This window comes from Lepisma saccharinum, chromosome 26 (assembly GCF_977018435.1).
Source record: "Lepisma saccharinum chromosome 26, izLepSacc3.1, whole genome shotgun sequence".
NCBI lineage: Eukaryota > Metazoa > Arthropoda > Insecta > Zygentoma > Lepismatidae > Lepisma > Lepisma saccharinum.
In genome coordinates, this window is record NC_139254.1 from 23,576,032 (window position 1) to 23,648,120 (window position 72,089).

The 72,089-nt window shown below is 37.0% G+C and overlaps 1 protein-coding gene across 1 annotated transcript; it reads right to left on the minus strand.

Annotated features, from left to right (window-relative positions):
* Nucleotides 1-25,451: 25,451 nt before the first annotated feature.
* Nucleotides 25,452-59,041, minus strand: LOC145979740 (putative phosphatidate phosphatase). Its single transcript, XM_083112725.1, has 7 exons — nt 58,842-59,041; nt 57,786-57,937; nt 50,473-50,777; nt 49,066-49,123; nt 45,095-45,271; nt 36,784-36,919; nt 25,452-32,583 (listed from the first exon to the last, which is right to left on the minus strand). The coding sequence occupies exons 1-6, from the start codon at nt 58,903-58,905 to the stop codon at nt 36,788-36,790; spliced, it is 888 nt and encodes a 295-aa protein (XP_082968851.1). The 5' UTR covers nt 58,906-59,041; the 3' UTR covers nt 25,452-32,583; nt 36,784-36,787.
* Between the last annotated feature and the right edge of the window lie 13,048 nt (nt 59,042-72,089).

The window sequence follows — 72,089 nt, forward strand, 5'->3', positions numbered from 1 at the left end:
CTTTACAACGTTCATTATACACGTATGGAAGAATATTTTAGCTTTTTCAATTGTAAACACCGTGCACTCAGTCACCATAGATGATACTCGACATGCCTTTCGTGCTGTATGCACTCTGAAACCACAGACAAAAAACGCTACTTTGCAAACTCACAGATTATCTTCACATGGCGAAACTTTGCTCTGATTGGCTGTTCCACAGAATCTAGTCGGAGAATTAGTAGCAATTAGAACATGTCCTATTCCTCCAAACCAGTCAAGCAGTCAGCCAGGCAGCCATGATTGCTACCTAAAAAGTTAGTTCAGCGCCAACCTACTAGAAATCCAGTTCCGTGTGATAGGGGCTTTACTTGCGAGATTTAAGACCAGTGGCGGTTCATGCTACTTATTGTTAAGAGGGCTGCATTCATTGAAGATGAACTCTATGCGGCGGTCTTTCATTGAACTATTCATTTTTACTTGTACGATCTACCATTCAGAACACCAGATTATATAACTTATTGCCAGAAAACAAATAACTCTTTAAATCGATTTAAAATGGAATCCGAACCACCGGGTATCGAACCCGAGATTCAGCAGTCAATTAACTTTCAGATGTTTAATTGAGTAATACACCTTACCTTATCATTACGCTATCGGGGAGGCCCCGAATAGATGGCTATTATTGTATTTCGTTTTCATAATTTCTACCACTGACACGTGACATGGTAACCTGAATTATTATGTATGAGAAGTAAAGTGAATAATCAAATAAAACAAAAACGTATTCTCACCAGGGTTCTTGGGTTTCGATCCTCCTTGGAGGCCGACCACTGTTATGCGCGGTGTCCACCGTCAGAACACAAGGTTGCTCAAGTGTTGTGCGATAAGTGAGACCCATTTAACATAGTCCAAATGTACGGTGGCGCTGCCAATTTGAAAGCTCCACACAGCGCAACGGGACGCAGGCAGTAAAATAGCGGAAGTATAAATATTAAATTTTTACACTAATGGCAACAAAATATAATTTGCAGCCCCCTTCATCGGCCGCCACTGTTTAAGACTAACATAAATATGTATTTTAGGAAGTTAGTCAAGTGTTTACTTTATAATAAGAACTCAGCCCAACCTTGGATGATCAAGAGATTCTTTTTAATCATTATTCTTAGAAAATAAGTCGTCTTGGCATAATGTTTTAAGCGATTTATTTGATTAAAACATGCTTTTTCGGTTCCTGATTAAAACACTGTTTAAAACATTTAAAACATGTTTAAAACAAAAAGATTGTTTTTTTCGTTTATAAAAAAACAAATTTTGCCAACCCTGGTAAAATACTAACAATCTTCTTAATTTACTTTCTTTTCACTAGATGGCAGTAAAAGTTGTTATATATAAACTACATAATTTTCGTAGAAAATTTACAATGAATTCTTAATAGTGGATTTTAATATGTAGTAAATAATACATCTTATTTCATAAGCATTCTTATGGAATGGTTTGAAGATTATGTTGTCTAAAAAAAGAATCATACCTGCTTTCCAATGTCGGTTATTGAGAAGATAGCTTCAAAGGGAGAGACTCTGGAAATTTATGCTGATCACATCTGAGCATGGAGAACGCGTCCTCCTAATAAACTCTTTTTGTAAGGGTGTGGTGAGTGCACTGACCACACCTGACTAGAGAGAATCAAAAGCACCATCTCGTTGGATATATGCAGTTTTAGACGGGTCTCCCTTATCGCACAACACTAGAACAACCTTGCGTTCTGACGTCAGACGAGGAATGCCTACGTTGTTGGATTAGGTTTGGTTCTATTAGCATAAATACACTGAATATTTATTTATTTGGTAGTGATTGCTGCTACAACCTTTTCAAGCATTCCCATTGGCTGGTAGCTTTTTGGGGGTAGTAAATAATCTGTGGTGGTTAGGTTAGGCAAGTTGGATTTGGTTCTCCTAGAAGATGAAGACGATGAAAATGGTTTGTAGCAGCAATACCGACCTTATTATTTATGCTAAGAACTAAACCTGGCTAACCTAACAACTTTAGGCATCTAGCCTAACAATAAAAGCATCCACCAGTGACGTCAGAACGCAACGTTGCTCTAATGTTGTCCAAAAAGGTAGACTTGTTTTATCAAAGATGAGAGAACCTCTGTGGCGCGGTCGTCGAATTTACAACCGTAAGCCGCGGCGAGCGTTGTGCCATCCTGAAGGGTAATACCGTAACCAGGGGCGGATCCACCGGGAGGGTGATAGGGGCGATCACCCCTCCCAACCGCCAGGTTTTTGTATACTATCATCATTCCTAATATTTTTGAAGACTCATGATAGGGTAATGGGAACAGGACCTACAGTTTAAATTTGCATCCGAGCCCCTGTGTAATAAGCCGCCAAGGAGGATCGAGCCCAAGAACCCTGGAGAGAATAGGTTTTTGTTTTCTTTGATTATTCACTTTACTTCTCATACATAATAATTCAGTTTACAGTGTCAGTGGTAGGAAATATAAAAACGAAATACAGTAACAGCCATCTATTCGGAACCTCCCCGATTTATGTACAGGGTGTATCAGAAGTCCCTTACCACCCCTTGTTAAATCCGCAGTGATGAATTTTCATGGAATTTGATATGGGCGATACAAAATAGGACTAGGGGGGACACCTTTTGGAGTATGTCACGGGGACGGCCGCCATCTTGGTTCCGCCATCTTGAATTCAACTTTTTTATTTAAAATGATAGGTGGGTAATGTGATACATGACCATAGGCTAGAATTTTGTCAGGATGTCAAATCTGAAATCATATTTCATATAACTTCAATTGGTGAAACGTTATTGGCAACTGAAAGTGATGTTTACCTGATTGTTGCAGGTGCTAAACCATGCCGTTAACAACTGAGGAACGCATCCAGATCGTCAAACTGTGGGGTGGGAGAAGTGCCCGTGCAGTGGCTGCCGATTTCAACCTGCGTCATCCAGAACGTCACCCTGTGTCACACGTTGCAGTGGCACAGTTATTAACCAAATTCGTGGAGACGGGCACGGTCTTGGACAGACCGCGTAGTGGACGACCGCGGACAGTCGCGGATGAAACACAAGTTACGGCAGTGTTTGTCTTCTTCTCGACGTCACCGAAGCGAAGCACACGTCGTATAGCAATGCAATGTGCTATGAGTCACAGTTCAGTGTACAGGGTGCTACATAGGCACAAGTGGCATCCGTATAAGTTGTAAATGCAGCAACACCTCTCAGAGGACGATCCAGATCGCCGCGTGCAGTTTTGCGAGTGGGCTATCGCGCAAGTACGGCTAAATCCAAACGTCGCTATGCAAATACTCCATTCCGATGAAGCGAACATCTACGTAAATGGGGATGTGAATAGGCAAAACATGCGCTATTGGTCACCCGACAACCCTGCATGGACAGATCCCTCCAAAATGACCGGTGCAGGGACGATTATTGTGTGGGCATACATATGGGGAAAACGGATAATCGGTCCTTTTCATTCAAGGAAATTAAAAATGCGGAACTATACCTGGGGATGCTACAGGAACAGATACTGCCAGCTCTGATGTCGGAAGATGGTACATTTCCCAGGTTTTTTCAACACGATGGTGCGCCTCCCCATTATGGCGTCCAGGTGCGTCAGTACCTGGATGAACAATTTCCTGGGGCATGGATTGGTCGACGTGGACCAGTTGAATGGCCTGCCCGATTACCAGACCTAACTCCAATGGACTTCTACCTTTGGGAACACGTTAAGGCTATGGTGTATGGTGTGAAAATTCGTGATCTTCGTCATCTGGAACAACGTATCATGCCTGCCTTTGAATAAATTTCACCAGATACCTTGCTCGGTGCCCACAGACATTGGGTGAAGGGTCTGAACACGTGAATTGCCCAGCACGGACAACATGTGGAGCACATTCTGTAACAGGTAAACATCACTTTCAGTTGGCAATAACTTTTCACCAAATGAAGTTACATGAAATCTGATTTCAGATTTGACATCCTGACGAAATTCTAGCCTATGGCCATGTATCACATGACCCATTGATCATTTTAAATAAAAAAAATTGAATTCAAGATGGCGGAACCAAGATGGCGGCCGTCCCCGTGACATACTCCAAAAGGTGTCCCCCTAGGCCTATTTTGTATCGCCCATATCAAATTCCATGAAAATACATCACTGCAGATTTTACAAGGGGTGGTAAGGGACTTCTGATACACCCTGTATAATGATATATTCAATCCGTGGACCCCCATTTTCCAATGAATACACTTACTTATCTCCAAAATATGGAAATCTGCTTGGATCCTGTCAACAACTCTATGTATTGTTTATATAAAATACCCTAGTGCATGTGTAGAATTTATTCTTGGTTAGATGAAAAAACAGACAAATAATCCCGTCCCAACTGTAAATTCTGGATCCGCCACTGACAGTAACTACGCAGCGAAAGTCGAAGCAAGCGAGGGAAGAAATGCATTTGGCAACACTGAGATACTGAGAGACACGCGAAGAGGAAATGAGACGAGAAAACAAATGACTATCCGCGAGTTACGCACGGTTCTTCTCATCTTGTTTGAGCTGTGTGCATGCGCTCAAGCATTAATTTGTTGATTATGTCACCGTGAGACTGAATCGAATAAAGATGGTTTCTATAAATTATCAAAAACCATTCGGGAGTAAATACTCGCAAAATTCAACCGCGCTATATTCTCTCGAGTCAGGTATTTGAGATAAACAAGCAAGGGGCCTCCACTGGGATCTAACCCGGGAACCCTTAACTACAAGGGGACAACCTTAACCACCAGGTCGAGGAGGCCCACATTTGATGACTTTGTGTTTCCTCTTGCTAAAAAGGAAATGTATTAAGCATTAGTTACGTATATCTATACACATGGACGTCCGCAGGATTTTTTCCATGAAGGAGCAAGCATGGTAATTCTTTCCCGGGGGGGCAAACGAGAAATATTTCCCCCATAATAGTGTCGCCCCCTCAAAAAATACTTATTTACATTGAAGTTATCATGTTCCTGCAACATCTTTGCAATTATTAACATACATTACTGTGAATGAAATGACATATATGTGTGTAATTGCAAGCTTATGGTAATATTCATTTTCCAGGTGGGGGCCGTGGCCCTCCCTTGCCCCCATCTTCCGAACGCCCATGTTTATACAGCAGTACGTGTAGTTACTTTTGGTTATAATCGCGAACGAGCAGTACCTACATCTCCGTATATAGGATGTTACTCACGCACTTGGTACATTGTGAAGGACCTTCCATGCGAGACTTTGGAAATGTGAAGAAGTCCTTTACCCTTGATGAGCAGCTGTGTGATGATTATAGCTCCTCAAGGATGTTGGGCCGGTGTCTCCATGTCGAATATGTGGATATCTGTAAATAATGCAATCTTTAGTGTTGTAGGTATTTGCTCCTGTTACGACGGCTGGTCCTCGTGCTGGCAAGGGAAGTGGGTAGCAGCGATTACGCCGCAGACCATCAGACAACAGCGGTGGCGCCAACAGTTACGACGCGGCGGTAGGAAGTACTGCGTTACCTCGTTCTACTGGCTGCTGCGTTTCTTATCGTGTTGAATTGGTCGCTTTCCCGCTCCCCACTTCCCTTGCCAGCTTGTAGAGCGCCCGCCGTAACAGTAGAAAATATGTTTAGTAGGGTTTTAGAGTAGACGTAATTCGCTACAAAACGAAACGTTCAGGATAAATCTAGATTGTGTTCACATTTTGCATTTAGAATTCCATTTTACATTGTTCCATTACTAGTCAAAATCTTCTAAGAAAAATCATGATTGTAGCTACTCAATGGTAGCGTCGTCGCCTTGTAATCAAGGGGTCCCGGGTTCGATACCCGATGGAGACACAAAGTGGTTCGGATCCCACTTTAAACTGAAGGACCAGTCCCAATTAGCCTTACTGTGCATAAAGTGGACTTAAAACAGCAACTCAATCAATCAATCAATGATTGTAGCTACTGAAAGACTGGTATTTTTTTCTCAAGAAAACGAAAAATTTCTGAAATTTTTTTAGAAATCTTTCAAATATTAGGAATTAATCCTGGCAAACCTGCAATCCTGTTAGGAATGTCGTTTTAGAGTTAGGGTATTATCACAGATAAGGTTAGGGGGAACTGGTCTAAAATGTCGTACTCAGGTAAAATGACATAGTGCGTGTTTCTCGGATGTGGAGGTTTACAGGTGAAGGCAATTCAGTCCTTCCGATGCACAGTGTAAAGAAATTGGAACCTGTGAAATGGCTAAGGTGTTCAACGAATGTGCTGTTGTTGGCAAGTGATTTTGTGAAAAAGTATGTGTTGAAGTTTTCTCTTGCAAGTAACGGGAAATGTATTTGCACATCTTAAACTGTACACTGTCGGATTGACAATAGGGATTTCTGTGAATAGTGTTCAATGGCTTAAACGAGAATGTACTGTCGCGTGGAATATTCTGAGGAAAACACTTCATAACTTTTTTCTCGTTGTCGGGTAAAACGACACATTACTGATCAGTCTAAAATTACAGTATGTCATTTTACCCTAATAGAGAAAATGAGGAAATATTTATCTTATGCTTAGCGTCGTCGCCTTGAAATCAAGGGGTCCCGGGTTCGATACCCGGTGGAGGCACATAGTGGTTCGGATTCCACTTTAAACTGTAGGTCCAGTCCCGATTAGCCTTTAAGTGGACTTAAAACAACAATTCAATCAAAAATACACATTACGTCATTTTACCATCACCTATGTCATTTTAGGCGTAGGCCTACTATTTCAGTACTTGAAAAATTGCATCTTGCACTTCAAAGGATTTGAGCATATATATCATTCCAATTAGTTATATATTGTAGCTAAATAATGTAAGAATGGGTTACAATAAAATCAGCTTTCTAACCCGTAGTCTTGTCCTATTTTTAGGCGTTCTAACAAAGGTATGTCATTTTAGGCCAGTTTTTCCTATAGTATTATATTTACCTTTCCTACAAAAGCGCAGTTACCTATTGGCACGTTGGAGTGGAGAAAGCTGATTATGCAAAGGAAGTCACAAGTTAAAGGTTTTCCACGTTGATAGACAACTTATTCCAGGATTAGCTTTTGATTTTCCGTGCGAAGCCATATGAGAACTCCATGACAACAGTTATATCGCATGGAAATAATGCTAGTATTGTCGATGCTAAAGCGAAGCATAGTTGTTACGTATTTCGTCTGAAAAGACGATTTTTCCACACGAGCATTCCCCCTCCCCATCCTCTCTTAAAATTGGATTAAGCAGTGTGCGAAATCCTGGGGGGGACGAGGGATTTCCCCTCCACCAACAATCTTGGAATCAACCCCCCCAAAACATTTCCGGGGTGGGGGAGTTTTTGTTATAACACACAAAAGATAACCAATTACTTTTTCATTTGAAATATACTTTACTAAGATTAATATCGAAAACATACACAAATTAGTGTAGTTGTGAGTGTTCAATATTTTCTCTCCCTTAAGAGACAAATTTGCATCAATACGCACAATAAAAGTAAAACAAGAATGCAAAATAGTAATAACTATGAAATCTAATTTCTTTACATTAACATAAAGCACAGACTAAACTAAAACTTACACATAATAAAACCACTTCAACTATTTCATAATTTATTAACATCTTTAACCGGTTAGTAAAGGAATGAGTTAACTGCTTTGAAAATGTATAAAAAGTAACAAATTAATTTCCTTTATGTAATTAATAATAGTAATAATATATTTTTTAATTGAGTAATTTATTTTTGCTTTCAATAACATTACAAATATGTATATAGTATAATTTACACATATGTTTGTGGGGGAGGGGGTTTGACGTTTAAGAACTTTCTCTCCCCCCACCAGTTTTCAATGATTTCGCACCCTGGCGATTAAGCATCCCTCCAGTTAGGAATTTCCACTTCGAAAACTGCACAAGATAAAATATTATATACAGGGTGATTCAAAACATGTTAACACTATATGGGAAATAGAAAATTTGCTTAACGGAGGAAACTATGCTGCAATGACACGAATTTATTCGTGTTTAGTGTGTTATATTGTTTTCTGAATTGGCAGCATATATAATTGTTCAATATTATTCATTAAAGAAATAAACGTAGATTGTGAGTAGTAATTTTTCACCCTCGTGGCGAAGTAGTTAGCACATCGTGCTACAACGCCAGGGGTTCCAGGTTCGAATCCTGGCCTGGACATGGATGTTTGTGAGTGTCTATTCATCAATTTCATCACATCTTAGCAAATTAGCCAAAGTGGCACAAGAATTGAAGTAAAACAAGCAAATCAATCAACCAATTTCCCATATGATGTTAACATTTTTTTAAAATCACTTTGTATAATTACGATTACAATTTTGCAAGAATTTCTGATTTGTCGTTGCATAAATGAATGGGTGACAGGTTCCAGAAGTCTGTTTCTCGAAGGCTAGTAGTTTGTCTTGATGTCCTCTGCACGCGATCAAATTTCCTCTCTTGTTCACAGGAAATCCATATGTGTGTAGAGGGCGGAGCAAGGCAGTGAGGGGTTAGTGTAGAATAGTACACATAATGAGTACACATATTTTCACTATTAAAAATATAAGGACCTCACGGGTATAGTTAGTACAGGGCCTCTCTCGCATTTCTTAACGGTGGCCCTGGCCCCAACCGTTTTGAGGACACTGAACCCAACAATCCCCGAAACAGAGACCTGTTACTTCTTCTCATTTCTCATCTCTTTTCGTCAGCTATCGCAAAGTATATAAATATATACAAGTGTAAATAATATCTTCTAAATATCTCTTATTTTTTCCTCCTCCACTTAGATGCACAAGACATTGTTCATGGCATTAGTATATTAGAATCTTCAATTTGCTATCGAATTTGCAGATGTGAACAATACCACATCATCATTAAAATCAAGATGAGGTGGAATGCACAACTGACTGTACTTTTGATAGTTATTAGCCATATTTCATGTTTACAAAGCTTCCTTTTCGTTAGATTCGAAGGAAAAGAATATAGTGTAGCGTGACGTTGGCGGGTATGGCACGGTATCGAGTCACGCCGGGATGTAGCTCTGTTAAATAAGTTAGGTTTTAGTTTTGGTCTTGCTGTACCACCTCTACCCTGAATGGTGCGGATGAAGGATGTTGGGAGCTAGTCGTTGAACGCTACTCACCCCCTTGCTTGATGTTCTGGTCCTCGGCTTCTGGCGTCGGTGACAGTTGGATGGAGATGGCAGAAGATCGCTGGCCTTGATGCTGACGGAGATAAGAGCTGGTAAATATTCGGCGGTTTAGTCGTCGGAGCACTGATTCTCCGGACTCGGGCTGGAGTAGTTGTATTTGTGCTATTATAAACTCAAGAAAGGAAGAGCTCTCCTCCAGCAGAATTGTCTACACTTAAAACTAGCTCAACATGTCCATATGAGCTTTTTGCTCTAGTGTGGAACCCCCTCTAATCCAAGAATTTTGTAAAAAAGCCCTCATGGATTCCATGAGAAAGGAAGAGCCCCTCAGATTGATGTGCCTATACTTACAAAAAGGCACTTCTGTGAGATTGTTGTCCATAAACTTGTCAAAAATATGCTCTTCTTGATATTTTTTTGGCCACACCTAAAACTAGGCCAAGACACACACACATACACACATACACACACATATTTACTTCCAATTTAAGTTTAATTGGACCCCAGCCTCAATCCAATATTAAAACAATGCAATATGCAGAGCTCCTCTAGAATTGCTCCGTGACTCTCTCATTTCTCACATCATAAACATATGATTTTTCCCCTATGAGAATAACACTACATATGGTGTCATCAGGTAAAGCCTCATGAAATTCACAGATAATTTTAATGTTTGTTCTGTCATTCACCACAACTTGTTTTCTTTTTGAAGTGTTAATTACAAACATGGGTCTCTGTGCCTTGAATTCATCTGGTGTGTAGTACATCTCAGTGTTGCCAGTAGTGACCCTTTTGAAAGCCGTAAAAGCCTCATATAATTTGAGGAAATCATCCTTGGACATGTCTAAATTGTAATTCTCTCTAGGAAAGACCTCATTTCTGCCATTTTTAAGATATATGTTCTTGATGTTGCAGTTATCAAATTTACTTGAATTTTTTTCCTGATTATTGTGTCTTCCAGTCTGAAACAGTATCACTACAAAATCAGGCATGTCATATTGAATACTGGAGAATGAATTTGTAGCATCAAACTCATAATATGTACCAATTGCGGGCTTCTGTACACATTGATATGTATAAAATTGCAGAAGAAACTGTGGATTTTTTATTATATTAGCTTTGTATTTAAGAGCATAACTGGCCTCATACTCAACAACAGGGATTCTTAACTCCATAGTCTGAATAATGCATTTGCCTGCATCAGGTAGGGTATTGGGCAGAGCTTCTCCTGTAGGGTTTATTGCACTGTACCTCATCAAAGCATTATTATCATTTGCAGCTCTTCTAAATGTAATTCTTAACCCACCCTTCCACATAATTTCTTTGTAATCTGAGAAGAATCCTGGCAACAGGCGCATCGGGAACAGCACAGTGTGGTTCTTAGATAATATCTTATCACCAGCTTCAAATCCACCGATTTTGTAGTAAGAAGCCTCGGTTTTGGATAATTTTAATGTGGCCAAAGCTGTGGAGGTAATGCCGGGATAATCCACTCTGTTTATAACAACGCCATGCTTTCTGATCTCAATTTCAGAGAATAGATGAGGCACAAAATTGTCTACCAATCTTATATTTGAATTTGCCGGATAAGCTGTTCCATCGAGCTTTACAACATCAAATTTGATGTACAGATCTGCTCTGTGAGGGTGTATAAATCCATCCCCTACATCAAGATCAACCTCAATCTCTGTGTTGGGTTGATTTAAATTTGCAAATGTCCTCCTGTTTGGGGGAAATGATTGTAGCTCATAACTCTCAATATTTTCCATTGTATGTATTTTTATTTAAATATTAATCTCTATGATTGCAGTTGTTGTGGCTCCAGCAAAATCAACTAATTCTTCTTTTTCATTAGTGACCATCAATTCAATATTATCTATTCTATTATGGCACACAGGAAAATATAATGTTGGGGATGGATTGTAGATGATGGGCTCCATGAATTCAGAATTAGGTTTGAATGTTGCAATAATGCCAGTTTGTTTGTGAGTGCCTATGCCATTTGATTTGGTGATCATACCCTCAGCCACATTACAGTGAATATTCAGAGTCTCTATGGCTAAGAATTTGGGTATATTCATAGCAGTGTGTTTGATGCCTGGTTCAAGTTTTGTGTTGTTCTCAAAGCCTAACAGCTCTCCTATAGTACCCAGATCCACTGTTTCTGTAGCAGATACAATCTCTACTCTGTGAGTGACAGAATTTTGACTTAACACTACACCTCTGGGTAATTGAGCATTTAGAGTGGATAGATTATATTGCCCTGGAGTGATGACAATTTTTTCATCCCCTACTGCAATTGTGTTGTTGTGGTGTGTAATATTTGGGATCAGGTACATGCCATAAAATGCTCTGAGAGCTATTGTTTTGGGATACACTATGTCATCATGTAATTTGAGTTTCAATATTGAATTTTGGCTGGTGAGATGGAATACCCCCATGATGTTTCAGATACCACAAGGCTTTTTGAAAATCTTCAATTGATGGTTTATTTATTTGAGACATGTATCTAAGAACAGATAAACACAAATGTCCGCAATTAACATCTTTGAAGTTTTGAACACGGGCATTATTGTAATAAAGATTAGCTGAATTTAGATATTTTATTAAATTTTCAGGTGGAACACCTCCAAATGAAACAAACACAAATGCCTCATCTTTTAAATATTTAAGATAACAAATCCAGTGAGTGCCTTGATTTTTGTACTCATCCAAATTAACAATGCCACACTCTTTGTTGAGTGGTTGTTCTGGTAAAGAATCAGACATGTACACACCTCTAAAATGTTTGATGCCCAGTGGCTTGATTAAAGCTTCAATATCTTGGTTTGTAAGCGGCTCTTGTTTTTTTTAAACTTATTCATGGCTCTCTTAACACCTTTGCCTTGTTTCTCCATTGCCAGGTTATGGCGCTTCTGCTCATCTAATTCTGCCTTATTTTTCTTGGCATCTATTACTGTTTTTGCTATGGCAGCTGATCCCCCGGCCAAGCTCCCAACAGCCCCGAGAGCAGCTAAGATGGCAGGGATGGTAAATATAAATCCCCCCACATGTGATTTTTTTCTTGATTGCTGTAATTTTTTTAATTGGGGGGTACTAAGCAACAATTTCATACCATGACCCTTGGCAATACAAGAATTTTTTTTCTTGCGCTGCTTTTTGGTTAAAAGACTGTCAATAGTTTTAAGAGATTTGAGACCTGCATAAGGTATTTGATACATAATACCCTTGGCCTTCATTGTAGGTTTATTATATATATATTCACAGCCCCCACCCCAGTTTTTGTTTGGTGCTCATAGCTATGGTGGTTCCCAATGCTGCTATTTTTTCACTCAAAGAAGCATCTTTGCTTACAAATCTGCCAAATGCAGCCTCTTCTAATTTCTTGTCTGCAACATGTCTCTTGTCAAGATCAGAATGTGTGTTGTATGCAATATCATGGTCTCTACAAGCAGCATCTAAGGGATTAACACCAGGATCCCCTCTGTTTAATCTATGATCTAATTTTGTACCGGGACCACAATACTGATAGCCTGGAATATGTAGTTCAAATGGCAGCTTGTTTATAATGTTATTAACAAGGCCCCGACCCTCAGAAATATTCCAAAATTTAGGTGGTAGAGTATTAATAATTTTTATAAGATACCCAATCCCCTTAGTGTCATTCACTATAAAATTAGACAATTTTGTGCTTATCATGTCCATAATTCCAAACTTTTCATTGTAAAAATTGTGGTTCCCAGCATTTTCCTCCCCAGCTATCACCAATAACCTATCTACAAGTTTCCTGACATCATCAACCCACACAAATTCTTTAGGCAGGGTGTTGTATTGTTTGATTCCACTGCCAGTCTTGATCTGTGACCATATGGGCTTGATTAAATTATTGTATTTTGCCCCACTGCTCGACTTAACCCTTTTTTGTGTGGGATCATTGTTCTGGTATAGAGCATCTGATTTTATTAATATTTCTTTGTAATCCTCATAATCCTGATCTGTATAGCTGCCAGGTCTCTTCCTAGTCATGAGTTCCCACAATCCAGGTGTGCCGAGATACTTAACAAAAGCACCTTTTTCTCCGAGTCGAGATTCTGAATATACAATTATATCATCTCCCATAAATGTTACTCTGAAATTGCCAATTCTATGTATGATGCTACCATCAAGCTCTGTGTCAGCATATAAGCCAAACACCTCATCTTTATTGTCTTTAGGTGTTGTTAAATATTTTTGAGCAAGAAGACCCAATTCAATAGGATCCTGACTAGCTTCAATTCTTCTAGGAGGACTAGGTGTATGAATACTGGAAAGTGGGGTGAATGGATAATCTAATATGTTCCTAGCAGCTACAGGTACAAGCTCTGTGAGCAAATTTTGATTCTGCTCTGTAACAGTTTTGATATTCTTACCTAAATTATTAATAGCATCAATTACAGGCTGTTCTGTTTGTTTGTGTTTTTCATAAATTCCACGGTTCTCTGATTTCCATCCCTTAAATCTTTTTACAAGATAATCTCTTAATTTAAGATCATCAATAATTGGCCTTTTCATGTTTATTATATGTTTCAATGTCTAGAAAATTGTTGATTTTATTTCTGTATTTGCCAGTATTAGGTGTTCTTGTCATATCAATTGTGACAAACCCATAACTGTCCTGGTTCCAGCACTTGCTGCAAATCTTGGAAAAATCATTGTAGCTCAAGTCCCCACCTACATATTCATCATGTATGTGTTTGAGGTTGGTATGGTCTTGATGAAACACACATATAAAATTGCTGTTGTCTCGGATCAGTTGCTTGGGTATTTTTGAAAAAGTCTGAGCCAGGTAGAAGCAATCAATGTTTTTGTGCCGGCCCTGTGTGAAGAAATTTCTAACCTTGTTTTGATTATCCAGTATAATGTCATCAAATACAACAACAGAATTATCGAGACAGTCATGAAGTGGCTTAACATCTGGTTCAAAAGTGGCAATATCCAATCCATCATATAGCTTCATCAGCTGCTGATATTTTAATTGTTCCAAGCTCTTAGAGAAGATATACAAGTGCCTGTTTTTCCAGTCTAACCAGTTGGGTGCTAATAAAAAATTATCAACCATTAGTGTAGTTTTACCGCAAGCAGATGGCCCAACAATAAGACACCTAATATTATCAGGTAGCAATTTGCCATTTCTCTTATTCTGCTGTTCAGGTTCTGGCAGCCTTTTTATAACATCCCAGGTGTTCATATTATTATTTTGTTTGCCTCGATCCAGCTGTTTTCCGGATGACCCAGCCATTTGACAAGTAACTTGTTGCCTTTTCTGCGGATGATTTTTTCTATGAGATATGTGTCAGGCTGTTTAGTTTTGCTGAGCTCTTGTTCATAGAACCTGCCTTTGAGAATTTCTCCTCGGTGATCCTTTATTATATGTGTTAAGAGTCCCAGGTTTAACTTGAACCACTGTAAATAATTCAGTGCTCCAGTTTCTTGTAAAGCCTCTCTTGAATAAGTGCTTATATTTACTGATTCTTACTTGATCACCAATCTTGTATTTGGCCTTTCTTGTTGTTGGCTGGTATCTAGGATAATAAACAGTCCTGATCAATTTTTGCTCATCAGATGAGCTTATTACTTCAGAGGGTTTCATGTTGATTGTGGAATGGACAGAGTTGTTATATTTATGTAGAAGTTCTGGAAGAATATTAACCCATTTATAATTACCCTGCAGTGTAAATTGTTTATACATAAGATTTTTTAAGGTTCTGTTGAATCTCTCTACAATTGAGGCTTTGAGATCACTGTAACTCGAATAATGTTTTATTGCCTGGCTTTTAATAAATTGTTGGAACACTGAATTATAAAATTCTTTGCCATTATCTGTTTGCAAATAGCGCGGGGATCTTCCACTCTGATTGATGATTGTTCTAAAAGCTTCTGTAACACATTTTCCAGTCTTGGATTTGAGTGGCACAGCCCAGGCAAATTTTGAAAATGTGTCTATTACAGTGAGTAGATACTTGTAGCCCTTGTTGATTTTGTCTAAGTTTTTCAACTGTCCACTTGACATTTCAATCAAGTCGCTTTGCCATAAATCATCTATGCCCTTTGTGACTACTGGGAGTCTCTTAAAATTATGTCTGGCCTGTCTGTGTAATTCATCAACAATAATTTTTCTAGACATAATATGTAAACAAGAATATTGCAACTATAGGGTGTTCAGCAGCTGAGACTGCAGGATTTTCTAAATATAATTTGTCCCCTATCTGTATTTTAAATTCCAAAGAGCCATCATCTTCTACATAAGATGTTTCTAATGTATTGGGATCTGTAAAATCCTCCAATTCTACACTGGTGATTTTCACTTTGTTATCAGCATTTGTTATTGATAAGGTGGGGTAGTGGTGTGCCTGTGGCTGAAGCCAATATTTGATCTTGATTGGTCTCAATGTGCCCCCAACAAAGAACTGGTAATAAAATTGTGCAGGGGACAGCATATATATTTTGCCACCTGGTGTAAATGGAGAATCATATTCTTTGTTGGGGATGCTGTACAATTCAAGAATTACTGTATGTTTTGGATTCTCGATTATGCCTGTTATTTCTTTTTCTGCTGTGAGCAATCTGCTTGTTACAGATTCAAGGTGCTCATTGATGGTCCTAACAATCTCATCGTGCCCAGGCTTGATTCTTATGTCAACAGCAAGTTTTTTGTATTGTTGCACAATTTCTTGTAGCTGGGTGGCAAAAACAGACAGAGCATTTGCTTGATTGGATTCCATGGTCCCTAGCTGTTGCTTGATATTAGCTACAATTTGTTGCAAATTTTCAACAACTGCCAATTTCGAATTTTGAGCAGTAAGATCATGGACTTGTCTTCTGATATCCTCAAACAGGGCATGCAGTTCATTAATATGTTGATTTGTTGGTAGAGTGGCCACTGTCTGAGTGAGTTGTTTGATCTCTGCTTGGATATTCTTGATATCTTCTGATTTCAATATCCTATTCACTGCCCTCTTAATATTTTTAAGTTCCTGTGATGTAGGCAAATTTGACACTGTATTTTGTAAAAATTCAAGTGCCAATTTCACATTGTGTAATTCAGAAGCATCAGCCACATTTTGCATAGCATTTTGGAGCAGGGCTATATCTGCCTGAGAAGGTGTGGATTGTTGTAAAATTTCAAGCTTTGTTTGGATATCATCTATCAAGTGATGAAAATGAGATAGTTCAGATTCAGTGTTGAGGTTTTCAAGCTTTGTGATTTGTTGCTGGACACTGACAAGAGTATCTACAATCCCAGGCAATCGGGATTCAAGTACATTTGCCAAATCACTTTGCACTGCTGCTATTGTACCTTCAAGATGGGTTATGGAACTTTGAATTTTTCCAAAATCTTCATATGTTTCAAGTTGCAGCTTGATGTTTGCTACACTCCGAGTTATTGCATTCAAAGCTTCAGAAGAGGGCAAGTTGTTCATAAAATTTTCAAGTGTCTCAATTTTTTCTTTAACCTCGGCTATGGCATTGTTCAGAGGGTCCAGATTAGGTATTTGGAGTGACTGAATCTGTTCTTTTAGAGTGGAAATCACTAGATCAAAATCTTCTTGTGATTTTATGCTTTTGACAATTGTTTGGAGCTGGGTCTGGACATTATTTATCTGCTCTTCCAATTGTTGTTTCAATTGCTCAGAGTTGTTAGCTTGGGTCTTAAATTTGGCTTGAAGAGCGACAACTGCTTCTTCTAAACTTTGAAAATTATCTAATGTAGCCAGGTCAGTATATTTCTGAAGCAGCAACTTGAGTTCAGAATCAATTTTAAGAAGAGGGTCCATGCATTGTGATTGCAAATTTGTAATTTCTAATTAAAGACTGGCATTGAGTGTGGTTTGTAAAGCTTGTAAATCACTTCTTAATTTCTTGACTCTGACATCAAGCATCAGAATCTCATCACTGTGATCTTCATGTCTTGTATGGCCAAATATATCATTAGGCATTTTGTTTAGTAGTTATTTATTATTGAATATCTGATTCTTAATTCTATAAAAAAAGGTATAAGCTTATCATAAGATCCCGGGACTTCAATATATAAGCAGTCACCAGCAGAAACAGTATATACAGTGCCAGAAATCATGTTTGAGTGCTTAATTCTGTAAATATTTCTCCCTACTGAAATTTTAACATCACCCTCAGGGGTTGTAATAAATTGCAATTGCCCACCTACAGGTAATTGGTAATGATTTAAATTATTGTTAAATATGTACAATATTTTGCCTGTTTCATCATCAACATCTGTAAATATGCTGTTCAGATGAATAATTAACAAGCCACTCAGTTTAGATATTATATCAGGAGAGGCTTGTGGTGTTGGCAGGTCCATAACAGTCCGTTTTTGAAACCCAAATAAGTTCATAGGCATGTTTATTTATTTCAAATCATGCTCTGTGTTTGGGCATTGATTGCCATTTTTCAAATCACAATGCCCCCATGGTAGAGTATGTATGCCACATGATAAAATGCATCTCTTATCATCACGTGGGTCCAGAGCCACTTTTCTTACAACATTTGAAGTCAATAAGTGATCCACACTCTGAATTCTGGATTCTGATGTTTTGATTAAGCTCTGGGATTTGAAGCAATTTTTATAATCTTCAAATTTAAGCTCTTTTTCCACAGCTACTTTGCCAATACCCTTGGCCTTTTTGACAACACCACTACATGTTTTAAAACTGTACATCTTGGCACTTAACCCAGCAAATTCCACAATAACATCACCAAGTGTCTCATCTTTTAACTTGCCGGGCACTTTTTTGTTGTGGGGTTGAATATTCAAATGGTCTGGCAATTCACTGGTATCAAAGTATTTGAACAATTCAGGCTGTGACATATCTTGATAAACATCTTCTGTTTGAATATCAAGAATAAAACTATCCGTGTCCATGTACATCAGTTTTACATTATCACCATAAAAAGGTTTCAGCACATCATAATACAATGTTAACATATGTAATTTGGACAATTCCAATATTGCAGCCCCTACATAAATAGGTTTATCAAACTTAATTCTTGTTTTTTTCATGTTGAAAAGTGCCATATCTTCATTATAAATTCTTCTGTAATTGAAATTAGGCTTTGCAACCAATTTTTTGCTCAGGCTGGGGTCAGTAATTATTTTAACATCGGTATGTTTTCTGACATTTTCAATTGTTTTGCCATATACAGAATTGACCATCAATTTAAACAAGATCTTATCAAATTCGCTCTTTGCAGATGTTCGAAGCTCCGTGTTTGTATCAATATATGGCTTCAACCATTCTGAGTGCCTGAACCTTAAGACTTTGCCAAGTTTGGTTACTTGAACACCATGATGCATCAGGAACTGGAGGTTCTTGTAATATATGACACAACCCTGTTTTGGCTCCAGAGTCATCATGAGCTTCTTCTGTTTAGAGCCAGGTGAGCACTGAACCTCGGGAATTGGGGGCAGATCAGAAAATTTGTTATGTAAATAATCTGGAAATATCAGATCAACCTCTAAGAAGAGGCCACAGTCTCTGTCATCAAAACCCTGAAGATCCTCAATATTGAAATCTTCAACCCATTCAAGCCCTGCATATGGCAGTTTCTGCATCATGGCATGACCATAGAGGCTGTTTGCATCCACATACAATATATAATTTGATGGCTGTGCTGGATCATAATCAGGCATATGCTTGTTATTTGCTCTGGCATATCTCTGAGAACATTGCACCATCCCTCCTCTTATATTTTCCTCCATAAACAGATACATATCTTGATCTTGGATCAGATCCAAATGCTTTTTAGTATTTAAAAACATTGCAGACCATGCTAGGCCCGGGGCACTGTAAAAATACACTGGGTCCAGTCCATAATTTTGCATACAAGATTTTCTGAATGTCTGCATTATATCTGCTGAGATGGTCACATCAAGTTTCAAATATGCCATGTGATAATCACCAAATGTCCGGCATTTTAAATTGTCCCACACCAATTGGGCATGGTGATAATCCTCATCAGTGATTCCAGATCCTCTGATTTTGCTGTAAAACTCATGTTGTGGAGGCAGGGAACACTCATTAAATTTAGAAAAATCTGTAACATAATCATATGGATATACACCCTTTCGCCTAATTAATTTCGGGTCCTGATTTGGAAACACTGCACGTGTGATTTTGAATTGATCATCAGGTAATTGAGTGGCCAGTGTATCCAGGCTAGCAGGTAAAAATCTGTAAGAATCAAGAAATCTTATTTGAATAGAAAATCCATTAACTTTAATTATTTTGCTAATAGATATATATTTCTCATCATTTTCAGCTAAAATATTTAAATTCTGCTTCTCAAACCCCTCATATCTGATCAGATGATGGAAATCATAATTGGATGCTCCATGGCAAAATATGGGGACAAATCTTGGTCTCTTGATCTTAATATTACAGCTATTACACAGGGCCTGTTTATATCGACCATCTGTATGAGAATGGTGTTTCACCTTGATATTTATATCTGAAAATTCAGAATCACATAGTGGGCATTTTTCTGCATTGTTGAAATCCTCAATCTGTTTCTCTGTTAAAGGCAACATGGGTTTTGATTTTAATAAGATGTTAGATGCTATGTCACGGCACTCATTTTCTATTCTATGTGCAAATATTTTGATGGCATCTGGCCCCATGTATGAATATTCTTTGGTAACAACACCATCCTGTACAATCACATAACAAAAGCTGGAAGGTTCATGTAGCTGATATGGTGTAATTGAAGATTCTTCAGGATCTGGATTGCAGAATGCAAGAGATTTGAGATTCGATTCAAAATCACAGACAATATATGTTGGGTGTTCCAACAAGGCTTCAAACTTTTTGAATTTGCAAGTTTCACTTGGCATTGGCATCACCATATGAACAGGTTTATGATTGCCACAATATTTCAGATGCTCAATTAACTTGTTTTTGGCAATTTCTGCACTCACTTTACAAACCCCATTCACTGTTTTTCTACCATCAAATGCACTTGAACATCTTCTGCACAACTTGAATATTCTATTAGATTTGTCTAGTTGTGTTCTGACTAAAGCTTCAAGATTATGTATCAGAGTATAATGATATTTGCCATCCCCTTCAATTAAGAGCAGATTAATCGGAACAGCAGAATTATCATCATTGATTCTGAGAGGATCTATCAAGCAATTATCACGACCAGTGGAACAAATATATACATTAATAGATAATTGTTTGCCATTGATATCCCGGGCCTTTTTTTCAAATTTATCAATATTCTGAACAGTCATTGGATATTCCAAACCCTCCATTGCATCGTCAAAATCATGTTCATGTTGTTTGTAATAACTTATTCTCTGAGGATTCCTTGAAACTGGAAACAAAGCAGCTAATATACACCACAAAAAGCATTTCTGGTCGGTATTTTCAATATTAACCACGGCTCTTTTGTTTTTAATATTGATAGGTAATGGCAAATATGTAGAACCTTGTAATGGGCTGAATTCAGAAATATTAACATAGAGCCTGTGTGAAGAGCCGCATAGGCTCCATCCAGACTCTTTTGCCTCAAATTCAGAGTGTTTAATATTCAATTGATCTATTAAACTGCTTATTATTGTGTCTGAATTTGCATTTGAATATACCGGTACAGTTTCTGTTATGTGGGGCTGTGTAAATTTTGTGCCATTTGGTTTCTTATATTGAGTATACAATTTGAGGGACAGCTTATAAGAGCCATTTTGTGCATTTAGAATTGCCTGCAGATCAGGTTTTACACTGTTCAAAAAATTCTCAATACCACATCTTGGCTCTGATACAAACCGATAATCCCTAAGTTGAGTATTAAAACTGCTATGGATAGGTGCAAAGCATGGCTGCTTTGCTGCTCTGGCATTAAGAGGTGCTTCATGCTTTCTTTTCAGACCAGATGTAGATGGTTGTGGGGGCAATGTTGATGACTGTGCAGAACAAGTATTTTTATGTGTATATGTGAAGTATTGCATGTTATATTTTCTATGGCATTTGGGGCAAATTTTTGTGGGAGCTCTGCATTTGTCTGGGTTACAAATCTTTTGGTGTCTAGCCCAATTAGAGCTAAATATATTTTTATTGCATTGGTCACAATATTTTTGATTTGGCATTTTTGCCGTTGTTTATTATATACAATTTCCTGGGTTTCAATTCAAAACTTTATACTGAATAAAAATATCAGTTGGGTTCAGCACTGTGCTGTGTGTGTGTGTGTATGTGTGTATGTGTGTGTTAATATTTCTCGCTTTGGTATTTATATAAAATTTCCTGGGTTTTAAATCTAATCTCTATGCTTAATCAGTTGGGTTCAGTGCAGACAAAAAAACTGCATAGCTCTATGTCAATTAGTTCTTGAGATATTGTATTTAGGAACCACTTTGGCCCCCCTGCCAAAAATTGGCTTTTATTGTATCGGTGTATATTGTCTCTATGATCAAAATTCTATGCTTAATCAGTTGGGTTCAGTACAGAGAAAAAAACTGCATAGCTCTATGTCAATTAGTTCTTGAGATATTAATTATTTTGTATTTAGGATCCACTTTAGGCTTTCCCCACCCTCTTCCCCCCCCCCTGCCAAAAATTTGTATTAGTGTATATTGTCTCTATGACCTTACTTGGGTTATTCCGCCAAATTATATGCTTCAAGTCTCCTATACTTTGGTGGAGCCTGTTCAGGTTCTATCCCCCACTTGTGGGTTCCATTGCCGATCCAGCAATGGTGAAGAATCTGCTCTGTGCCCTGCCTTATATAGTTTTACAGAGCCAATCAGAAAACACCACATCAGCACATTATGTCGTAAGCATTTAATCAATTAATATTGCAGAACATGATGCAATAGAACTGGACTGGGAAGTAAATATGTATGGATGTAGGTGGGTGTAGGTGGGGGTAGGTGTGGGTGTGTGGGGGTGTGTGGGGGTAGGTGGGGGTGTATGGGGGTAGGTGGGGGTGGGTGGGGGTGGGGGTGCATCTTGACTTAGTTTTAAGTGCTGTGTTCAAAATAAAAATATAATGGCTGGTAGCTGTATCCAAGCCCTATTATAATTTTTGCTTCTCTATTCTGTCACTAATTTTGATCCTAGGATAATTATATTTATGGGGGTGATTCTGCATAGCTGGAGTATTTTCTCCTGTGCGTACCTCCCGTTTCTCTGCTAGGTGTACATGCAATCAACACTGCACGCCATGCCCCCGGAACTCTCCGGAACTAATCCATCAAACTGCAGGGGCTTCTAATAGAATCGCTCGAAATCAATAGAACAGCCCAAAGTATTAACCGGCCTCACTGCGCAGGAACTGCTCCAGCCCGCACGTGCTTGCAGCAATCCAATACTCACAGCACCACGGGAATTAGAGGAACTAATGTATTGCCTGCAGTCTTGAGAATCAATATATTGATTCTCCCCGGTACTAGGGCATTGAGACTCTTCAGACTTGTGGCTCATATACAAACATCTGCTTGCCCCCCCCCCCCCCCGAACAACATACTGAAATTTTGGAAAAAATCGATAATTTTGTTTCTCTTATATCTTCGGAACCATGAACCCTAGAGACATGGGGTTTGTTGCTTTGGCCTCAGCATGGCAAGATGCAACTTTTTGATATCTATGAATTTTTCAAAATATCTTGTTGTTCTCTAGATCTTAAATAACTTGCCTAATTTTCAAGATAGGAGCATGGGGGTTGCATATTTGAAATCTAGAGGCTGTTTAGAAGTTTTGTTAAAAAATCGATAATTTTTTTAAATTTGAGATTTTTCAGAAACTATCAATACTGGAGACTTGAAATTTTGTAGACATATTCTATTCGAGATTCTCTACATTTTATGTCTCTATAATTTTCCTGTTATATGCAATATTTAAGCTACAAATCTCTGATTTATATCTGTTCTATAAATAGAATTTTCTGAAAAATGCAATATTAACAAAGTTGTTAATATCTTCGGAACCATGAATGCTAGAGACATGGGGCTTGGTGATTTCTCATGGGCATTTCAAGATGCAACTTTTTGATCTCTATAATTTTTCAAAAATCTCTTGCCATTCTCTAGATCTTGAATAACTTGCCTATTTTTCTTGAATAACTCGCCTATATCATACAATATCAAGAAGAGCATATTTTTGACAAATTTATGGACAACAATCTCACAGAAGTGCCTTTTTGTAAGTATAGGCACATCAATCTGAGGGGCTCTTCCTTTCTCATGGAATCCATGAGGGCTTTTTTACAAAATTCTTGGATTAGAGGGGGTTCCACACTAGAGCAAAAAGCTCATATGGACATGTTGAGCTAGTTTTAAGTGTAGACAATTCTGCTGGAGGAGAGCTCTTCCTTTCTTGAGTTTATAATAGCACAAATACAACTACTGGCTGGTCTTTCGCTTCTCGCTTTTCGTAGTCCGGACTGCTACTCGTATTGCACACTCGTTGCCGCCTCGTAATGTCGCAATCTCTCAAGAGTCGTCTCGTCGATCGAGTTGCTGATGATGTGGAGTGATAGAGAGAGATTGATTTACCATCTCCAGGGGTTTTTATACATCGGAATTTAGTCGTGACTTTGTGGACATTGCACCTCCAACTGTTCACCTGGGGTATCCCTTGGTGCAGGTGGAAATTTACAGTGGAGGTGCACTCACCGCTGGCGAGGGCCGTTGCCTTGCCGACTGTGCAGCCGAGTGGAAAATTCTTGTTGCTCAGCTCTGCATCTGGTGGAAGTTCCAGGTTTTAATCATGTACATGCAAAAGAGTCGTAAACAAGGTTTCGCATACAGGCTACCGCTGCAGCCTACTAGACTGTGAAAAGAAGTAACGCCATTTACTTTAACATACAGGCACACTCCAAGCAGTATGAGGCATAGTTGATTGGAAGGTAGAGAGAGCTCCTCCCCTCTGCCTTGGGCATCGGTGTTCAACAGATCCATCAATCCCCTCTCCCCCACCCCTTTAGGAATTGGTATAGTTTATTCCAACTTAGAAAACATTATAAAGCATGTTATTTTTATTCTTAATAACAGAAATAAAATTAATTTAGTATTCTACGAAAATAATAAAGGAAAAAATGTGACAAAAAAAACCGAACAAAAAAGAAAGAAAAGTGTGTAAAATAAAGGAACCACTTTATATTTTCATATTCTACAATTTAACCAAAGAATAAACGGTTTCAGTCCTCATAATTCCAGTCTTATGTAGAGATCAGACAACATAAATACAGTGACTAGAATTTCACCTTAACTTTAAAGTTTCTTCTTGAATGAGACGTGTAAAAGTTAATCATATAAATAGATTAACTATGCATTTTAGTACACTAACTGTATGAACTGAAAAAAAACAGCTCTGCTGGATATTCTCTCATGTGGTGATTAGGGTAGAACATTCTCCCAAAGATACAATAATAATAATTTGTAATAAATTTGTTTTTATTTTATAATAAGAATAAGCATAATAATATGTACCATTATTGTTATTATCTCTGCTCAATGAACTGACCCCCCTGCCCCCTACAAAAAATTGTGGTTATGCCAGTGTCCTCTGCCAATAGGATGATTGTCAACAAAGCAATAGAAGTTAACGGTTGAGTTAGCATGGAAGCCTGTCATGGTGGCAAGGTTAAAAAGCCTTCAGACTTCAAATAATTCAGGTTCTAAGTGCAGTGTGTGTGGCATAATTTTTTTGGAGGTGGGGAGAGCTCCTGTAATGGTAGTCATTTGCATCACCAATGTACACCATTTACAGACATGGATAGCTACACCGGAGCTCAACGTGCTGTAGCTGTGAGGGCATTTTATAAAAATGGTGACACTGTTGCCACTGCAAAACGAGAATATTGGTGTTATTTTTTTAATCTCGGGTGACATGACCCTATTCCATTGGCTAATGCAATCATAAAGCATTTAAGCATAAAGTTGGGCTTAAATTTTTTTTAGGAAGATTTCTATTACTTTTGAAGAGAACCAACCACCCATGAAGTTTCATTATTTGTGAAATCCAACAAAAATCTTGTCTTACCTTCTTCCAATTCTGCCATGAATTTGTAATCAATTTTGTCAAAGTTTACTCTTTATACATATGAAACATACAGTGTATGGTCTTGATTTCATAATTTTGCCTTCTGCACCATGCTTCAACTTGTGCAACTGAGTTCTGTCACATAATGCAAAAAAATAATAATAATTGTATTACAAATAAAAATCAACTTCATTAACTAACACGCTGAATAATCAAAATAATATTTATTTGTCACTTACATTAAGTACATACCATTACGTACAAAATAGTTGATAGCAATTTATACATTGATAATAAATATATGCATTATTGGGGTTTCTTGAGTAAAATATACATATATAGACCCTTTAGTTAATGACAAAGAGAAAGGTTAATTTGAGTATTCGCTTCTTATTAAGCAATAATGTACAGACATTACTTTATTTCGAGTATTGAGCTGCTAATCATTTGTTCATGTGTGAATGCATGCAAATATAACAATAATTAAACTAAACCATTGAAAAACAGTCTGATGTGATAAGAAATGCATATACTCTGATGTATGAACACAAAAAGAAACTTAACGTAGCACTGCAAATGTGATACAGATAAGACAAAATAATTGAAATGCACACTAATTTTCAAAGGGAACAAATATTCACGTTTAATATCTTACAAACACAAGGGCTTGCAATATGATATATAGTGTTTAGTGTAAGAGAGTGCAATGCGTGATATAAGACTTGTTATAAACTATCACAGCTCAAGATTTCAAATTTAATGGAATAAATCCAATGTAATTAGAAAGGAGGGTAATATTTCTGAATTCTATTTTGATGCAAATAATATCAACATTGTGCTACATACTCAGTATGTTACTTATATAATGGTTTTATGCAACTGGCATTTTATAGTAACACTAAATCTTTATAATTAGCAAATTTTGTTCATTCAAATGTTGCATTTAATTATTGTATCTTTTGAAAGAACTTCAAAAGATATTCATAACCTACCAACTGTCGGCTTCACTCCTACATACCTCAGCAGAGGTGGGCAATCATAGACCCAATTGCAGGGTGTTGTGCAATCACACGACAAACCCTCAGTCATTGTTGTAGGTTTCCGTGACTGTTACGCGATCCTTTGTAGCTCCCCAATTTCCTCACAATGATGGGCTGCCACCGATCACATACACTGGTCGAAATCTCGGGAGAAAAGTTGTTACGCTTTCCCCCAGAAAATGCACATCCCATAGCACAAGAAAGAATAAAAATGGAAAATTTACTTATTAATATTTCAAAGCTTTGTGTCAGACATATTTGGTGCACTTCAAAACTCAATAATAGGATGTAAATGTGGTTTCCTTTAATGCTGATCATTGCATTCATAAATTATCTAGTCATAACTGAATATGATGTTACTATTTGGCCAATAGTGCATTATAACACTTATATTTTTTAAAAAAATTCTTCAATTTTACATAAACTCAATTGTTGTCTAAATTAACATAATTAATATATAATCTTGATATACGCAGCACAGAAATAGAAACAAAATGTTGTTTCACAAACTCCTTGCTTGAATTCTCACAGAAGGAATCACGTCAGGTGATAAAATGTACTAATTTGGAATTGTCCATCTTGCATACACAACAAGTTGAAATTTGAAGTGAATATATATGCATATCAAGATTATATATAATGTTATTTACAATATATGATACTACAGTGAATCTGACATTACACAAAATTAAAAGATTTTAAGAATTCTCTTATACATTCCCAAGAATGGAAAGGAAAATGGTGAACTTTGAACATGTCTTTGTTTTATGGAAAACAAATACCAACAGAATGAAGACACTCCACAATACTTTTGGATCACATTCAGTGACCGAATTGTAAATAAATTGCTGCCAGTATGCTCAGACCAGTCCTTTGATACAGTCATTTTTTTTGTGATTTCTTAAATAATATATGGATTCTCATTCTCTATCACCACAGAGAGAGAAATGAGCGAGAACATTGTTGGCCATTGCATACTACTTGTGTGACCATCTCCAATTAATAAGTGCCAATTTTAAAAATTCATGCTTTTTGCCTTCTTAATTTACTACCAGTATGCCATACCGGCTCATACTGGCCCAATTCGATCACTGATCACATTACAAGACACAATGAGCTTTATGGAAGAAAGTAGTGCACATTACATATATGTATTCTTGAGGTCAACTTGACTTTGATCTGGCATACTAAAATTATGTCATAAGTTACCTTCTGATTCATTCAATTTAAGAGAGAAATGTTCGAGTACAGAAAGTAAATTGGGTATCTTACCAGAAGGGGTAAGGTTACCACATTAATTACACTTTGGATTATTTTACTAATACAAGAGTTCAAATGATCGTAATAATGGAAAAGAATATGGTTACAAAAAGGCCAAGTTATTGTATGATATTAAAATTGAGTATTATTGTTTAATACCACTACTATGAGAATTAAATTCTGCCTCAAACACACTGGGTTAAAACTTGAGCAACATCATTTCACAATGGAATAAAGTTTACTACATGGAGGAAAAGAGTGCTCTGCTATATTTTTGGTTAGTCTGTTGAAAAATCGTTCTTCTAATTTATTCAGCCCTTGAAGTGGAAATTATTACGTGAGGGATATTTGCTGCTGAGGTTTGGGGGTTAACTGGGAGTAGACAATTTGATAGCAGGAGGGATACCTACATAACAAACGTAGGCATCTAGCCTAAAATTAAAAAGCTTTCTCCCGTGACGTCAGAACACAAGGTTGCTAAAGTGTTGTGCGATAAGCGAGACCCTCCCGCCCCGATGGTGCAGTAGTAGCGTTGTCGCCTTGTAGTCAAGGGGGGTCCTGGGTTCGATACCCGGTGGAGGCTCATAGTGGTTCGGATCCCACTTCAAACTGTAGGTCGAGTCCCGATTAGCCTTACTGTGCATAAAGTGGACTTAAATACCAACTTTATCAATAAAAAAAACAACCTAGAATTTAGAACTTGCGATGGATTTGATTTTCTCTTATTTTAGATTGCTTTATGCGTACTTCTGACTATCACGATGATAAGGATGAAAGGATGTACACAAGGAACATCCATGCCCTGCACAGACTGAAACCTGCAACTCAATGCACTTCACCACTAGTACTGCGGCTGACCGACAGGCTTAGAGAAGTCAAAATTTCATGACATTTAAGGGCAACTTTGCTTCTTAAAATATGTTCATTCTTATAGCAGGAATATAATGTTAAAATTGACCAATCCATGCTGATCTTTGGATTGTTATACTCAGTGCTATTTATTTTCTGGAGAAAAATAGGTTCTGCATGGGCATGGTGACAGAGAAAATTAATGTAAAGTTAATCATACGAGATATTAAAAATATTGCATCATAAATTAGTGTGCATTTTGCACACAATGATCTACTTTTTAATTTTCAAGTATCAAAAAGGTGATGGTAGGGCCTACCACCAGGAAAAAATGCACTGGTTATACTTAACTTTTTTGATGAAAAGGTAGAAATCATTCTAACAGTGTGTATATACACAAATTTTCATATTGTGCATTAACTGTTAACCAACTAGCGGTGGCTGGTGACTCAATTAGATGAAGGGCTAGTAGGAAGAAAATGGGGCAATAGAGAAAAATAGATCAATAGTTACATACACTAAAATAAGCCCTTCACCTAATTCAAAGCCAGCAGCCACCGATGTACCTAACAAGAATATTGCAGTATATTTATAACATACTTGCTCCACCCATACATGCGAGTCAAATATCTTCAGACTTAAGTCAAGTAGTTACCATGCCTTAGATACAGTACACTCTTCCACTATGTGGTAAACTTTATTTCATTATGTAGCAAATTTGATCGAGAGTGAAAGCATATTTGCACATGGAAAGAGATGCATTTTTATTAAGAAAAAACTACACACCAAATTCTCTACCAGCAATAGCAGTCCACTATGTACGCAAAAATGGAATTACATAGATACTTTATATTTGCAGTACTGGAAGAGCTACATTGCACCTCTGATTAAAAATCTGATGGAATGTATCAAAGGGTGGCAGTATTGTAGCAGTGAGCTTTGCATCGTTGTACAACTTACATATAGTTACCTCTAGAATATAGTATGAAAAGTTGCTCAGGAACAATTACATCCAGGAAAGGCCCACAAGCAATTCTTCCTTGTAAACAATATACAGAGTGAGGCAAAAGTCTCCATGCAAATTGTGATCCTTTTTTCTTTCCATCTTCTTTTTCTGTGGTGACAGGATTATCGGGCCCTTTCTTCATGTCAATCTTGAATGAGAATGGTGACTTCCCTATGTTCTTCCTGCAGGATGAGGTGTGCTACCTCAGTATGGTGTGTAGGTGCACCAGCAGTTTCCCAGCCACCATGGTTACCAGACCTCACCCCCCTGGAGTTTTAGCTGTGGGAGCACCTGGAAGCTCTGGTGTATCAGAAGATTCACAATATCGATCACCTGAAGAAAACATTCACAGGCTTGCAACCAGATACCAAGCACTGCGTTGCCATGTGTTCTCTATGAGTGGAAGAACCACGTGCCACTTTGCAGTAACTTGCAGAGGTCACATATCAAGCATACTTGTATATTGTAATGCATCTGGTCTAGAGGGGCTGAAACTTGTGCATCACGATTTGTGTAGAGACTTTAGCTTCAATGTGTATTACAAAAGTTCTAAAATCATCAAGACATCTTAATTTAAAATATAACAATATATTTGATTATTTAAGAGTAGGACTGTGATACCACTCTCAATTTACGTTAACTGAAATTTCAACTAATACTGATACAAATAAATACCGTAATAATTTTAGGTTGTTCCAAATATTTATAAGTGTTAATGATAGAAATATAACACTGCAACAAAAGCATAAAAATTTAACCTTTCTCAAGAGCTCCTTACACTCCTTTTTTAACATTAAGGCAAGGGTTTTAGATAAGAGGATTTTCCTCTTACACTTTGAAGGGTGCACAATGACTTTACGTGCCAATACACCCAAAAAATATGAAACATTAATTCATTCATTTTTGTTTATTTTGCTGCATTAGTGGATGAGGATCGTGAACTGGCTGATGATCTTGCCACAAATGGTTCTGGGTTAAAGTTCAAATCTGACATAGGAGTTTCTTTCAAGTGCCCTTTCATAAGAAAACTTCACCTGCAAATCTTGTTTAATGTCACATTAGAAATTGGCATTCGAATCCAAATCATCCAAATTAAAAATGATCTCCAGCCAAGCTTAGATTCTGGATCCCATATCCAAATACCAGATCTCTCAAATTCATCCATCCGTAGTTCAAACAAGGTAATCTGAATATTAAAAATAGCTGTCATTTAATCACAAAATCAAATTGCGGTGCTAATTTAATGAAAACTGCACATCTTCCACAGACCTTGAGATACCCAGCTGTTGGAAAAATATCAGCTAGTACTGGCCACTCAATTTGGGCCGCCGGACCCTGTGGCCGAGTGGTTAGCACATCACGCTGTGATGCCATGGGTCCCGGGTTCGAATCCCACTCGGGCTTGGTTGTTTGTGAATGTCCATTCATCAATTTCGTCATTTCATCACTCATCCCCATCTTCGCAAATTAGCCAAGAGGCACAAAACGCCAAGTAAAATAAACTAAATCAATCAATCAATTTGGGCCAGTGTGAACTCAGTGGAAATACTGTTTGACTGCGAAAGATGCATGTACCTTAAGAGAACAAATTCAAATGCTAAGGGAAGTAGGTTGAAACGTGTGAAACTAAGCTGCAATTTTCAGCTTGGTATTGTTGCTCGTTTTTTAGAGTTGGTGGAGAAGAGGAACGATGACAATTTTCATAGATCCATGAGCATTCCACTAGTAGCTTTCATCCCTATTTTGCCACCGGACTCATCCAGTTCACAAATGTGCACTTACACTGATGGTTGCAACTAATGCAGCTGAACTATATACAGGGTTATTAAAATTTAGTTACCTAAATCTAAAGCTGACTAACTCCGAAAGTATTATTCAATATTGATTCTAAATATCCACCACACCATGAAGTTTTATATCTAGGTGGCCGAAGGTCAGTCGCTCTGTTACAGGCGACTATGTGTCCGATAAACCAGTTTACATGAAGTCTCGCAGCAGTGTGGAGCATGCTTAGTGTTATCTGTGGTTCCACGAAACACAGTCTGTAGTTAAGTTCAACCGAGTTTCAGAAAAAAATTCACCTCAAGCAAAGACTGTCAAATCCTGGTACGATCGTTTTATCAACACAGGCAGTGTTGCACACAGAGAACAAAGTCAGGGGTGCCCTAGGGTGACAGATCATGTTGTGGAAGCTGTGAGGGAGACATGTGTGAAGTCCGAGAAAGTCTACATCAAGAGAAGACATATCACTTATTATGTCTTTTAGCTCTTTTTCAACTACTTCTTTCACCAGTGTATGAAGATACTTATTTAGCCATTCCGACAACTGAGGTTTTAAAAGAGATGTGACTAATTCTTCAACAGTAAGACTTGCTCTTTTTTGAATATCAAACATTTATACGAAACTAGAAGTTTTGTACATTTTAATGCAGTAAATAAATCATGTAAGTATATTATACAAATGGAGTTATTTAATTTTGATTTTAGGTAACTAATTATGAATAACCCTGTATCTTTATAGATAGCTGATCTAATATATTTCACAGGACTCAAATTGATAAAATCTTTAGGTTTATATAAACTGAAATAACAGATAAAGTAACATAATCATGATGTCAATATCACCACATTAAAATAATCTAATAACTCATGATTAATCTTAGATAAATATAGTATATCAAATGTTTCTATTAAGTGAGTAAGGTATCAGTATCCAGTTTACATTTCTAACTAAAATTATTTGTAGTATAAAACAGCGTAAAAATATTTGTGAGGCCTATCTCCTATAATTACAGTTTGAGTATTTTATTAATGTTGTTACACAATAATACTGACTAGTTGATTATAAACTTATACATTATAGCTCTATTAGGTACTTCATATTAGGCCGCCCTTACATCTTTACAAATCTAAAATATCTGTTTATAGCAATGTTTTGTTAACTGACTACACATGTACACTATATACATATACGCAATTCCTTAAAACGAGAAAAATATAATGTATAGTTTATGTACAGAGTAACTCACAATGCGGGAGGTACAGCATCACAAGCATAGGCAAATTGACAAGGTTCTTTATCCCAGAATAGGAAAGTTTAAAACCACCAATAAAACATTCAGATTGCAATCTTTAAAATGCTTATGGCTCTATCATTAGCAAGTTGGGATAATAAGAGAATAGGAGTTAGAAGCGTTCTCTTCCATCTTCTGTAAAGAGAAAAAAAATGGTGACTGTAGAGAATATGTAAAATACAGAGTGAACATGAAAAATGTATCTTTTTAACATAAGTATTTCCTGTGTACAATTACCATGAAATGCCACTGATGAGTGAAACAGGACAACAGATCAAAGGTTTAGACGAGTTGTTCAAAGGCTCTTTAACATTCACTCAGCCGATAGGAGTTGGTCAAGTTTTTTGATACACACTACCCATCCTGAAGTCTTGTACTTTTTGGTTCAACTTACGTCATTCATACAGATATGAACCATTTTTCTCTATAGTGAAACAAATTGTGATGCACTAGCAAGCCATTAAAAGGAAACTATTGTTTACTTCAGTACATGAGATCAAGCATTATCTTTAGTTTCTTATTTTGCTTCATTCTTAAGAATTGAATTTGTACCATTTGTGCTTTGTGGCTTTCAAATGCTATTTTTATAATTGAGTGTGTTTGCTATTATCATAAAGTCCTGCAAGCTTATTACACTGATGAACAAGCTGTTGATATCTGACATGATGTTTACATTTTCTAATGCACTTTTTCATCCTGATTTCAAATCTGAAAACAGTTTTGCTCTATCACGTCAGGTTTTGAAGATATCGACAACATCTTATTTTTCATGGAATACCGTTCTTCAAAAAAAAAAATTGTCGCTTTTCGTTATTTTCCATGCAACACCAAAACTTTTTTTCGTAGTTTGTGGAAACAGTTATACTTAATGTAATACGTCGAAATATTTTCGAGATTGCATTACTATACTTTCATTTGTTTCTTTTTTTATTTTGAGTGACAGTGGAGTTCAGAGGTTGCATAAATTCACGAGATCTGTTTTGCTACATGTGCGGCTATCTAACAGACAAATCCCATCGGTAGACTTTGACACCGTTTCTGAAGAAAGCATATGAACTATATTTTGATTCAAACGTAGATAGTAGTAAGTCATGGGCACCACAGTTTATATGTTCGACATGTGCATGCAACTTGCGCGGTTGGATAAGGAAGGCAAAGAAGTACTGCTGCTTCATCTGCGAGTGGGATAGCAGAGATAGGAAGCACCACTACATAAAGAAGAATTGGCCGATCAGAGATAGAATGCAGACATAAGTAAAAACGTCCTTCGTGTGCCGTTGGTTGAGCGTGAAAAAGTTATCATGCCACCACTTCATTTGAAGCTGGGGCTCATGAAGAATTTTGTGAAGGCACTAGACAACGAATCAGATGCTTTTCGGTACCTGTGCAACAAGTTTCCGGAGTTGAGTTATGCGAAAGTGAAAGAAGGTGTGTTCATAGGTCCACAAATAAGGCAGATCATTGCTGACAGCCACTTCCAAGACTTATTGGATGGCACTGAAAGAGATGTATGGGTGGCATTCAAGTCAGTCGTAGCCAATTTCCTTGGAAATTATAAATCTGCTGACTATGCGAATGTTGTGCAGAAGTGCATCAGTGCGTACAGAAGACAGCTGGGTTGCAACATGTTAACACTTGTAGGTGTTAAAAGAAACTGTTTGAATTCCTCGTTCACTCAGGACTGGTTTCATTAACATACGAGGGGCGATCAGGTTGCTCCGACCCTAACATAGAAGGAATGACGTTATGATTGATTTTTTATTTTGTTATTGTTTAGTGATCCCTTGTATGCTTTCATTCTGAATTGCAAGTCTGAGTGGCGTACAGTTTTCTTTTTACAGGGGTTTAACTGAGTGAAGTTGTGTCAATGTGCCAGAATGGAGAAAACTGAGGTGAGATCGGTGATCAAATATTTTGTGAAGAAAAAGTGGACGGTATCCAAAATTCATGAGGACTTGGTGGATACACTAGGGGACACTGCACCTTCATACAGTATGGTGAAGAGACGGTGTTGCGAGTTTAATTGTGGGAGAGAGTCGTGTGAGAATGAACATGCAGGTGGGCACCAAAAACTGTCATGACGACCGAAAACATTAACGAAGTCCACGATATCGTGCTGAAGGATCGTCGAGTCACTATCTGTCTTGTTGCTGAGATGCGTGGCCTGTCATATGGTACTGTTCAAAACATAATTACCCAGGAATTGCAAATGAAAAAAAATGCCCCAAGATGGGTCTCTCGAAACCTCACCCCAGATCAGAAGCGCACCCAAGTGCTCATGAGTCAAGAACTTCTTGACAAGTTTCGTGCTGATATAGACGATTTCCTTGCCCGATTTGTAACTATGGAAGAAACATGGGTCCATCACTTCGACCCAGAAACAAAATCACAAAGCATGGAGTGGAAACACCCACATTCTCCACCAACGAAGAAGGTCAAGGTGCAAACGTCAGCCAAGAAGGTGATGGCCTAAATTTTCTGGGACTGCAAGGGTGTCCTTCTTGTGGACTATCTACAAAGAGGCCACACCATCACTGGCACATACTACAGTGACCTAATCAAAAAATTACGTGACTCCATCAAGAAGAAGAGGTGTGGGATGTTGACCCGTGGTGTGCTCCTTTACCAGGACAATGCACTTGTCCACACCTCACGCATTGCGAGGGCCGCTATCGCAGATGCATCGTTCCAATTGTTGCCCCACTCACCCTATTTTCCAGATTTGACCCCAGTGATATCTATTTGTTCAAACATTTGAAGAATGACATTCGTGGGCAAAAAATTCTGATGATTCTGAGGTGATAAGGTCTGTGGACTCATGGTTGGAGGACCAGGCGGAAGATTTTTTTTTGCAAGGTATTCAGGCGTTGGAGCACCGATGGGAAAAGTGCATTGGAGTTGCAGGGGAGTATGTTGAAAATAAGAAAAAAAATTGGAACCCTATTGCCGCTCTTTCTATGTTAGGGTCAGAGCAACCTGATTGCCCCTCCTAAGTTTAATACTTTACTTGCAAAAAATATTTGTAACCCCTCAATTATTTATGAAACACCTGATACAGCAAAACAATGTTAGGTTTTCAAAAATTATTCATCTCGGAAACTAATGATGATACAGTTATAGTGATAGTACTCTACAAAAGCATGCAGCTTCTGGTCATGGAACACCTTCAGTGGAGGTGACATGTCTAAGTGTCCCAAATTTCTTTAACACAAAACACACTTTCAGCATCGGGCCACTATCCACGATTAACCATAACAACACCCTCACCCAAGGTTCTGGTGGTTGAGAAGAGATTGTTCCTTTGAAAGGTGCCATTTATTGCGTCTCCGAAAACATGTTACTGTTCTTCGATTCAGTAGAAAGAGTCCTGCTATTTCCCTGTTTTCCTACACCAATATCACCGTGTAAGTAAAGTTGAAAATCACAGGCCATCTCCTACAGTGTTACAACACAAAGCAATTTGTCACTTGGAATGAATGCTGTTGGTTTTGTTCTGATGTCTGGTCACAGTAAGAAGTAATGACTAACCCAGAGAAGAAATATGCACATGTTACATTTCTTTGGGAAGGGGGGACTCCTGGTGGCATAGTGGTTTGGATCCACTTTAAACTGTAGGTCCACTCTCGATTAGCCTTTCTGTGCATACACTTAAAAACCAAATCATTATTTGTGAGGTAATGACTATTTTCACCAATGTTCACATCATATGGTCTAAAGAAAAGCATATTATACTATTACACTTTGCATGATTTAGATGGCACTGTCAAAAGTCATCTGTGAGGACTTGTATTAAAGCTGTAAATGTAAAATGTCCTGCTGCTGTTGGCTCTCTCTCTGTTTTTGCCTTTGAGCTGAAGTAAAAGATCGATTTTTCATTACAGAAATTTGATTTAAATGCATAAAATAACTATCAAAAAACAGCATGCAGTTAAGAAATATCATAAGTCATAAAAATGCGGGTGCAAAACTACTATCAAATAACCTATAACATTTTTTAAAAAGGCCAGAGAATACAAACTTAATAAAAACAATGTTTCATTTTTCAAATTCAAGTTCACAAAAATAATGACTTTTCATCGACTTCAGTACCTTGGTCATAATATATGAATGGTATTCCAAAATTTGAATTTCAATTACATCCATAATATTTTATTTTATTGAAGGACATTTTTGGAGTAGGGAAGGGGCTCAAGCCAAAGATATTTACCTTAATTGTGCCCTTATCAATTTGGGAGCATCTCTATAAACAGTAATATCATTTATTTCTTTCATTAAATATATGATACCTTATCAAAATAGTGCACACTTTTATGCACATAATAAAATAATACTTACGAAGTCAGACAGGTTCCCGAAACTGTCCATGCCGGTCTCCCTTGGACTCCATCGGAACTTCTTGTGAATTTTCCGTAAGAGGTAGCATCTCCGAGTGATATTTTGCCTTCGGGAACAAGTCAGAAACATAGGCAGCCTGCATCAAAGAATATTTGCGTTAATATGCAGTGCTGTATATGGACACATTGTATGCTTCTATTATTGTAGTTCATGCAATAACTCAAGTGTTAATGTGAACACAATTAAGTGTTTATATAAATCTATTGTTTATAATGTTGGTGTCAGGCATAATCATGCTTTAAGCATGTTATATTAAAATGGATCATCTGTTAACTAAAATTATGAAAGTGAAAAAGTTTTTAACAGTGTCAATACAACAACAACAACAACAACAATTTAGGTGTCCCTTTAAAGGGACGCTGGGCATTGAACCAGTAAAAAACCTTTATTTTCTCTTTTTGCAGATGAATAAAAGTGAGGGCAGCACATAGCCATAAATTCAATTCTGATTTAAATTATGACAGGAAAAGAACAATAATTTAAAGAGGCTTACTTAATAAACTTTTAGTAGTAACTAGATGTTTTGCGCATGTGCGTATGTACATAATAGATGTACCTAATTCTGTCAATATTTTTCTTTACTTTGTAACTCAGTAGCAGAAATCCTGCAAAATCTGGAGGAAGAAGAACAGAGTGATGACGGTTATATATTTTCATGGAGCCTCTGGTGGAGTGACAGATGAAGATTCCGATGATTTGGATGACGAGTGTAAGGGAAATCCCAACCACTTTGGTCGTCAAACACTTATTGGAAAATGTGAAGTGCGACCGATTCGTACGGAATATTGTGACAGTGTGCAATCTGAGGAATGTGATACTGATAGTGTAAGAAATGATACTACACATAACATATCAAAAAAAGGAAAATTTTCCTCACCCCAAAATGGATGAATTCAAAAGAGACCAATACCGGAAATAAGTGCCAAGAGTTGTCAACACCAAATTTTTCTGAAAGTAATACAAAATCTTCTGTTGAATACTTCCAGTTTTTTTTGACAGTGAAATGATGGACCTGATTATTTCACAAACTAATTTGTACTCCTCACAAAAAAATGAGCAGCTGTCTGTAACAAACGATGAAATGTGGGTATTTTTTGGAGCTTTACTTTTGTCAGGGTATTCTAAATTACCCCACCGTCGTTTGTACTGGCTCCTGGAAGAAGATGTCCCAAAACCTCTGTCAAAATCTGAGGAGAAACAGATTTGACGATATAATCAAGCATTTTCATTTGGCTGATAATTGGATGCTAGATTCAAATGATCGTCTCTACAAGCTACGCCCATTCCTTACCATGCTGCAGGAATGGTTTCTGAGAAACAATACTCTAGATAAGAATATTTTTATTGACGAAAGTATGATACCATATTATGGTCGTCATTATGCTAAGCAGTTTATACGAGGAAAGCCAATAAGATTCGGATACAAGAATTGGGCTTTGTGTTCGTCAGATGGTTAGATGTGTGCAATTGATGTTTACATGAGGAAATCTGAAGATGCATCTCTGGAATCTGGACTGGGAAGTGATGTTGTCTTAGGGTTGGTGGAACAAGCTTCAGTACCAGGTTATAATGGATATATATTATACTTCGATAATTACTTTACTTCGTACCACCTATTGGCACATCTTCAAGAGGAAGGATACCAAGCCATGGGAACAATACGTGACAGGTATGCAGGTCCATTGACAAAACCTCCTGATTTCAAGAAAGAGACCAGAGGAAGCTATGAATGCATGTCCAGTGGAAGGGTGGTTATTGTCAGATGGCTGGGCTGGACAATAATGTTGCTAATATAGCTGCTAACTTTGGAAAGGTAGAGGAAAGCACAGTGTCAAGGTGGTCATGTACTGAAAATAAGAGCATTCAAATATCTCGCCTCAGCCCTTTCAAACTCTACAATAATGGCATACGAGGTCTTGATCAAATGGATCAGCAAGTTGCAGCTTACAGAACAATACTCCATCAAAGAAAATGGTGGTGGCCAATTTTCGTGAATTGTTTTGATGTAGGTGTGGTTAACTGCTGGTATCTAAAGAAGAAAGTATCTGGATCAAATGAAAGTTTGTTCCAGTTTCGCCGAGAACTGGCCATTACTTTACTGAAACAGTATGGTTGTCCTCTGGACAAGGCAGGAGATCTACAACACCTCAACAAAGTGTTCGCTTTGATGGACTGAATCACTGGATCGTCAAAGGTGAAACCCAAAGATGTCAACTGTGTGGGAAGAAATCTTACTATAAATGTGAGAAATGTGATACGGGACACATGCTGAATGTTTCAAGAAATATCATCATTAGTTATATAAAAAAAAAACACAAAGAAATCACAATAATCTATGTAATGGAGTAAAACTTGATGTAATTATATAAGAATGATGAGAGTGTCATTAGCCTATATCTATTCTGAGTAGCAAAGAGCAATGAAAAATACTGCATATGTTTTGTTTTTGAAAAAAATATTGGAAAAATGCCAAGAGTACTCTTAAAATAATTTATTATATACAATCTATGTATGTGAATGCAGTACAAAAAATTTTCACTTTTTTCTACACTGTGAATCTGCTTACAAGTGTAACAAAAGTATGTATGTTGATATGATATTTTGTTCAAATATCTTTTATGGACAGTTTTTATATATTTATAGACTAGAAGCTACAGTCCATGTTGTATGTAAACCAATTATTGTGATGTTCCAAGTCTAGGAAAAAATCAATAAATTGATGGAAAAAGATATACAGACTGTTTTGAAAAACTCAACATTTATCTAAGGTGAGTGCCCAGCAACTGGGGATCAAATATCAGTTGTTGGGTCTATTTATATACAAACAAGCACAAATTACTAAATAAAATTAAAATCTGATGAAACAATCAACTTTGGGCACTAATGGGTTAATGTTTCTTCAACATCAGACATGAAATATTAACATGTCATCTCTATTTCAGATATAACCTACTTTTTGAACATTTCTCTAAGTTGGTGATTTCTCTGAACCTGAGGTCTCCCTGATGGCATAGTGGTAACGTCGTTGCCTTGTAATCAAGGGCTCCCAGGTTCAATACCCAGTGGAGACTCATAGTTGTTCAGATCCCACTTTAAACTGTAGATCCAGTCCCGATTAGCCTTACTGTGCATAAAGTTGACTTCGAACACCAAATCAACCAGCCTTTGCCAAAGAGAAGGGGGGTGCAAGTGATGCTGTGTTCCTTTAATTATAGCTGCAATCCCCCCCGTACGCATCCATGGATGTTCTGCCTTTCGATTCAGAAAATCTGGTAGTCCTAGTTTATAAGGAAAAGTTGCTTGTTTTTATATCTACCAGCACCCAACCTTACACCAGTCCCAATTAGCCTTCCTGTGCATAAAGTATACTTCAAACACAAACTCAATCAATTTCCTGGGCATGAAGGAACAGATTTTGAAGAGTGATATCAGTTCCAGTCATTCTTGTTACTTTCATTAATAATATTTTATTGAACGAATTATTATTGAATTAATTACTATTTTATTGATTATGCACCTGGGTTATACAACTTTGCATATTAACTTCTCAGTATTTTACAAATAACTTTCTCCAGCATTTGATGAAAATGCAGTTACACATGCAAAAATGAGGCAAGGTTTATTTTGTCTAAGATGCTTAGCAGCATATATCCAGCTTAAAATTTGGCATACTTTAAAAAAATAATTGAAGCATTTCAAAAGTATAAATGAAAATTTGAATAATGAATACAATGTAAGCTTGATTATGCATTCTGCAAGAGCCCTGCAGCTAAAAGGAACTTAAAATGCAAGAAAATGTAAAATACGTGAACTTAAAAACTGGGGTGCAACTGTAATGTTTACAGTCAATACCATGCGACAAGCTGGACTGCAATCATTGGCAACATTTATATTTATCCTTAATATCTTATGAGCACAGTAGACCATGGGCGTAACTTGGAACTTAACTTTGGGGGGGCCACAAACTTTGAGGCTTAACTTTTAAGGGGGCAGAGTCGAAAAGTTTTTCACCCCATAAAAATAGTGTCCAGGATTATTTGCTAAATAACTGTTACATTTGTGAAATCACAAATATTATTATTTATTACTTAGCTCCTCAGGTCTCAGGATGTTAACAAAAGTATCCTTAACTTGTAAAATTTAACAAACTTGAAAATTTTGAGGGGGCCAGTTCCCCCCTCCCCAAGTTACGCCTATGCAGTGGACTACATCATGTTCATTCTAATCAGCTATGTCGTTACAGCTCTCACGATCTGATTACAATATGTTTAACAGATATATCTTTTGCAATATCTACATTAAATTTCTATAAAGGAGATATTCATGCCCTTAAAAGCATTATTAGCTAAATTTGCATGCAACGTTATTCTTGTTTCATGTAATATGAGACCCACATTGCCGTTAGATTGAACAGTTGAGTGCGAAGTCTCCGTTGTGGGTTGGCTAGATGGTCCGTTATCCGTTGCCACCTCTGTTCTCATAGGTCCCACTGCCCTTGGGGATGTGCTAACCTTACACATCTCTTGTTTCTCATCGCAAGATCTCAACCACCACTGTGTAGGAAAGAAAAGGATGGAGGTTATTGGAAAAAGGGTGCATAATGGGTAAATGAAGAATTAACCCTTTCCAGACAAGCGATGGGCATAGTCCGTCGTACAATTTCTATCCAATAAGATGGGGGACAGGCTCCCATTATTCACTATAAAATTTTATTGTAAATGAACAATGGCCTATAATTGCACCACATTTCCAACCGGGAAATGTTGCATTTTCTTCGCCGCTGAATTTTACTTGTGCTTGCGTCGGATTTGGTGGCACTTTTGATTATACTCTTGAAAATAGTACTGAACAATTTATATGCACATTGTTGAAATTTTTTACAAGGATCCTACTTTGGATCTCACATTCTGTAATGATTTCAATCCCAAGAAGAAAATTTTGGTTATTTTTCATTAATTATTTCAAAATTATGTATTGGAACTATGTTTCCAGTAAGTTAAGAAACAGTTTAATAATTTTTAGTTTCAAAAATTTCATAAATGTGTGTAAATTTATGCAAAATGAAACATATGTGTGTAGATCTCAGAAAAAATGTTAAATAATAGCACATTTAGCAACATATATTCTGATTTTTTAAAAAAAAAAAACCAGCAAGGAAAGAAAATGTCCTGGGAAAACTTAGTGTTTTCAGGCTAGTCTGGAAAGAGTTAAAGGAAAGGCTCAATAGGGAAAATTCTATGAAAATTTTAACATTTCATGAAGATTTGTCAAAAAAAATTCACCATTACAACAGGGTACAGAACAGAAGTCAGCATGTGTGGATTAGGTGCCAAGGGAGAAAATGTAATTGCCAAAGGCCAGTAGTAAAAGGTGAAACATGAAAAATCATAAAATATATATTTCCACACATTGTAATATCCCATAACAAAGAACAACAAAAATTAATTACAATGTGAATTTATCGAACAAATATACCTTCACTTTTGCATAGCCACATGTCTTGAAAAGAAAAACGTTTTGACCAACACAATGCTTCGGAAACATAATACATAACATAAGTGCAAGTGAAAGAAATGCAAATATATTGGTTCAAAATTATGTGTTCAAATCGAGAAAAGTTTTTTTTTTCTTGGGATTGGACGTACTCTATTCTTAGGCATTTCACCATGCTATGACCCACAGCTACATTTGCCTTGTGGCTAAAGAAATAAAATTTTCCAATGTCCAATTGTCTAAACATGAGCTTTTTCTATACTTCCGGGCAAAAATATATGACTGAATGTGCAAAAATTTCATCATGGTTATTACTATCAGAATTCCATGACAAGCAAAATAGAGTAAGATAGGCGAGACTGCTAATTTCAGACACTGCAATTTTCTGTAAAGAACCAATGTAAAATTTACCTATCCTAGTAATTAATATGCAATGTTGAGATATAAAGTGGAATACATTCCCTAATAAATATGATTGATGGGTTTGCTTTATTTTACTTCACTTTTCTGTTACTTCCTAATAAATATAAATGATCTGATGCCTCATACGTATTTTCAGTGCTCCCATTGAAAATTCTTGCACTGTTTATAAGACTGTGTTTAACATGAATGTTTTCTGTTATTTTTAAGCTCAAGGAGATGTGCTACAGTGAAGCAACGGGCTGCACTACTTATCACACCACGACATTGTTGTTGATGGTAATTTTATGTTAGGGTCCAAGGTTCAATACCCAGTGGAGGCACATGGCACAGTGGTCCGGATCCCACTTTTCACTGTACGTCCAGTTTCGATTAGACTTTCAACACCGGCCTGGTGCATAGGTGTTCGTTGTGAGTGCCCCTTCATCAATTATCACTCATTCTCATATTTACGATTAGTCACAAGTGGCAGAAAAGCCAAGTAAAGCAAATCAATCAGCAGCTGATCATTTCACTGTACACCATCACAACCCCGGAGGTCTGTAAGGGGGGCAAGGGGAAGAGGGCATGCCCACACTGAAAACTGAACGTTGATCAAAAATTATATATAGTAAAACCTGTCTATCCCGGAACATGATGGTTCCAAGCAAAATTTTCCGTCTTAACAGTTTTCTTTCTTATACAGGGTTGACTTTAAATACAGTAGAGCGCTGCAGGAAATAATGGAAAGACAAATTTACATTTCGCATTACTTATAATGTAGAGTACTAATGGATGTACGTACATGAATAAAAATGTGATACATTCATCAATTTCATCATATCATCACTCATCCCCATCTTCGCAAATTAGCCAAAAGTGGCACAAAAAGCGAAATAAAATGGACACTCACAAACATCCATGCCAGGATTCGAACCCGGGACCCCTGGCATCATATTGCGATGTGCATAGAGGGAAAGAGAAAGATTAAAAGCTGGAATGAAAGAGGTTAAGAAAGATTGAGATAAAAGTGAAGAAAAAAAGAAAGAAAAACAAAGAGAGATAACAAGAAAAATAGAAAGATGACGAAAGAACAAAGGAGAAATAGACAAAGAAAGGTGGAGAAAGAGGGTAAGAGATGAAAGAAAGAAACGGAATCATAACAGCTATGAGTATTGTAGCACATTCTTTCATACAATGTTACCGATAAGCAAGTTGCATTGTTTTCTTGTGAGCAAAAAAAAATAAAGGAAGAAATTTCAGTCTTACTGAAAATAAAAACATCTCATTGGTCTTTAAATTGTGTTCCGTTTCCACCTTAAGCAGGTCATTTTCAGGTATAAAATCGGTGCATTCCAGGGACTTTTTCCCATATTTACAGGTTTCCTTCTTATAGAGGTTCCACGATATGCAGTTTTTACTGTATTTCACACACATAATTTAATTTCAGTAACTGTAATTATTGTAGTGATGTTGCGGGAGCATGACAACTTGAAAGTGGAGGGCTTTTTTTGACGCCACCTGTGAAAAAAATCCTGCAGTCAGCCAAAAAAAAGTTAAAAAAAACCACAGTTAATTGCAATTACAAATATATATGTAGACAGCATAAGCTTGACACATCAAAATTGTATGACAATTTTTGTGTGTGTGTGTGTGTGTGTGTGTGTGTGTGTGTGTGTGTGTGTGTGTGTGTGTGTGTGTGTGTGTGTGTGTGTGTGTGTGTGTGTGTGTGTGTGTGTGTGTGTGTGTGTGTGTGTGTGTGTGTGTGTGTGTGTGTGTGTGTGTGTGTGTGTGTGTGTGTGTGTGTGTGTGTGTGTGTGTGTGTGTGTGTGTGTGTGTGTGTGTGTGTGTGTGTGTGTGTGTGTGTGTGTGTGTGTGTGTGTGTGTGTGTGTGTGTGTGTGTGTGTGTGTGTGTGTGTGTGTGTGTGTGTGTGTGTGTGTGTGTGTGTGTGTGTGTGTGTGTGTGTGTGTGTGTGTGTGTGTGTGTGTGTGTGTGTGTGTGTGTGTGTGTGTGTGTGTGTGTGTGTGTGTGTGTGTGTGTGTGTGTGTGTGTGTGTGTGTGTGTGTGTGTGTGTGTGTGTGTGTGTGTGTGTGTGTGTGTGTGTGTGTGTGTGTGTGTGTGTGTGTGTGTGTGTGTGTGTGTGTGTGTGTGTGTGTGTGTGTGTGTGTGTGTGTGTGTGTGTGTGTGTGTGTGTGTGTGTGTGTGTGTGTGTGTGTGTGTGTGTGTGTGTGTGTGTGTGTGTGTGTGTGTGTGGTAGAAGGCATGTGAGTACACAACACACAGTTTTAGTGGCACTTGGCTAGCTTGTGTGAAAACTATAAATGGAAAACAAAAAAAAAACAAAAAAAACAAGCTTACCACCAGTATCGCAACCAGTGACCCCTGAGCAGCACCAGCTAAAACATCACTCCAGTGGTGCTTGTAATCTGACACCCTACTCAAGGCTGTGTACCATGCCAGCATCAGACATAAAAATTGAAGAAAATGTTGTAAAAGCTTTGAACCTTTCCAACGAAACCTTGCTTGGATGTATATCTGAAAGTAAAGAAGAAATTTATTCCATAAAAAAAATTACACCAGAAATCTATGCAATTAAAAATATAAAAATACAGAGATAAAGTTTCACTGAATAAACTCTTGATTCTAGTGGGATGTGATGTGATCATCACTGTGATCCAACTGCCTTTGTCCCGAGTTGGCTAAAACATCTCAATGTCTAGAATTAGAATGATACAGTACCAGTTTTATAAGTAATGAAACTTGAACATGTGGATAGAATCCAGATGACAGATATCTGGATATTCAGATTTTTCAGCTAGCACCCTTTCATTACAACCCCAAAATCTATAAACTCAGGGTTGCTACGATTTTTTTATATTAAATTCCCCAACATTTCCAGTCCAAAAATTATTTTTTTCCAGACATGTTTATTAATCATGATTTTTGCTTTTGAACCTTGTGTTTTTCAATTAAATATACGGATATTATTATGAATATTCACCCATTTTAAATCAAATTTCATTCTATATGCACAAAAACACATGAAAATTTGAATAATTTTGTAAAATTAGAATCGGCATCGAACATGTTGGGTGCTATAATCACTTGAGTCAAGCCTTCAGGCAAAGTTAATAGTGGTATTTTAGTTCACCATAACACAACCGCACAATCTAAACACAACAGAAAACATTCATAAACAACCCAATCTTCATAAATCATACAACATTTTTCACTTTCTAGTGGATTTGCTATACAATTCTAATATGTAAAAAAAATATTTCCAGATGCTGTGCACTCATAAAAGTAAACGCTACAACACTATATTTGCTTTTTGCACTATTCATGGATTTACTACTATCATGCAGTATCAACAGATAACAGGTTAATGTTTATTACGTAAAATTCTACAATCTTGCTAACAAAATTTCTTGTCTTGCTACACCAAAATGTAAATGCCAACAAGACCACGATTTGTAATATAATATACTATAACCTCTTCTTCACCGATCTTTCGGAAAATTATGATCATATTGTCAACCTGCTTTAAATGTCAATCACTACTCACTGGTGTACACAGGATTTTTTTTCTTCGGTAGGGGCTGGAATTTTAAAGGTGGATAATGCATAGCTGTTTTGTATGGATATTTCGTACATAAAAAAAAATTCTGCTCTCAAAAATGACAATTGGGGGTCATTTTAAGGGAAGTTTGCATTTTCCACTCTAGTTTCCCCAAGTTCTTCACTGCATTTGGAACGACTTGATTTTCTTCATATTTGGCATACTCACTAACTGAGGCCTCCTAATCTACGAATCTGAAGTTAAAAGTTGTCAGAAACGTCTAGAAATTGCAAAATAAGTGGGAAAAAAAAGCGTTAGTTTTCGGAATGGAAACTGTGATTTTCATGAATTTTGTTGTTTCACAAGAAAATATATATATTCCTGATACTACCACGACACCAAATATGAACTATGTTTGCCTAACCTAACCGAAACTAACCTAACCACACATCAATGGTTCGTTTTGGCTGGCGCCAATGGTTCGCAATTATTTACAATTTCTAGATCCTGATACTACCACGACACAAAATTTTAACTATGTTTCCCTAACCTAACCACACGTCAATGGTTCGTGGGGCTAGCATCAATGGTTCGCAATTATTAGATATTTCTGACAAATTTTAACTTCAGATTCGTGATTACCAGGCCTCAATTAGTAACTATGTCAAATATGAAGAAAATAGGAGAGGGGTCCGGTCATCTCAAGTCATACCCTGTATTTGTTTAAAAATGTTCATTTTCTCAAAATTTCGGAGGAAGCTGTAGCCCCTTCAGCTCCTCCCCTCCCCCCCCCCACCTCTGCGTATGCCAGTGGCTAAACTGAATCTCTTTGGGAATGGAATCACAATAACCAAATTCGGAAGTGGAAATGAACCACGTTTTCATTTTGCAACTTTTTCTCTTGCAGACTCGGAAATGGACAGAAATTCCAGATGTGCAAAATTTGCTGGCAAGCCAAATTCCCTGTTTTCCAGGTTGCAACCCTGATAATTAAGTTATCAAGCAACTTCTTGCTTCACCACAAATTATCCAACTTTGACTTTGTGTACGTTTTTGTTCATTCTAGACTGTAACCTTTGCCTCCAACAGTATTTAGAGATGTGAACACTAGTGCCATCTACCTACAATCTTATCACTTAATTTGAGCACGGCATATCTAGTTGTGCAAAATTTTAGTGAAACCATAAGTTCTTGAATCAAAGTTAGTGACAATACATTAATTATTGTCTGTGCGTTGCATTTTTTGTCTATTGTAGCAGAGAACACTTCTTTTATCTTCGGGATCTGATTTTACTACCAATCTGGTGTGCTAACCAAGTTGGCCTCTTTCTTGATACTAGTTCTATTTCTTGAGAAGGGTGAGGCCAAATTTGCTTTACTATTTTACCTGGATGGTTTATAGGGTTTTGCACTATGGCTGCTTATTTGATTTTTGTCTATTACAAAGTTGATTCATTGTATAGTACTGTTATGTTATTCCATTGTATTCTTTGGCTCTACCCGAACTACCAATATCTCCTTTCCTAGCAATAAACAGCATTAAAAATTAATGTTTTTTCATATGAAGACCCAGGGGGTAAAACCATGAATGTCGATTTTTCCCCCATTTTGAGAACGCAGTGCCATCTGATAGCTCAGAAGCTGTACTATAAGAATGAGAACGGCCTTGGTTGGGAAACGGTGAGAAGTGCCTGAAAAACGCATTATTATTTTGGCATATATTGACGTATTTATGAATAGAAAAATCTTGTTTTTCATTTCCTTGCAAATCGTCTCGAATGAACATTCATCGTTTTCCCCCCTGACCCTTCATATGTTTTAGTTACTAGCCATGGCTGTAGTACGTTACCATTAGGTTATGCACAATATAATTACATTTTAATTTTACTTAAAGTGAAAAATAAATTATTAGGGTTGACCCAATACTGATAATCTTACCAAATCGCAATACTTCAAAATTGTAACAATTCAAAGTTGTTCCAGGTATTTATAAATTCTGATATACAAGATAATTCAAAATGAATGGTGCAACTTTACACAGTTATTATGGCATTACTATTTATGATAGAAAATCAGACAAGGCATCAATATATAGAAAAACCCTGGAAGTTTTATTCCCACTTAGCGGGCTTATTCTGCTTAGCCGATGCTCCACCAGGATCGCCAGTGTCGCAAAATGACCAGTAGAAGGTGTATTGTGTGTTGGAGCTATCGAGAACTGATTCAATCACAATGGTGCAAAGACATTTCCGTATGCTTTTCGGTAGTAATGCAAATGTTCAGAAAGATTTGCCAAAGTTACAACCGTGAATTGTTAGTGCCCTCGAAACCGTTGATGACGACTTGCTGTTTCATGCATAGCAAGTACTTGATTATCGATTGGACCTTTTCCACGTTACAGGTGCTTCCCATGTTGATGCCTTGTCTGATTTTCTATCATAAATAGTAATGCCTTAATAACTGTGTAAAGTTGCACCATTAATTTTGAATTACCCTGTATATACGTTTTTCATTGGAACTAAATCAGAACAATTCACCAGTGTTTTCTTTAAAAAAAATCCATATTTTCAAGATACTAAATGCACATTGAGAGTGACACTGGCATTTTTGTGCATCCTGCGAGACTTCCATACTCCAAAAAAGTGCTGGCATGTATGGGGCTTAAATCCCAAATGAAACTTTTCAATATTAATATACATCAGTATCGTTCAACCCACAATATGCATAAAGTTAGCAATAACAGAAGTATTTACATTGCAAGACTACTTACTGCCATATAAATCATGGTATAAGCAGAAAATGAAGAATGGCCCGACGGAAACGATAATCTGAAACAAAAAAATACTGCATAAATTCAGAGGAAAAAGTTTGTTCTCGAGGTTTTCAGCAATGCACTTCATATCACCTTCAATTCATTACTGTATATACCAGCATAGTATACTACCCAACCTAAGACAGTACGGAGAAAATTGTCATCATGGAATTATTAAAAGATCCTAAATTCATATTTCTCTTCGGTAGATAACCCACACAATGGTTGTTTTCACAATCCAGTGCAGATTATAAGGATCTAAGCATTTTTCGAATTTTCAAATTCAGTACCAAAAAAATATGCATTTCTTAAATACTTTGAGTTTGCTTACGGAAATTTTCATTACTTTTTTTTCGGTAACGAGTACAGTATGTGTTTTTTTTATATATTTGTGTGTTTTCCGTATCACATGTATCACGGAATAATTCAGAATAATAAACATGGCAATACAAAATTTTGCACTGTTGGGGATAGCGATGTCAGTCCTGTGGCGCTGTGCACAGTAGTTCAGTAGCCAGTGAACAGTGGAAGGAGAAGGTTGGGTTGCGGTTGACTCGTCCGCTATAACAATTGAAAATGAACGCTCCAATAGAAAACTCTGCCAAATGTGAAGTGCGTGCAGTAATATGATTTCTGTGTGCGAAAAAACTTTCGGCAGCTGCGATTCATCACGAACTGTGTAATGTTTACGGACCAAACGTGGTGAGTGAATGTGTCGTACGTGAATGGTGTCGCATGTTTGAGCAGTTCCGTTGGGATGTTTTTGATCATCCTCCCTATATCCCAGATTTTGCGCAGACCTACTACCACCTCTTCAGGCACATGAAACAGTGGCTTGCATCGCACCGCTTCGACAATGACAATGTGCTTCACGATGCTGTTAGAGGGTGGGTTCATTCCAAGGTGGGAGATTTGTTTGCAGAAGGAATTTCAAACCTTGTAAAACGTTATGACAAGTGTATCAATTTGAATGGTGATTATGTCGAAAAGTAATGTAATGATGTACTTTTGTCATGTGTGTAATAAAAGTTCTGTATCTACAAGTGTCTGTCATTGATAACCAAACGGCAGTTTTTTTCCGAATTGCCCTCGTATTTGAATCCAATCTTCATGGTCCATATTTGGAAACAAAAAAAGCTGTCTCCTGAGAAAACGGGACTGGCACCTGAATTATTTTCAATTCAATCGACTCCTGCCCATAAATACACTTCTGCTCTAATCAATAAAAACATATAAATCACAAAAGTTTGTCTTTGGGAAAAAAAAATGCTAAACAATCACCCAACGTACTTTTAAGTAAATTAACAACAAATTCCCAGCTTTTGCAGCCAAGTTGCAGCCTTTTGGTCTTCATTATGCACATACCTGGATTCCTTGAGCCGATGTTCGTCTGTTCCTCCACAAGTAAAATTATCGATGTATTCGTGAAGCAAAGTAACATTCTTGCAATCAATTCCGATGGGCCTACACACTGACATGAAATGAGGCCTCAACCGGCCTATTGAGTACTTTGCAATGTCCGTCGTGAGCTGGGAGCATGCTGCACCAAAGCCGAACACTCCTATTTCATTGTATGATCTCAGAATCCACAATGGAATGAGACGTCCATGAATTCTGATCTCCTTACCTTGGGATTTTTTCCTACTGTGCACATATTCAGTTGCCAACATCTGGAAAATGGAAACACAGAATTGTAAAATTCCTTACAATTAACATAATCACACAGCTTATTAAGATTGACTATTATGCAGGCGTAACAGACTGTACTGCCTCGAGAATTATTGACTGGTTGATTTGCTTTATTTTACTTTGCTTTTGTGCCACTTTCGGCAAATTGCAAAGATGGAGATGAGTGATGAAATTGATGAATGACACTCATAAACATCCATTCCCAGGCTGGAATTCGAACCCAAGACACCTGCCATTGTAGCGCAATATTCTTACCACTTGAGAATTATGTCAAGTGCTTTTGTAATTGATAGATTTCAATGTTTTATGTAACATAAACCGTTTTTGAGGGCACTAAAACTACATATAACAGATATTTGACCTATCTCTGAGTACTTTCAACATTTTTTATTTGTAAAAAAACAGTTGCATGCACACACAAATAATGTAAAGACACATGCTAATGATGATGTCACCAAACTTTGCACTGGAAAATTGCTATTAGTGTCAAACAAAACACTCCTGACCTAGCAATGTAAAATTATAAACACCAATAAATCCAACACTACTAATGATAGTTTCACTTCTATTTTGGTTTTGTAGGTTCTTCAGTCATTCATATTTCATTTACTTTATTTTATAATACATTTTGATGTAAAATAATTAATATTTGTTGGAACTTTATTGACGTTTGAGAACCGTTTACCCACTGTACCCCTCAAAAATTATGTCGATTTTTTTCTTAATCGACAGATTTCAATGTTTTACATAATGTAAAAGCAGTTCCAGCGTTAGGAAAGCACAAATAACGGAGATATTTGGTCCCAAAGAATGGCCCACGTAAGTTAAAACTTACAATTTTGGAGTATTTTCGCCGCTATTTGTTAGTAAAAACGGTTTGTATGCATGCACACCAAAATCCTAACAATCCTAACCTAACTACGTAAAATTATAGCTGCAGTTGTAGAAAGTCTTTTTGGGTGCTATATTCACTTTTTCAAAGTCTTCAGGCAGTTCTACTACATGGTGAAGTAACACGCTAAGGTAACATACATACTTTACTTACTTCACCATAACACGTCTCCACGAGCTAAACACAAAAGAAAATGTACATAAACAACAATCTTCATACCCCATGAAAAATTTTCCATATACAGTATACAGAAGGTCAAGAGTACCAGTTTTTCTTGCCTTCTTTTTTTTTTTAATTTCATTGAAGCATGTGGTACAGTCATGGACACTTCTGGGTTGTAACGATTCCATTGAAAGTTAATGGAATTGTTATAACCCAGAAGTGCATGTGACTGTACAAGCATTCCTGAAAGGCCAAGATTTAATTTGTGTGATGAATGGTGTTCTCTGGATTGCTGAACTGAAGACTATTACTACTTCTTTTCAAGTAGCTGCCATGTTGTCCTCGTGAACCTGGGTCCTACCAAGAATTGAACTTGGGACCACTTACGCCAAAGACAAGAGCATGAAGGTATTGCATACACAAGAGCTCTGAAATTTGTGTAAATCACAATAAAATTGACACCAATATATTTTCATATGCATTATTTTACTTGGTCCAACTTCCATATGCTGAATGATTTTTGCAAACTTCGTTGGAGGATGAATTGAACAACGTGCATAATTTTCCTTGAAGTCATGATATGCAGTAATTGTGCAGAAGTGTCACTTCATAAAGCAGGATGAGGAAGTGGTCCTTCTTGTAAATTTTGACCCCTGGAATTGTGTTTTCAGGACATGATAATATGTCAAAAGTAAAAGTTTGTTTTAACATATTCCTGCCCATTAACGAACATGGTCATTTTAAAGTATGTGCTTGTATTTGGCCAAAACGACTAAGGTTCTTTTGGTAATTGTCTGTTATATCGGAGACACATTTCTATCCAATATTTTCAGTTTTAAATGGTTCGTAATTACCAATTGCGTATTGCGGAACATAGTTGAAGGTGCCATTATGCTTGTTACACGAAAATAACTTCGATTTTTCACATTACGAGTAATTCTTTTGGGTTCTTTCTTCCGTTGCGGAACATACAATATGGCACGCACAGTTGTGGATCATCGCACGTCGTGCTTGTGTTTTGTCGATTTGGAGTGGGGTATGCAGTGTTTCAACCTTCTTAGCCAAAAAAATACCTACTTTCGTGTTCATTATGTCATCACAAACCATTGACGGATAGCCCCACGAACCATTTCCGGCAAGGTTAGGTTGGGTTAGGTTAGGTAAGCATTTAAAAAAAATAAAAAAAAAAATTCTATTTAAAAAAGGCACATTTGGAAACACTGGCGAGACTGCATGACTTTCGACGTTCATGCTATCTGCAGGTACATAATGGAAACAACAGCATAATGTTGTCGCTTTGCACCAAATGCAAGTATTATATCAAAAGTGCTTATTTCTTGTTGTGCAGCATTCTACGGTGAGAAAATACTTCCAAGAACTTTCAAAATACTACAGAAACTCATTTCCGTAAGTAGTTTCTTCTGTAAAAATGAAGAAATGTGTCTCCGATATAACAGACATTTACCGGTTCTTTAGCCACGGTGTTTTTTCCCCAGGTTTTCTTTAGCAAACCCCCCCCCCCTGTTGATTGGCGAATGAACAGGGATGTACCACATGACTTTTGGAGAGGAGAGATGCTGTACCCAATACACATGGGTAAGTAAGTAGTACTGAAAATCGTTCTGCAAGAAACACAACATAAGTTATTCATTACACCTTCAGAGAACATGCATAATGTACATCCATACAATGTAGACGGGATACATGCATAATAAAGATATTAGCGTCCCGAAACTGAAAGTTGGGCCTTTCAGTTTCCTTTTTGTTTTGTCTAACTAAAAAGAATTTTAGCATCTAAACCATTGGTTGAACAAGTTTGTCCCAACTTTTTTTTCAAAACATAGTTTTCCAATAGCAATGGTGAACACTATTTCCTTGTCAACAAAGGGTCTAAGATTCGATTCCTGAAGACAGGACATTATGGCCATGGTTCCAGTTGTGCAATAACTTTTATAAGTTCAAAAAAGAGTATGAGGAATGTTTTTACAATATTGGAAATGATTTTGGAAGTAAGTTTGATGTTTGTGCATAACAATTAAACTTAATTATCCTAACTTTAAACATATGTACAGAAATACCGTAATTATAATGCTAAGAGCACCAAACATACCTCATATAATCTAGTATATATATATTGGGAGAATGAAAATAATCGTACTGCATCAAAAAAATGGGAGCGAATTTACAATATAGAGAAAGTCTCCAATTTTGTTAATTTTCGGTATACTAACTAATTTTGACCTCCTAATCACGAATCTGTTGAAAAAAACCGGGGGTCACATCTGAAAATTTGAAAAAAATCCGATTGAATTTTTTTTATATACAGGGTGTCATTTTAATGGCGCCCACGGACCACGGAATCGTATAGAGGACATCAAAACAAACAACTTTTCTCAGTAACATTTTCCTCGTTGGCGCATCGTTTCGCCGCTACAGTCGTTCAAAAAAGCCCGTTTTGCCGCCTGAATGCTGGCAACCACACACAACATTTGATTGCATTTGTGACGTCATATCCCGTCGTGAAGCGATGCGTTCCAGGGTTGCCAGGAACACAGATATTCTGTGAAAAATGACATAGCTACAATCAGACACATTATGTACCGTAAAATATAATGAGAAAACACGTTCTGTAACCTAACAGGAAGTAAACAAACGATACGAAAAATGGTAGAAAGAAAATAGAATTCAAATGGAAGTCATATCGAATTTTGTCTCAGCTTACATTTGCAAATCTAGTTACAAAGTTAGCATCTACAATTTAGTCCATCCACTTCGTCCTTCTGATACTAGTTGTCTGTGACACACTGAACAGATGACAAAATAGAAATGAAAGAACTCAAAATTCCAAAAGTAAGTAACACATAATATAATGTTTATTCAGGGCATTATGAGGCAAGTGACAAAAATGGTTGAAAATACAGTAATATAAGTGGTAGTAATACAAGCTCTCCGCCGACTGTGTTTATCTATGCACCGGATTCAAATGTAATAGTTTGCAACTGTTACCAGGGCATTCATTATATTCACTTCTGATTCATCACTAGATTGTTACTGTGGTTGTACGTGTTTTAGCCGTAATGTAACAACGTGAACCTCGGATACTTCCGTTGTATGCAGAAAAGTATCACAAGGCATCTGGACACAAACCTGTAGATATCAACCTTGCAACAAGATATGCAAATATTTGACATGTAGCTGGGCGTAAACAGCCACATGTAAGCTGTAAGTCCAATAAAATTTATTGTTGTTGATATTTCACATGTAGGCTGAGACAAAATCCGATACTGACACTTCATTTTGAATACGTTTTTTACCATTTCTCATATCGTTGGTTCACTTCCCCCTTCCCCTGAGATGACTGCTGATCTTCAAGCTGATAGGCTACGATGTTCGGTCTAGTGGACGAGTTTCTCGCTTCGTTTTACAGCTAATAATGTGGTTGATAGTTTGTCATTTTTCACAAAATTTGTGTGTTCCTTGCAACTCTGCCGTGCGCTGTTTCGCCACAGGAAATGACGTCACAAATACGATCAAATGTTGTGTTGGGTTGCCAGCATCCAGGCGGCAAAACGGTCCTTTTTGAACGGCTGTAGCGTCGAAACGACGCACCAACGAGAAAAGTGTTACTGAGAAAAGTTGCTTGTTTTGACGTCCTCTATACCAATGTGTGGTCCGTGGGCGCCATTAAAATGACACCCTGTATATATATAGGTGTATATGCGTAGTTTTAAGAACAAAAATGTAATCTCCTGTCATTGCGTCCAACCACACCGTTGTTTTACAAGAAAATGATTTATGATGTTCAATTCTAGTACGATCCCTATTTTTTCGATGAATTTAGGGGTGAAATGAGTGCTAATGGAACCTAACCTAACAGGCCTAACCTAACCTTGTGTGAATGGTTCGTGGGGCTACCCGTGGATGATTTTTGGGGCTACCCGAAGATGGTTTGTGGGGCTACCCGTGGATGATTTTTGGGGCTACCCGTGGATGATTTTTTGCGCTAACAAACAATTTTTCATGAAAATGTACAATTTCCAGACGTGACCCCCGGTTTTTTACAACAGATTCGTGATTAGGAGGCCAAAATTAGTTAGTATACCGAAAATTAACGAAATTGGAGACTTTCTCTATATTGTAAATTCTTACCAAAAAATGTAGTAACTAACTGGAAAACCTGTTCTGTATGTGCTACACACAACAGTAACATGTTCAGATTTTTTTATAGACCCATAAAAAAATAACCAATTACTGTACAAGATCCATCACACATGTCAAGTATTTATTTACAAAAAGGAGAGACTTGCCAAAATGCCAACAGTGCACTTTAGGAAAGACCACACTGCATTTGAAAAAAAAATATAGGGTAACGATTGCATCTCCGAACAAAGGATTTCGGTAACATTATCGTATGAGGGAACCGGATTCCTTCAAATTTACAGGAGAACGTACTTACGGAAATCATTTTCTTTAGCGTTGTGGAAGTTCATGAATGTAGATTTGGTCCATTTTAATGAGAATGTGTGTTTGTTTTCTGCGAAAATCTCTGTCCGACACGCTGTTTCTGCTCCCGCCATTTGCTTTCTGCACGAGAGTGCAATGTTCCATGTGTTAAGATGATGCAATCCCGTAGCCAGTGTTTCAGCCTCGCCGTGTTTTCACTAGAACGACATGTCGAGTATTTTTTTTTAACTATGCTTGCCTAACCTAACTTAACCTAACCTAACCTTGTGGAAAATGGTTTTTTTGGGCTAACGTGAATGGTTTTTGGGGCTAACGTGAATGGTTTGTGGGGCTAGCGTCAATGGTTTGTGGGGTTAACATCAATAGTTTGTGAGGCTAACGTCAATGGTTTGCGACGTATTAGCATAATTTCAAATCCGGGCACGAAAGTAGATATTTTCCGGTGAACAAAGTTGCAACACTGCATAAATCGACAAAACACTCTCAGAACGACCCCTAAACCAGAACGCTATCATGGCCATAATGTGTTACAGATTCGAAACAACAAGTAACAGTAAGTACTCGTAAATAGAAGAAATTGATATTATCTTAGTTAGAAATGCATTATTTCACCTTAAGAAATGTTCCGCATTCGAAAATAACACGTTAGTAATGTAAAGAAGTCCGAAATATATGATTCGTAGGTGTTTCCCTCATACGATAATAGTACCAGGATTTCTTCATTTTTATACAAGAAAGTACTTACTGAAATGAGTTTTTCTAGCATTTAGAAATTTCCTGGAGGTATTTTCTTTCGTCGTTGAATGTGCTTGAGCATTCACACCTAACCCAACCTAACCTAACTTGCCAGAAATGGTCCGTGGGGCTATTGTGAATGGTTTTTGGGGCTATCCGGCAATGGTTCATGGAGGCTATCGTGAAAGGTTTTTGTGGCTATTGTGAATGGTTTTAGGGCTATCAGCCAATGGTTCGTGGGGCTTTCGTGAATGGTTTTTGGGGCTATTGTGAATGGTTTTTGGGGCTATTGTGAATGGTTTTTGGGGCTATCGTGAATGGTTTTTGGGGCTATTGTGAATGGTTTTTGGTGCTTTCCGTCAATGGTTTGTGATGACATAATGAACACGAAAGTAGGTATTTTTCGGTTAAGAAGGTTGAAACACTGCATACCCACTCCAAATCGACAAAACACAAGCACGACGAACGATGATCCACAGCTGTGCACACCATATTGTATGTTCCACAATGGAAGAAAGGAACCAAAAGAATTACTCATAATGTGAAAAAAAGTTATTTTTGTGTAAAAAGCATAATGGCACCTTCAACTATGTTCCACAATTTACAATTCGTAATACGAACCATCCAAAACACAAAACATCCGATTTTAATATGTCTCCGATATAACAGACATTTACCTACCAAATATAGGCTACTATAAAGTCAAGAGAGATCCAACAATGAAATGGTTACTTACTGTGATTATTGGCAAAAACAGGCCAACAATGTACAATGCTGTGTTTGTAATTGTAGAGTCTTTGTATGGGTACATAATTGAATCATCATCACAATAAAATCCTCTTTTGTAGGGTTCCCCAAACAGGTAGAAAAATAAAATTGGAAATCCCACTGAGAAGAAAAAAATGACTACATTCAATAACAAAATATATGAAACATGAAATAAAACTACATGCATAAAAATTATTTACAATATGTCCAAACCTTGCAGATTACTACTTCCTAGATCTTCCTACACCACCTTTACCCCTCCCCTTCCTTATGATACTAAAAACCAATTAAGATTAGAACAATTTTCTCTCCCACCCTGAGATGCATACAAAAAAGAAATAGAAAGAAAGAAACTATTAATTCTTCAATCCATAATCATGTACTACTTTCATTATTGTCCTTTACAAGCTTATATCATGTCGTTCATTTCTTGTCCCCATAAATTTTCTGGGGTAAATTTCTTGCAAGGGACAGACGGATTTCATCAAATTTACAGGAGAAATTACTTACCGAATGCAGTTTCTTCATACTTCTGGAAATTCGGGGAACAAAATTAATTCATACAAAAAAATAGGAACTATTGGACCTAACTATGCTTATTACACCCACCTACTTCATGATTATAAATATTTTTTTCTTCATCAGAAAAACTATGTTGACACTTTCAGATAATCTTTCCCAAAATGATTTGCACAGCTTGGATAATTAAATAATATACATCATTTGATGTTGATCATCTCAAGATATATACTATAGATTTAAAATTTTAATGTTTTTGTTCTTCAAATCATTTATGGAATTATTTCTTTGAAACTTTCACTTCTAGACAGATTTTAAATTGCGTTAAACCAGACGTGCAAAAAATGGCACAAGTACTACGTAAAAAAAAAAAATATAACACACAGATATCAAATTTAAATATGGTGTATTAATGCAATAAACAATGAGGATGACAACTAAGGTGTTAAACACGTTAATTTCATTGCAAAATTTCTAATTCACTACCACAGTGGAAGAGACTTACCACACATCAGTAAAAGTACATCCAAGCATACTTTCCGAATAGTCCACTTGCTTGTTCTATCCATGTTTTACTTACTGTAATAAAATGAGATGTTATAAATATCCAATGTAAATACCACCCCCAATCTATGAATTACGGATTTCAACAAATTACACTTCACACTGTTCCGCGATCAGATGGACTTCCCGGTAGGTTTACGACTGCGGCCTCATCTTGACATGAGATTACAGAAGCAGCATTGCCAACTTTAAGTGATATATTGTTGTTTTCTAGCAATAAATTATTGATTCTAAATACTTTTGGTGGGGAGTCGGGAGAGACAATATGACCAGTGGCGCAGGAACGGGGGGGGTACAGGGGTACATTGTACCCCCGCAAATTTTTGAAGGGGGTACTGTACCCCCTAAATCCGTAAATCGAGTTGTACCCCCTGTACCCCCCTTAGGTAATTTAACAACAGACGGAAGGTGCTACTGTTAAAATTACCTATTATCAATTCGCCCAATAAAAAATGTATTATTGTTTATACATTTTAAGCATTATAGTCCTTACCACAGAAATTCAAAACATTTAATTGTAAACTTATTATACTACATTGTGCTTGCTACTAGTTAGTTCATTGACCTAAGTTCTTGGAAACGTCTTTAAGGAGATGAAAATTGTTTAAAATGTGTGTGGAACAATGGAATCAGATTGACTCTCAGACAATTACGCTGCAGACGATTGCTGCTTTGCGTAAGGGGGGGTACACATTTCTAAAGCAGTGGTCGCGTCGATTCGAAGATAAGGTACAAATCTTCATCAGAAGAGTATATGACTGACCCCATTTTCTTTTGAATATTTATAATGGAATTTTCCGAAACGGAACACTTACACGAACGAAGACGAGACACGACAGACCAACTGGAAAAGGGGGGGGGGGGTGTTACAATGCACTCCTGCACCTCACCCATATTTTTCATAACTTTGTAAGAGGGTGTTGGGAAAACTATACTTAAACCTATATATTAAGATATATATTTTTTAAAAAAATAGAGTGAGAATGAGGTGAATTTGGAATAAGTTTTCATAACTTCAGAGTGGAAACCGAAAGAAAAATAAGCACAAACAAGAACGAAAAGGACCTCACCACACAGGAGACAAGATGAGGCTGTGACAATTCTCGACTCATCGCATCGCGATATCATTCCTAGGTGAAATGAAATCTTTCCTAAACATTTAAACAGGGTGCAATTTGCGATTTTATCAGAGGGGGGACTATTTTTTACCTATGTATTAGGTATACTTATAATTGGACATAAATTGCTTAAAATCTAATTGTGATATCGAATGCAACACAAACACAACGCCATTTTATGTTAAACTCTAAAGTCAAATTGTAAGAAAATTACATTAGTCAGATGAATCCACGAGATAAATGAGACTCACTGCAGGTTCTATTGGTAGATTTTGGATTGGATTTACAAGGTCTCTGGGAGTAAGATGGGAATATTTGATTGATTGATTTGGTTTATTTTACTTCGCATTTCTGCCACTTTTGGCTAATCGCGAAGATGAGGATGAGTGATGATGATATGATGAAATTGATGGACACTCAAAAATAACACCCATGGGCAGGCCAGGATTCGAACCTGGGACCTCAGGCGTCATAGCGCGCTATGCTAACCCCTCCGCCACGGAGTACGGCGAGGTGGGAATGTGTTTTGGATTTTCTTTGTAGATGCGAAAATCTTTAACTGTGACGCGCACATGCTTCTGCTTACATTAAAGTTTACATTTTCACATGAACGAGAAATTGACATGTCATCTTAAAACACACGCATGTATCTGCATTTAATACCACTACATACGAAAATAAATCTTGGCCGGCTCTTCACATTGTCCACCAAAAATTGAAAAGAAAGAATAAACTTTTGAGCGTATGGCTTTCCTTGCTACTTCTGAGAGCTAAAGGATTTCGGTTCTGTAAATGTACCGAATGATACACTAGACTCTCGCTAATCCGGCCATTCCTTGCACATATGGGTGCCGGATTCACGGAAGTGCCGGATTATTGAGAGGGTCGGAAAGCCTCGGTTCAACTTATCTAAAATTTCGAGTTTGTGCTTGAGGTCAAGCGTAACGTGTTTTCTTTTAGAAGCCATAGTATGTACTGAACTTTACTGTAAGAAAGTCACAATTTCAAATACTAACAACATTGTTGAACACGATAATTCATTCTTGTGCGCGTCATTTCTGCTTGAGTGACTACAGGCCGGATGTGGGCCGGACTACTGAGAGGGCCGGATTAGCGAGAGTCTAATGTATTACTTTCAGTACTTGAAGAGCGTCATTAGGTACAGTTAATTATATTACAAATAAATGATTTGTCAAATTTTTCACAAATACAGTATTTCAAAGTCAGACTTCTTACGAGTTGATTGGGAACCATCTGAACTCATTTTTTTCTTTTTTAATACAACACCCTATAGATGTCTGAGAAAATACCAAATACATGGCTTCTAAAAGGCATTGGATATGGTACACATCTGCCATAAATTGTTTAGATATTTTTATGCGTAGCTATGGGACTTTTAAAATTAGAAAGAACGGAACTGAAGTGGAACTCTATATAATGTAGTGGGTGGGAGATGATTATTCCTGGTTGGGGTGGCTCAAGATCCCCCTCACTCCTGATTTTCCATTCAGACCCACCGGAGCAGCCAGTGTTGTCACATCGGATTGGCAGAAAAGAGCTAAATTGCGCCTAAATAGGAATACAATTTCTGCGAAGCAAATAGAGGCAGAGCCAAGGCTGGATTGAACTACAACTGAGACCAGTTAGGTAATAGACGAAAGTATAGTTCCTTTGTGTGATTCGTGATTTGGACAAACCTTGCTCCAAAATACTAAGTTGGCAACAGTAGTACGTACAGCTGAGTTTCCCTTCCACGAAGGAGCGGAGTTCTGTGGTCGTCTAGCAGGCATAAATGTCATACTGATAGCCGGTAACACTTTTTAAAAAGTCACGCCACGCCACTGGCCTTATATGTTTCAGAATTGTTATCTGATTTTAAAATCTGTTTTTTTTTTGTTTTTTTTTTTTTTAAAAAAACTTAAATTCTAACAAAAACAATTAAAAATATTTATGCATATTTTGCATTAAATAACAGAACATTCGTGTGTGCTGTTCTAAAAGAGAATATTTCTCATGGCTTCACATTATACCTAGGTATCAAGGACGTTTTTGTGGGGGTCCAGGGGGTCCGGACCCCTTCCCCCCAAATGACTTAACAAGTAGTAAAAGTAATTTATCAAAATATAATTGTTTAGCATTTGTTATACTCAATTTCCATCAATGCCAATACCATGCTTGAACAGCGTAACAATTAAAAGTTAGGGTGCGGCAGAAATATCTCCCGGATTTCATTTGTGAATAACAAAGCAACGATAGATGTTATGCAAAACTTTATTGCACGGTTGGAAAGAACAAGGTTTACCATTTTATTGCACATTTGCAAAGAACAAAATGTTCCAATTATTTTTTACAAAATTGCCACAAGTCACCATTTTGGGTGACATAGTTGACTTTGTTTTAAAATGATATCGTCCAAATGCCGATCTGCACAGTGTACGCATTTCTGAAGTCTCGCCCTGAAGTTCTGCATTACCCTCCTAGTCATGTCTGGTCGGTATTGCCGCTCTTTCCTGTCTGATACCATCTTTCAGATCATTGGCTGTCCTCGGCCTTCCTTGGTAAACTTTGGCCTGCAGGTACTCCCACAGAAAGAAGTCGCAGGGTGCGAGCTCGGGGGAACGTGTTGGCAATGGAAGGTGACTTCGAAGTGAGATCAGACGCCCTGGAAACATTTCACGTAGCACGTTCATCGATACGTGTGCTGTGGCACCATCCTGTTGGAACCACACAGCCAATTTGCCACGTTCGTTCGATTGCGGCTGCAGGAAGTTGCGCAACATCCATACATAACGGTTAGACGTTACATTAACTGCGTGCCGTCTTCCTCAAAAAACCAGGGGCGTTCATGGAGTTGTCTCGGTACATATGGGAAACAAAATGGTAATCCTTGTTCTTTCCAACTGTGAAATAAAATTCTATCGTTGCTTTGTTATTCACGAATGAAATCCGGGAGTTATTTCTGCTGCACCCTGTATACTCGATGTTTTTTTCCGCTGAACTTATTGGAAGGCAAGGAATTTGGCTCATACGGCTTTCAAGGATTCCAAAGATTTATGCATACTACTAATGATAATATCCATAAAATATTAATCAGGAACTTTACTTTTCGTTAATTGGATCTAACTCCTTTTTTTGTTATTCAATAAATATTCAATTATTTTTCTATCTGACATTAAATTCCTTGCCAGGGCAGTTGTTTTTGTGCAAATCTTGGCGATCTTAACTACACGTAGGGTAGATAATGAATACTTGCTGTTATATTTCTATTCTTTTACTATCTTTTACCTATTCATGTAATAATAACAATACAATATTAATTAATGTACATATTTAATTAATTAATATATTAATTTAATGAAATATAATTATCCTAATTATTATTATTGCGACACTTTTTGGACATATATATATGGGAGGCTGAATTTTGTACCCCCCCAAATGAAAAACGTTCCTGCGCCACTGAATATGACCAAGCATTTATGTTGGCAATATAGATTCAATTGATCATTTGCCTAATTCCGTGGCGGAATGGTTATCAGAGCGGCCTACGCATTCAAAGGTTTCGGTTTCGAACCCCGGTCTGGGCGTGGTCATTCTTTGTTTGACCCTTCATCATTCATCTTCGCGATTAGCCAAAATGGCAGAAAAGTGAAGTAATATTAACCAAACCAATTGAACATTTTAACCAGTGTTGCTCAATCACCAGGTCGCGGCCCGGTACCGGTGTCACATTACAAGAGAAAATGATCCGGCGGGACCAAATAAACAGGCCAAATCTCACAGCAAAGAGGAAGGAACATTTGGTCCACCCCCAAATAATACGGTCTCCTACACAAGAAAATCGTTGACATTAAACTGTCAATTGTGAACACAAAGGGGGAACTGACATATGCACCCCCAGAGGCGCAACCACGATTTTTTGTCTGGGGGGGGGGGGGCACGTACCAGGATAAACGTGCCAATAATAATAATAAATTATAATAATTTTAATAATGATGATAATAATAATATTATAACATTATTGTTATTATTATTATTATTATTATTATTGATTTGCTTTATTTTACTTCACTTCTTGTGCCACTTTTGGCTAATTTGCGAAGATGGGATGAGTGATGATATGATGAAATTGATGAATGGACACTCACAAACATCCATGTCCAAGCCGGGATACGAACCCAGGACCAACATTATTATCAGCAGTAAGGGTAGAGATGTTATTACCCTCGTAAATTATGCAAAAAGGGGGTAGAAGTTGGCGCTAAAGCATTTGTGTTCGATCAAACGATTTGGATTTTTTTTAAACACGTTCAATTTCACTTTTATAATGGAAAGAAGCACACACATGCACGATATACTTATATTTCACATATATGCAACATGGAGCGACGTGGATACTAAATTGTGTACGTATTCAAAGTTCATTTAATACATATTATATACAACTTATATTATTTAAATCCATTACACAACCAATTCATCTATCTCACAATAAACCAACAGCAAAAATTACATAAATTTTCTCTCAAATGTGCACGCTCCCTTTCCTCCAAACTATTGATCATGGATTTAAAACAAAATCAATGAAGACAGGTCTTATTTCCCACTCTGGTAATTTACAATGTATTACAGAAAAAAGTGATATATTGCGAGCAAAGCGACCAAGAAAATTTTTGGATCCAATTTTTTTGCAGGCTGAAATCACTAATGATTTAATAGGGCGCAATAATTTCACGGGATGCCAATGCATTCTCTCTTTTACAACTTTTGTGCCTCCCCGATGGTGTAACTAATGGTAACATCGCCAACTTGTGATCATGGTGTATCGTGTTCGATACCCGGTGGAGTCACATGGTACAGTGGTTCGGATCCCGATAAGCCTTTCTGTGCGTATAGTGGACATACAACAACAAAATCAATCAATCAATTTTACAACTTATTTTCATTAGGATCGTTCGGCGCCCAGGACCGAATCCCGCCGCCTCCTAGCTACGACCTTGAACTTGATAAGAATAAAAAAAAAACAGGGATTGCGAGTAAAAGCGAGCAAGAAAATTTTATGAAAAGAGTAGAAGGGATTGGAGATAGCGGACATTAATTTATTCGGTACTACTTTACTATAATATACCTGAGATACCTGGGAATCATTTCTTTCGCACTTTTTTACATTGCTAACGTACTATTCTGCATTACGGAACACTTATTTAGGTGAAATAATTGAATTTGTTAGGAAAGTAATGTATATTTCTTACATTTACGAGTACTTACTGTTCTTGTTTATTTCCACACACAACATGGCGATAGCTTACCGTTGATCGTTCCTTGAGCCAGAAAAACCATTGACGTTAGCCCAAAAATTCACGATAGCCCCACAAACCATCACGGGGACGAGGTATGCCTACTAGGTTAGGTTAGGCCTGTTAGGTTAGGTTCCATTAGCACTCCTTTCGTTCAATTTAGCATATACGGACAATACGAGAGCGTATTGTGCTCTCATGCAGGAAGCAAATGGCGGCAGTAGCAATAGCGCGTCGGAAATAGATTTTCGTACAAAACCACATGCATTCGCATTAAAATGAATCAAAATTACATTCCCGAACATCAACAACGCTACAGAAAATGATTTGCGTAAGTACTTTCTCCTGTAAATTTGAAGAAATCTGTCTCAGGTATAGTAAAGTGTTACCATTTATTCATAACGACGCTCGCCTGTTGTTATTCTGTCATTTTTAATTATGATTAATGGTTTTTTTATGTTAATTAATCAAGAGGAGAGTGTAGGAAGAGGGGGAGGAAGATGAGTCATGGATGACTCATGCGCACGTGGTGGCTTGGATTTATTGATTTTCAATTAGTGCACAATGGTTACTATTATGTATCCCGTTTTTACCTTAACCTAACCCTATTGTTGTACTTTATATATGCGTTACAGTCGATTATGACTCAGGGATGATTCATGCTGGTGTGCTAGCTTGATCATAATGGTTTTCCATTAGTGCACAATATACACTATTTTGGCCTTTCTAACACAATTGTTGTACTTTATATATGCGTTACAGCCGGATATGAGTCATCAGGGCCGTATCAAGGTTTGTGGAGGCCCCTGGTCAAAATATTTTGTGGGGGCCCCTCATTTTTTTTTTACTAGGAGCTTTATTAGCTCAATATGTTAACCACCAATTTTCAGCAGTTGAAATGGTAGACCTGATTTTAGAATCAGTAGTCATTCACTATCGAACATATCGTAGATAGGTTAGCAGGGAAAATAGCGCAGTAAAATTCTGCGTCTATGGCTACAGTATGTTATGAAGAGTGAACACCGTAACTACAATATACAGGGTGTCAATAAAGTCTCACACCACCCTGGGTATTGTGAGAACGGCTTACAGAAGAAATGGCGAAACACGTATTCCATGATGTTCAGGGGGAAACGTTTTGAGGCCAACCATTCCCTACCCGGGCCCCCCACAATGGGGTAGGCTGGGGTCGACTCAATTTTTTTTAAAATAGCTAGGGGGGGTCGAAGAATATGTCGTTTGAAAGATCTTACCATAACAACAATAATACAGCAATTCCGGGGTCTCTACGTAGCTCCAATTGACAATGGCGTGAAATCAAATGTGGAACAAGAGCAGCATTGGGCAGGACTCCAACTCCTACAGTAGTAATCCTAGACAACAGTGGGAGCTGGAAAAATGTTCCTACACTGTAGCATGATTCGGAGATATCGTAGCAAATACGTACACTCCCATCCCTTCACAGTTTCCTTTTGGTGGGGGCACCGGGGCAATTGCCCCAGTTGCCCATAGGTTAATCCGGCCCCCTGAGTCATGGATGATTTATGCCGACGAGGGAGCTTGGAATTAATGGATTTCCATTAGTGTATAATATATACTATTATGGAACCCGGTTCCGGGCTATTCTAATCCAATTTATGTTTTTCATATACGCGACGTCGCTATGATTTATCCAGTCGTGGGAGCTTGAAGTGAATATGATGGAACAATATTCACTATCGAAGATATCTTTGGCTATTTATGCGAGGTTTACAGTCGACGATGACGTCATGAGCCGCCATTTTGGCATCGGTGTTGAGACATATTTGGTATAATTGAGGAGGTCGAAGGGATCTGGGCAGAGGCTATTTATAACAAATATATGGCGTTATCCTATGTGAGCTTTAAAGGCTCAGAAATTATTAGTATTCTGGGTCGATGTAACCTATATGAAAACGAAGTATACGGGCAGAATGCATGTTATTAATAATAATTGCTCTTAAAAAAGGCAAGTTTCCGTCGCGCGCAGAGATCCGTATTTTTCGAATGGATTTGACAACATAAGAGAAGAATATTTCTTCCCCCACCCCCTACCAAGTGAGGGATCACAGCAGCGCTAAGGGTGAGAAATGAGACATTGTCAGCTCCCAGCGGTCCCCTACCGGAACTGTATGGGATAATAATTTTGTTAGTCACGTGCCGCCAATATTTTAACACGTTTGTATTGATTTTTTGAGGATCCAATTTTATTTTGCAAGAGGGGTTTTCTTCCACCTTTTGTAACATTGTAAAGACTATTTGACCTAAAGCGTAAGGCATTTGTGTGAACTAGGAACAAGAAAATCAGGTCTAGATGAGATCAGCTATTTGATTTTATTACTGGGTTTCGAACTACGGACCTTTTGATTGTTGCTTTAAAAGCTACAGAATGATTGTTAATGCGTATTTTTACATACGATTGACCCGATTTTGACTTTATGTCCAATATTTCACAATTTTCGCGTATTTTTAACCTAATAAACGCAATTTATACGGTTCAAGCAAGTGTTTTTGTTACATATTGAACACACGAAGTGTGTTTCTTCAACTTTAACTGAAGTTTATTCCTATTTTCACTCAAATAACACAATTTAAGCTATTCAATCAACATTTTGTATTGCATTTTGGACTCGCAAACACATTTTTTCAACTTTTAACTTATTATTTACAAGTTTAGGCTTATGTTTTACTCTAATAACACAATTTCACCTATTCACGCAACATTTTTTATTGCATTTGGACTTTCGAAGAGACTTTTTAAACTTTTTGCGTTTCATATCTAATTTTTCACTTAGAGTTTTGTTTCTTATTTAAATAATTTCTCGAATCACTAAGGAAGAAGTACTTTTAACTAAAACGTAAGCCACTGATATATTATTATTATTATTGTTGTTGTTGTTAGAGTTTATTGACTTCCACTATGTTATTTTTTGGTTTTGCATTTCTATATTTATTTAAATCAGGTTATGCATGCTATGTACGAAAGTTTTAAGGTTGTACTTTAGAGTTTCATATATATATATATATATGCATGTTTTTGATATGATGTGATCAGCACCATGCTCCAAGTGTCTTTACTGCATGTTTCCATTCTATTGAGGCTTACTGATTCCTAGACCCACTTTACGCAGGAGAGAAAGGCTTGAAAATTTCGATCTCAGATAACCCACAACCTTATGTCAGAGTATTATAAACTACATTTCGGACTTATTATGTGCCACTAGAATATCACTTATTGCTTAATTTTTAAGTATCTTACACTGTTATTGCGTTTTTAGCTATTGGTTACTAAATAAACTATACGAATTGTTTAATATTTGTACACTTTGCACCTATACGAGGCCAAACCTTTACTGTAACTAAAATTATTATGTGTCTATGAGGACGGAAATCCCTTTACCAAGGGGGTGTATAACTGGACGTTTATTAATATTGTTTCTTTCCCCCTGAAATATAACAATATAATGAGAAATCACAGGACAAGACGACTACGCGGCTCTTAAGTCCACCTGCCAAACTTTTCTTACCATGCCATGTAGCCTTACAGTCTTTTATTCAGAGTACTTTTCAAGTATTACTGTCTTTCTTGAGTGATAGACTTAATATCAGGGGTTATTTGTATATGTTATATAATACGAGCCTTATTTTTAATACAATCACTATATGTCCCTGAGGACTAAATTCCACTCCACTGATTCAAGCTTAAAGCTTAGGTTCTAAAGGGGCCATTTAACACGTATAGTGACAATTCATAGGACAATATGAAACTCACAGAGGATTGTAGGAGGCATAGGACCACACGTCAGAGCCTCATTAGCCTGCAAGAAGCACTTACAGAGAGTACTACGAGGAAACGAAATTGATTTTTTGAGTGCTTTACTATAAGGTTATCAGTTACCGTACACAGCCAATATTTGCTATTTCAAGTATCTACATGTGCCAGAAGGACTTATAGACTTCGATTTATACTATACCAGGTGCTAAATGTAGCAAGAACGCTGATTTTCTACATTTTTGAGAATCCAACTATATCAGTATTTTTCTATGTAAGTATATTTTTATTGATTACTAACTTTAACAGGGTAAACATTAAGACGGCAAAAACTCACTAAACATAGTACCGTAGTGTAGGTGATTGCATGAAAAGTAGAAACTATAACAAACACAAGACTTCGCTTTTTTGCTTTTGTGACTAATCGCGACGCTGAGGATGTGCGAAAGTACAAAAATCTTATGGACTGGACATATTTTACCACTACAGACGCCTATGTAGAAACGCTAGAGTACTGTTAGCTTTCAAAGTTCAGGTTATACTGTACTGTTTGTTAAATATTTTGTTTTCTTGGTAAGATTAACAAGTTACACTTATATCCATTTCAGGGCAAATACTGCTAAAACTCTTAGATTTACGGTAAACGAACCAACTACTAGCTAATTTTAAATAACATTTTCTTTGACTATAGCACAAGTGCCAAAGAAATAGGTATATTTTATTTATAATTTGACAAAGGTACTAGGAATTAATTGACAAAGTTAGATTAAAACAGAATTTTTAAAATCTATATTGTTACTGCCTTCAAATTTTATGTTTTTTATGTTATTTAGTCAGTTCTTAAGTTCTATACATGATCAATGATTAATTAAATTAGTAATATAACAACTGGTTTACACTATCGGGCATCCTTTTGATATCGAATAAATGGAAAATCTTTCAATATTTATGCTTATTTTAAAGAACCAAAGTAATTACTTTTACAGTTTAACTTGATTTTTAAGACTTGTTACTAATTGATGTGTCTAAGTTAGGTTATTTAGAATGTATGAAGGTGTATAAAGTTGTTATTTCTGTTATCAGAGGAATTAACAAGCATATTTTACAAACAAAAGGTAACGTTTACACTTTATTTTCTGCAATCAGAGACTAATATCTTACAGTAATTGAATCATTCAGCCCTAGTCAATACTTTACTGCATCAGAAAGTTTGTTATTAATCTAATAAGTATGCTATTTTGCGCTATTCTAAGGCAAATTTTGTTAAATACTGGTTATAATGCAAAGTTTTGCACAATTTTAGATATATTCATACCAAATATTTGTACTTATTTACTGTATTTAATTTATATTTCTTGTAATTAACTTATGTTTCTTATAATTAACAAACTAAACTAAATACTTTGACATAAGCACACTCAGGATTATACACACATATTCTCTCTCTCTCTCTCTCTCTTTCTCTCTCTCTCTCTTTTTCTCTCTCTCTCTCTCTCACACACACACATACACACTTATACGAACATATACATGTGACTTTTTTCAATATTTTTCTATGAAGATTGGACTTTAGCTATTCAAGCAATGGTAGGCAACGTAGTATTTATGAGTATTAGAATGACCAAAGTGCTGTTTTTTGTTGTCCAAGTACAGATGAGAACAGAACTGGGAGACTGTTGTCTGCCTCTTTCATGGGTGTTGCATGTGAACTGTATGCAAATGGAGCACTATTGAGTGTGTATGCTTAAAAGTTTTGCTGTTATTTTCTATTAATTCTGGGAGACTGTAGAGAGTTTTATCTTTTCAAGTAGTTTCTTTTCATTGATTGTATACTTTTTGGGAACTTAGCAGTTTTATGTTATGAAGCCGTTTGTTGTAAAATATCTTACATGGTCTTTTGAGATATTGAGTGTCTATTGTTACGGTAGTAATTATCTTTTCTTCGTGTGTAGTATATTTGGCTATTTCTTTGCTCAAGTTGTAGTAATTACAATAATTGCTATTGACTTATTGATCTATGGAGTTCTCCCTGAAAAATCAATTTTATGATGCCCTATACTACAGTCTGTACTTTGTTTTGAGTGCTTTCTTTTGAAGCCTTAGTATTCTGGTAGTATTTTTAATGTTGAGGTAAATTAGTCCGTGAATATATGTATTCTTCTGATAAACTATACTCACTTAGTCCTTCTAGCAGGTATAAGCTAGTTACTGCAGATGATGTTAATTTGCTAATCTCATGCGCTATGTATGGTGTAGCTTATTTGGGTAATCCTTTTATTCCTATGTTGTTGTTGAGTTTGTCGATAAGCAAGCTCTGTTTTACTCTATCCTAGGCCTGGGGATGGACTAGATATATTGTGTTTGCAGTTTCATGTTTCTCTAAGGTTTCTTCTATGTATTCTATTATTTTTGCTATGGCTGTGGCTATTTATGTTCCTTTCGGGATTCCATGTTGGTTTATGTTTATTCTTGTTGCGGCTTGTTATCTGAGTTAGCTTGTTTGACTTCAGTGCTATCCTTTTTTAACTTTATTGTTGATTGATTTTTGTTTATTTTCTTATTTGTTTTTATTTTATTTTTATTGAAGTTACTGAACAATGTCATTTAAACTTGTTTAATATTTATATACAGAATATAGTTTTTACATTCGATTTTAAAAAAATTAAAATTTTACTAAAAGTGTCCAGAATTAATGACACTACTATATGTAATGAGACCTTTACAATTCCCACCCCATCCGAAATAAAAATCCTGCATACACAAGTGTCCACAGTTACACACAAATGTCAGTAAATTGCTGAGGGCATTTCAAGAACTATTGCAGGCTCCAAATGGTTTATGAATTAGGTAAAAAACAAAATTTCTAGAATATTTTTTAGACTGTGGAGCATTAACGACGTTCTCGAAAGAACCCGAGTGATATTTTTTTGAAGATATATTCTTAGCCTTTAAAAATTGAAATGGTGATTTACCTGTTTCTTTAT

Bases quoted from the DNA above. Each gene is read 5' to 3' on its own strand.
- LOC145979740 (XM_083112725.1), bottom strand. From the start codon at position 58,905: ATGGATAGAACAAGCAAGTGGACTATTCGGAAAGTATGCTTGGATGTA. The intron at 50,778-57,785 runs GTAAGTAACCAT...TCCATTTTCCAG, and splicing joins TGTTTTTGCCAATAATCACA to ATGTTGGCAACTGAATATGT. The intron at 45,272-49,065 runs GTAAGTAGTCTT...CTTTACTTTCAG, and splicing joins ATACCATGATTTATATGGCA to ATATACATCCAAGCAAGGTT.